This window comes from Spea bombifrons, chromosome 4 (assembly GCF_027358695.1).
Source record: "Spea bombifrons isolate aSpeBom1 chromosome 4, aSpeBom1.2.pri, whole genome shotgun sequence".
Lineage (NCBI taxonomy): Eukaryota > Metazoa > Chordata > Amphibia > Anura > Pelobatidae > Spea > Spea bombifrons.
Window position 1 is genome coordinate 54,250,268 of NC_071090.1, and position 72,089 is coordinate 54,322,356.

At 38.6% G+C, this 72,089-nt stretch overlaps 1 protein-coding gene across 1 annotated transcript; it reads right to left on the bottom strand.

Annotated features, from left to right (window-relative positions):
• Positions 1-1,867: 1,867 nt before the first annotated feature.
• On the bottom strand, positions 1,868-53,605 carry CTTNBP2 (cortactin binding protein 2). Its single transcript, XM_053464327.1, is given in 24 exon segments — positions 1,868-2,732; positions 2,734-2,933; positions 3,437-3,535; positions 4,347-4,479; positions 4,627-4,681; positions 4,929-5,114; positions 5,778-5,977; positions 6,619-6,797; positions 7,506-7,693; positions 7,822-7,977; positions 9,636-9,735; positions 9,825-9,911; positions 12,689-12,768; positions 14,647-14,742; positions 15,621-15,890; positions 16,352-16,469; positions 18,503-18,754; positions 20,145-20,292; positions 21,044-21,143; positions 22,626-22,826; positions 25,461-27,081; positions 30,203-30,427; positions 42,650-42,757; positions 53,529-53,605. Coding segments are annotated over 24 exon segments (4,995 nt in total). The 5' UTR covers positions 53,592-53,605; the 3' UTR covers positions 1,868-2,602.
• Positions 53,606-72,089: the final 18,484 nt, after the last annotated feature.

Here is a 72,089-nt window from a genome sequence, read left to right on the forward strand (position 1 = left end):
AAGTCTTTCAACATTTTAAGTATTTTGTTACCAAATTAAAAATATCAGATTTAACAAGTGAATGTTGAAATTCACTGTCCATATTTAATTGAGTGACCTAACTAGTTTAAAGAGAACCCTCGATTTCTGAAAAGAAACAGCATAGGAGAGTCTGCTAAATTAAATTTAATAAATCAAATCTGATAGTGTATATATACTTTAGAGATTTAATATAATAGCATAATATAGATTGTATCACTTTAATAGTTGCATAAATACATTTGAAACACATTCTTTGGACACCTATGAATGTTCAGTTCATGACTTTAAGTACTCAATTTAATACCATCATCACTACAAATACAAATGATAAGCTACCATTCATAAACTTATACACCCCGGAAATACACTTGACATATCTATGAATACCCACTTCATCTCTTTTAAAATTTCATTCAACACTATGATCTCTGCAAATATACTAGGGACATTTATATCAAGGATACACAATAGAAATCAAATCAGAGATTCAGTTCAAAATCCATAAGCATGTTAAAACTATTGAAAGTCTTTGTTTCAGATCCGCAGTACTCAACAAGGGGGTTTCCATGACAACCACTGTCCCGGTGATGGAGACCTCTTTCTCCGTTTAAAAAAAAAGCCGCTAAAACCCAGTGTCCTTTCATTCACAATGATTCTTGTCTTCCATCTAACTCCAAGGCAGAGAACCAGAGCAGTTCATAGCCGGGCAGACAAGCATTCAGAATCTCAGCAGGAATGCCAGCTTGTTTTTAACCACTGGAATAAAAAAATACAAGTTAAATATAAGATAAATAGCCATAAAAAATAGTAATACATGATACAAAATATTTAACAAAAATGCATCACCTCATTAAACTTTTCCCTTTAAATCTGGAATAAAAAAGGTGCATACAAAGTGATATATTTATACTCAAACTAAAAGTTGCACGATAAATAACAATAAACAATAGAAGAGGCACCATCTCTCCCTGCTTAACCCATTCAACTCCGCGAACAACTAGAATTCACCACAAAACAGCCCCCAAGTGGATTACTGATGTTTTACTTTAATTATTGACATTTCTTCGTTTAAGGGTATTCTATAAGAGAAACATAATTGCAAAGTTATGTGTTTGATGTATTATCTCCGAAGAAGCTGCCCTCTAGTGGTGAAACAAGTCAGTTGCTTCCCCCCCTACAACTAATCAAATCCAACTGCAAAAGCAATCAACAGAGACTTATACAAGGAAATCCTACTATAAGCGTGTTTTTTTAGATTGACAAATTGGTACTCGAGACAATTCTTGTGACATCATCGTGTGACTGCTACATCACCTGCATACGCATTCTACTGTACGCCGAGATGAGGGAATCGGCTCCCTTCCAGCATGGCCAACTCAAAGGAGACATCAGGACCCAGGAGGGAGGGCATGGAAGAGGCATCCATGGTTGGGAGTGGGAAAAATGCAGAGTGGCCTCACTCTCACCTTTTGTTCCATTTTGCGGCCCATAACAGTCATATAAATCCTATACCTCCGATTGATGGAGAGACTCCCCAAGATAGGGAAGCAAAATAGTGAGAGGGGCACAGAGCCTATCTTACATGCATTGTCAGGGAAGACATGGACAAAATAATACATGTAGCAGTAATTTACCTCCACATTTTAATATATCAATAATGTAATAATAATAATAATAAATACATCCAGGACAGACCAGTGCTAGTTTAGTTTCAACAAAATTTAAGTAAAACACATCGTATATATATATTTTTTCTTTATAAACTGGTCAGCAACTTAAGCCGACATTACATGTTAATCAATTTATTTTAACAGGTAGAACAACTCATACAATTATCACACAGCCGTTTGTGCGTAATTGTGTTTATTGCATTAGGAAACATTTTGCTACAGATATAAAAAAGCAGCAAACATAAATACACCAAGCAACAAAAGGGCAGGATATGTACTATATGGGAAGCAAACTTCTCTTCTGGCTACCCAGAGGAACAGTCTACAGATTCTATATGGCTTTTATAAAAAGGTGCACTAATTGTATCTTTCATGGGTTTGATTTTTATTGCTGTGAAGCATATTTGTGATTGCAGAACTTTAAATACCCCAAAAATACTTTAATACTAGATCATGTTAATTTTTTGTGAATCAATACTGTACAAGGTTTAGACCATACAATACCAAACGTGAATTAAATATTCCTACACATCGCTTGTCAGAATTGTCCACGACTTTGTTTTTCGAAACATTTGCCATGAGAAGCTTTCCATTATAAATAATACTAGTAATCATTTTTCTGGGTAAAATCATACATCTTCCAAAGAAATATTTCATATAACAACTTACATCAATATGTTATAAACATATTTACATATAAACTATTTATGCCCCCATATACATACTATAATACAGGGAGACACCTTAATTTGTTATTTACATGGATTTTCTATACATGAAAATGAATTCCTTAGCTGCTAAAACAACCCACAATGCATTGCTAGCAAATCATGTGCTTTGGGGTCACCTGCATTGAAAGGCTAAAGCAAGAGTGGGCAACCTATGGACCTCTTGCTGTTGGACTTCATTATTCAAGGCCACCCGTGATGGTAGCAATAATCACACAGCAAACGAAGGTCCACAGGTTGCTCCGCTCTAACTAAGAACACAATGATACAAACTCCACATTTGTTAGGTTTGTTTAGATCCGTGTTTGTGTGAGCTCCAAATGTCATCTTTAGAGTCATTGTTATTGGCGGTTTGCCTTGTATTGCTGCTGCTTTTCCTGCTGGATGTACCACAGGGATTGGCTTTCCTTGGTACGGGGAGTAAGGACTTGGCCTTTGAAACACCATGATCTGGTTTTGGTTTCTGGCTGCTGGATTCTGATGTATCGTTGCTGCTGGGAGGACTGACCTCATCCTGTGAAAAACAGCATGGTTAGGTAAGCTTATCCTATTGTCATAGTATCAAAAGAATAAAAGAGATAGTGGGCAATTATTTAACTAATTCTGGTTAGCTTCCCCCAAAAATGTAAAGTGTCCTTGCTTACTACGTTTTTTTTTAACCCTTTGAATGACTACCGAATGTTTGAATAGCAATACAATACTGTATCGCTTATTTGTATTAGAAAAGCCATTCAATAAGGGTTTACTAAATTATTTTGTTTTACATATTTTAGAACACCTTCACATTCATCCAATGCTGTGACATACAAACGTAAAGGCAGGTATAACGCTAGATGCTATGAATGACAAACAGAGAATTATCTGGATCAATATACCTAAACCACCCAACTAAAAGTAATGGAGGACAAATACTAATATACCAAAAAAAAATACACATGACTTTGCGATAAAATGTTCAAAAACTCTAAGAAGTTGTCCCATTTTAAAAAGAAAAGAATTTATATAAATATAACTTACTTTATGTGGCTTTTTGAAATCTGCTTTGTTAATTTGTGCTGAATGCTGGTCATTAGTGTGACTTTTAAATATTACTAAACAATTATCCAAATCAGCAATCTGAAAGAGAAGCAAGACCATAAGTAAATTAATGCTTAACATATGAACGGTCATACAGTGTGGCAATAAGATACAGGATGGTTCTATGGCCTATACTTTATACTAGACTTGTGCATTCGTATTCAGACGAACATGAAAACGAACACGAAGGGTGCGTTTTCGCTGTTCAGCCCAAATACCGTACATACGAGCATGGCGGCGGCAAAACCTATACGAAGACGGAGACACACAACAAAGAATCTTCTGTTTGTTTACTAATCTCCCTGATCCCTACCGCGTCTAGCCTACCTTATCTACGCAGCATTGCAGGGGTTAACAGGAGCGGAAATCCGTAGGTTCGCAGTCAGGGCCGTGCAAACAACTCTATTGGACCTTTAACTCGTGGAGCAGGGTGACAGGGACCTCCTCTGGCATCAACCAATTGGGAGGCCCCTGCAGGCGACCAATAGTCTCACTCGCACGGCCCTTTAACTCCTGACGGCGGAACTTGAGTTGAGTTGCTCGTACAGACATTTAAAATCCTGGGGACAAAGCTGCTGCGTACTGCGTACTGCGTACTGCGTACAGCGTTAACCCCATATTAACCCCTTCTACAGAAAACGGCAAAAAACTAAGAAAAAAACGAACACAAAGAACGTACAGAAATATTTGTGCGAACCAAAGACAGGAACAGGTGAATATTCGTGGATTACAAAGATTTTTTCCCCCACGAAGATGAACACAAAGAGTTGTCCGGCACCCAAGTCTACTTTATACCATGCATTTAATTTTATATAAACAAATACATGTATTTACACACACACATACATACCCTGCTAATGTCTGGTTCTGACTTGCTGGAACACATGGTACGCAACTCCTTCACAAGGTCCACCTCATCATCTGAACCATTGGATAACCTTTGTTCACTTTTCAGGTTTCTAGGATGGTTACTTTCAAAAGGCCTAAAAAACAAATATGCCCCACTTTGTACATTAAAGATCCTTGTCACTGGCCTTCACGTACAGAAGGCACAACTGAGGCAGCTGACGTTTGCTCTGTTGGGCTTTGTACAACATTTGATTTGTTTAAAGAGTACTATTTTAACTTACTTTTTTGTTTCAGATACCATGCTTCCTTGTTTGTTCGTATTGTCCAATGCACCACCTGTGCAGAATATTGTAGAAGTGTGTTTAAATGATTGGTGTGCAATTGGCATAAATAAATATACATGGGAATAAAATGTGCAATCACTGAGCTTTATAGAGTCTACTTGGCTTTATTGTCCTACTTGATCCCTTTATATAACATGTTTCTGAAGGCAAAACAATGTGTGAATCACAAAGTCCCAATAAAACAGTGCTGATATTATTTATCTAAATGAACAGGATATTAATTAGCATGTAAATGTCACCTGCTTGCTTCCTTTCTGGCTTACACCAGGATGATGATGCCAAATGGCTTGATTTTTTACGAGGACTTGTGCTGACTTTTCTCCAGGATCCATTCTCTAAGTTTTTCTTCCCTCCAGGCTTGTAGGTGGAACTCATTGACATCGGGAAGTGCCCTCCTTTGAAATCTGCTATGTATTGCTCTAAATCTGTAATGACAATAAATAAAACACACTAACATGTTTTCTATATCATGCAGTCAAACCATCACAAATCACACACTATTTTACCACACCTTCAGAAATGTGAACCAAGGGACTCTAGAGTGGTCACATTTACAGGAAAGTCCCTAGAATAACATGACACCATCTCATAGACATAAATCTAAATTAACATGTGCCTCAAAATATCTTTTAACGCTTAAGAACAGAACAACATAAATTGGTCAAACTCATACATTTTACAAAATTAAAATGATAAACAATTCATTTTAAACAAAGCAGCACATAAAAACTAAATGGGACCAGATGGGTCAATCTATGATGATGACTATGGTCCAAGTATGATTAAAGTATCAAAATCCTTTACCTTTCTGTTTTACCCGGTGTATACAAAGCTTACTGTTTCTAGTTAACATCGGGTAGTGCACTATCCATGATGTAAATATATAATTCGGCTGACTGAGTCCGGGATTATCAAATCATTATCATTCTTGTAATCTCATATAACCATATAAACCATGTGGGGAGTATAAAGTGGAATTAGCTAACAAAATGTTACTTTTAGTAAAGAGTTGGGAATAGTTTTATAAATTATTGTTAGAATTGGATTTTTCATGGTATACGTTTTACATTTACAGAGACTTCTGTTACCATTTCCGGAGAGATGACATCCATGTAGAACGGCTTTATTGAGCAGGATGCTGAGAGCAGCTTTCACAACTGCCTGTTGACCTTGGCTTGGAGCTTTAGTGGTTGTGGTGTGACTAGATGGTCTCTTGACTGTTGCTATGGAGAGTATTGCTTCTTGGACTCTGGGAACAATGACTGCATTCCACAATTTTGACAGCCATCTAAAAACGAAAGACAAGTGAAATCACAATAAATATGTAGTAAACACAATACCTTGTATTATATTATGAATGCATTCCTTCTGGACTCCTAAAACAAATTACTAAGTTCTAGTTTCCATGTAGATGTCCTGAGTTCTGACTTCTTTGAGGAGGTCCCTGTCATTTCCCAAAGTCATCTTCCATACTTCCATAAAAAGTATGTTACCCGAGTGGCTCTTACTTCTCACTTTTGAACCTTGAATTCAATCCTCAACACTCTTTTGTACTGTTCCCCTTTGATTAAATCATTTAGAATTTGTATAGGCTCATTCATAACAGAGCTCAACTTTAGGCCTAAGGGTTATCTACACTATGCATTGAGGCTATACATTCTTATCACATTACTTCCAAAGCACTAACAAACAATCCAGCAGCACGTTATCCACCTTTTGATACTGAAGTTAAATTGAGAAACAATATGTGATGGTTTATGAATAATCTTATTTTAAAAACAATGCTGAATGTCCTTCTCTACTACTTGATCCCTGCTGCTGCTCAATATAGCCAATAGTGAAATCATCTGGATCTGTTTATGAGAGAGGAGTAAATACAGCAGCATGAGCTACTAACAAAGACAGACAACGCTAAAGGTTTGCACTTACTTCACTATTATGTGTGCATTTCCCGGGACTATCGAACAAGACAGGAATTGTTGTGGTCCAAGCAGAGCATCTGGGGTACCAAGTCTGGACAAGCAGGAGTTCAACTGGTACCACACAGCACATATCCAGTCAATGCCTTTACAAACAGGATCGCCTGGGGTTGGCATTTTACCTCGGAACTAATAGAGGAGTATAGATCAAATGAAGATGAACATATTCAAACATGCTGTATTTAACAATTCATTATGTTTAGAAACTTTATTAAAATACCAATATCAAATGAGTTGTGAGCTTTAAAGTGTTTAGAAAAGTGATTTTGGTAATATTGCACGATCCAAAAATGTCAAACATATAACTAGTTTTTACTTATTACTTTTTAATCATTAAAAAAAAAAAATAGTTTCACAATCTTTTACACATGATATTCCTGTGTCTGAATACATAAGATATTTATGACATTCTATTTCCAAGGCAAGAGCATTAAATATGTTAAAATACATTTCCCTTGATGAAAAAAAAAAAAAAGCTGTGATCTTCAAAAGCCATACTGAAAATATAATCAATCGTTCTAGATTTTTGACTGCACTGGTACTATGCCATTTTATGCTAAATCAATATTTTCCTTCTGTGTCAATTATCTTTGTAAACGAATACAGCATCTCTAATGAAATGATCATTACTAAAGAGGATTAAGCCGAGATTTCATTATACTTCAAAAGATGTTAACCTACTCTTGCTCTAAAACTCTAAATGTAGACTAATTTGCTGAAGCACGCCAATGTACCTCCCAGCTTTTTTATATAACAGTATTCTTAATGCTATACTAACAGAGGCTTGCAGTTTATTTTTAATTGAATATTAAAATTAGTTGATAGTCTGGTTCTTACCTTAAATAGAGCTTTCCTTTTCAAGAACTTCTGGAGCACACTTTGCATGGGCTCTGCGTCCCACCTTAGTTGAACCCAGCGGAAATGCTGCTGAACAAGTAACTCTGATCCTTGCAGTCTGGATCTAGCAACAGTCCCCATTAAAAAGCAATCTTCATGGAAATAATAGCTATCAGACAAGCCATTTGCTATCAGAAAAAAGAACGAAAATTCTATATTATAAAAAAAAATATTATATTTATATATATATTATATATACTCAAAAAAGCCTAATGTTACAGCTGCTCTTTATTTTTACGATTGTGTGTTTACCTACCTCTTTGAACAGAATATGGATTTTCACAACCACGATTCTCCAAAGGTGCCATTAAGTCCCCAAGTAATTCTGAAATACAGGTCTTTTCTAGGTTCCGCAGAATGATAATGGTTTTCTTTTTTGCTGGTGGCAGCTCAGAAACTGGAATCAAGCAAGCTGTAGTGGAAATTAAGTATGTGTATCATTATATAGTGCTGTGGAATTGTATTTGCTTGCTCCCCGATTTATTCTATTTTTGTTTGTCACATTTAACTGTTTCAGATCATCCAACTGTTTTTAATATAAGACAAAGCAACGGGAGACAGCGGGAGTAAACACAAAATGCCGGTTTTAAATGATTATTGCATGTATTGAAACCTAATCAAAACCTATATCACCCATGTGAAAAAGTAATTGTCCCCCTAAATCTAATAACGGATTGTGCCAGTTGGCGGCTACAATTGCAATCAAACGTTTGCGATAACTGGCAATGAGTCTTTTACATTGCTGTGGAGGAATTTTGGCCAAACTGTTCTCAGCAGAATTGTTTTAATTCAGCCACACTGGAAGGTTTTCAGCATGAAGGTCTTACCACAGTATCTCAATCAAATTCAAGTCAGGACTTTGACTAGGCCCTTCCAAAAGCTTCATTTTGTTTCTTATGAGCCATTCAGAGCGGGACTTCAGATCACTGTCTCGCCTCAGTCCCAAACTAATGGCCGTACATTCTACTTCAAGATTTTCTGGTAGAGAGCAGAATTTATGGTTCTATCAATTATGACAAGTCGTTCAGGTCCGGAAGCAGCCCCAGACAATCACACTACAATCGCTGTGTTTGTCGATGTTCTTAATGTGGAATCATAAACACTGATACCTTAACTGAGGCAAGTGAGGCCTGCAGTTCTTTACATGCTAGTCTGGTATCTCTTGTGACCTCCCGGATGAGTTGTCGCTCTTGGAGAATGTTGGTAGGCCGAAAACTCCTGGGAAGGTTCACCACTGTTCCAAGTTTTCTTCAATTGTAGATAATGAATCTAACCCTGGTTCACTGGAGCTAGAGTTGGAGAGCTTTTTCTTCTTTACATGAAATCATCATTTAAAAACTGCATTTTGTGTTTACTGTTATCTTTGTCTAATATTAAAAGTAGTTTGATGATCTGAAACATTTAAGTGAGACAAATATGGCAAAATAGAAGAAATCAGGAAGAGGCAAATATATTTTCACAGCACTGTATGACCTTCTTATTCTGCAACATTAGAACATTTAGAAGGAACACCCATGTGTAAATACTGATGTTTTTAAATGAAAATATTTCAATCATGATAATAAGAAATTAACCAAAAATACCAGTGTATCATAACAGAGCAATATATAGTGCCACACAATATTCCACTACTCCAAACATACCCTTTTCAGATGGAAAGATGTGGATGTACCTATCAGTACAGATGAAAACAAAATACTGGCTAATTTTTCTTGCAATGCAGAATTTGAATTTATCAGCAGGCAAAAAAGCATTTTTTCCCCATCTAATTTGCAATATTTTTTCTGCTTAAAAAACCTTAAAACCAAGAACAATCCAAATAAGGTTTTGTCTTAGGTTAAGGACAGCCTTGTGCCTACCACCTGCAAGTTTAAATTCCCTAACTGTGCTAACCTAATAATAATTTACTTCAGGTTTGAGTATATACGACGTGTACTGTACCATCTGAAAATTGTGCGATTTGCACATCATTACCGTTCTTTCTTTTTATGCAGGCAGCCATTTTGGTTTATGCAAAGACTACAAAAGAATCCCAGTTGGTCTGTTTACCTTTGAAATAAAGCTCTTTACCTGAATTGATGAATACATCTACAAGCTGCTCCCTGGACAAGTCACCATCCACTTCTACCTTGACAATGTCACACTTAAAGCCAGTGATATCTTCCTTTTGCTGTTATAAAAAAAGTTTAAAAAATAAATCAGTGGAATTTAGGTCCACCCTTGGCTTAAAGATTATGCACTCCTAGCATCTTACATTACCTTCATGAATTGGGCCAGCTGCTCCACTATATACTCTTGGAAGCTTCCCTCTGGGCCTTGGAAGATCACATTGTGATACTGTTCAACCTACGTAAGCAAAAACAATGAATTAGATAGGAAGTAAGAAAGTTAAATGAAACAATTAAACAAAGCCTTGTAAATGATCGTGTTTTATAAGGGTGTCATTATATGGAATGACCACTCAAGAATGTTATTCCACCAATATTATGTTCAGAGACACTTCCTACAGTAACTATTTCCTTCTTCCAAAGATAATGTGGCTTCTCAAAAATACACAAAGTCAGCTATTGTCTGCCAATATTTAAACAAGTAATGTTCAAGGAATAACCAGCCATGAGTTTAGTATTCTTCTTAAATCTTTGGTAGCCATTGAGGATGGGTCTGAGAACCACCGGCTCAAATAACATGCATTAGTGTAAAAGTATAATGTTGTACAATTTTAGCTGTGGAAAGAAAAAGGTCTTTCTACCAAATTTGATATAGATGATACTGAATTGCATTAGATTGCATACTGTAATAATATTAGTGAATAAGAGGCCTATGAGATTTTAAAAGCTTCCACTCAAATGCAATTTGGTTGCCAAATGAAGGTATCTCAAATTTGACTATATTAGAGCAATATTTAGTAGTTATATTTGAACAGCAGGTGGCAGCATATCCTAAAGAGCAATAGCATGCAATTCCACTAGAGATATTGAGATCAACGCATCATGCTTAGCTCAAGCTGTGAGATGAAATATAGAAATCTTATTCACAGACGGTGGTATATTTGTAAAGCGGGGGTAGTAGCCACAAAACTGGGGAGCAGATAGCCTTGTTGAGTGATCCAGCTCCCTAGTATGCCACAAATTGATTAAAATAGATAACTGATGTCCCAAATCCCTAAAAGACGGATATGGAGGTAGGTGCAGAAGGCACTATCCTTTGACAAGCCATGGGCAGTGGCAGAGATAAATACACCTCTATCTGCAGAAATTATTATTAACACTACGTTTGAAGGACAAGTAAAATTCATGGACTTCACCAATCCGAATGAGGCTGAAATCCACGTGTTCAGAAAAACAAATCACTTAGCAGTCTTCTAGAATGTCTTATAAAGTCAATAAATCAATACTTGGAGACAATAACATGTTCCCTTGTTATAGAGCGTACGAGACCAGTGACGTATCCTGGCCTAGGGCTGCAGGTCCAGGGTGGGGGCAGTGGGCTGGTTACAAGGGAGACCTTTGCTCTCTCCAACTAGCCTATTTACGCTATGGAGGCTGTGCCGGCTCCAGATAAAGCAGGTTGAGATATGATGTCCTATCCTGGAGTTCTATTTCTTAAAGTTTCATAGTGCCTTTTATTGCACCAGAGACTCCGACCAGGTAGAAGGGACTGGGAACGCTGCCCTAGGGCGGCCCCAAAGGTTATGTAAGAAACATAATGTAAAGTGTGAAAGGATGCGGAGCTTATCTCTTTATCAAAAGGCGCTTGCAGCACTCCCTCTCCCTTTTCCAAACTGGCCTTTTCATCTTCACTGCAACTACGTGCTACTGAGTTCCCAAACTTCTCAGCTGCCACAACCCAAGGGCTCTGCTTCTTCATGTGTAATCACAAAAACTGATATCTCTTTAGAAACATTATAAATTTGGCAATCTGAGATGGAAACTTGAACTTTAATCTAATTTTAAATCCCACCTCCTCGGGTTTTGCATAAAATACCATTAATCTGTATATATATATATATATATATATATATATATATATATAATGGTCCTCAGCGATCCTATTTTTACATTCCTTTAAATGTTTTAATAACATGGTATTGAAAACAAAAGCTTGTTATCCATTTAATTAGGCTAATTTTGTCTTAAAAAGGCTACATGAGCTTGTTTTTTTAAAAATTATTTTTAAAATAACAAAAACATAAGTTTAGCCACAAATGTATTTTGTCATGAATAAGAGCACAGCTGGTATTCCGCCCCACATTCTGACATCAATGGATGGGTACAATGGCTAATTACAAAGGAAGCAGAGAACAGCTCATTTGTGCTAACATGAAGGATTAATTTAAAGTACAGTTCATCCCAGAACCGAAAATAACTCAGTTGCCTTTAAAAATAACCTAAATATTTCTTTCTTATCCATTGTACCTTTAATATGAAACTCTGTTAGTTTATGTTGTAGTTTTTGAATCATGTTTCCAAGAACTCTATTTTGACTATATGTATCAATTAAAAGTAAACAGACAATATTTTAAACATGGAAAACTATTCAGAAATATCTAAATATTGCAAACATTAAAGTTTTATATTTCAAAATAGGATCTGATTAGATAATATGTTAGTGTGACTTCACCTGGGTCTCCAACATCAAAACACGAGACATTATTGGCATCTGACATTTTCAAAAATCCTTATTTTATTTATTTGACTATTTAGGTGATGTGGTGCTAGGAGTGGGTTAGTTAAATTATTATATTTCACCAAGGGATTGTGTTTCTATTACATAATTTGCATGAAATAAATTTCATTTTGTACCTCTAAATACAGGAGATTATGGCATCAACTTGCTTTTTATAAACTGTTGGTGATTTTGTAAAGTAGAATATAAATCACTTCTTCATTGGGACTTTACTTCGAATTATAACACGTTGTGTATCATTTTCACAGAAATCAGTCATTAAAAAGGATATTCACATTATAGTATATATAGTTCACCTGTGTATATACACCTATAGAGAACAGTATACATATAAATACAATTATAGATACAACCCCTGCTATATATATATATATATATATATATATATATATATATATATATATATATATATAGTACTCTATGTAGTCAAAGCATACCAGACGGAGGAAGTTTTGTAGTGTCTGAATCGGGATCATGGATGCATAAGCCACACCATTAAGAGAACCATCCTTTGGACCTAAAGAGTAATAATGCAACAATATGTTACATGTATAGCAAATGTAAAAGAACAAGCACAATACGTCTTACAGACTATAGGTTGGGTCGGAACACACAGCAGAAAAGCGCAATGAATTTTCACATATTAATAACATTTTATAAATGGTCATTAATTATTGAGAGCTTTTATCCAACAGAGAGCGAATGACGCCGTTACCCTGAATAGAGATACATATTTAATGAGCACACAGTATTAAATGACTTATTCTAAGAAATCCTAGACCTTATAGGAAATCTTCCGTTCTTATACACAGAAATGCATTATTTACATCTCTCGGCCATATGCAAAGGAACAGGAAATGGATTAATAGTTGCCTTACATATATATATATCCGTTAAAACACTCAAAACCATTCATCTAAGTATTTTTAATAAAGTTAAAAGCGTGGCAAATCAAATGTAATCTTAGTTCATCCAGCAGGAGATACCCAGCCAGTGATCTTGATACCGTTGCCGGGAAGTTAATAGAACAGTTTGATAACCATCTCAATAGACAGGTGGTCTCTGTAACACTGGGAATTGACCAGGACGAGGAAGAAAAGGCAGAAAAAAAGCAAACTGCACAACATGTCAGTTCAAAAGCAAACTTTGGTAGACTAGCGGATAGCGGATTCACACACATAATACGGAATGAAGCAACTTCATTCATGACTGTCCCATAACCCAGGCGCCTGGGTGCCCTCAGCACTTGCCTCTGCGTCCCAGTATAGCCAAGCAGGGGGGCAAGGCCAGCTTATACACCATTACCAGGCCACAAGCGGATGTAGAGCCTGACCTTGGGAGAGTCACTTGCACTAACACTATATGCCTTTATCAAGGGTAGAATCTCACAGCACCCAGTAAATATATAGTTTTATAAGAGTTTTTTGGTATTTATTTGGTGGATTTAGGAGTGCTAGGCTTATACATCTGACATTACTTATGCATGGTGCTAGCAGGACACCTTTTTAAGCTTCAGCTTTACTAATATATTTAGCTTTTGGCATGCATTTCTGATTTTTCACTCATACATACACACCTAGACACTCGCTAACACACCTAGACAAAAATACATGTTCAACTAGATTGTAAATTCTCAAGAACAGGGCCTTCTTCTCCTTTTGTACCAGTTTGTTATTGTGTGATTCCATACTATGTTGTAACAGCGCTACAGCATCTGCTGTCCCTATATAAATTAAGGGAATGTTCGCACGCTAACATACCCAGACATAGAAACACACACACATCCCCAGACAAAGACGCATTCTAATATTATAGTTGACCCCCAATCCGCCAATGTACCAGGCACACCTCCCAGGATTTGTCGAGCCCTGTCATAATCTATTCATTATCTACTATCTATTCATGATTTCTCATGAGAAAGTCAACTCAGCAGAAAAATCAGAATAAGGGTTCCTCTCAACGTAGAGCAAGTACCAGCACAGACATGAGAATCCCTCTGAGGCACTTAGTAGCTTCAGTGTGATCAGCTGCTCACATAGATAAAAAAGCACCTGTGAATTCCCAGTGTCAATGTGTAGATCAAGCCACGTTAACAGCTAGATATTAGTAATCGTTCCATTTTACTAAAGAGAAAAAAAGAGTCTAAGCCCTCTCATGGAAATGTATGTTGCTAATGTTAGGAAGGGTCATACAGTTGTCCTTATCGTATACCCATAGAGGAGAAACAGAAGAAAAATCTGCAATGGCAAAAGGACAGCAAAAGCACATTTACTACAATGGTTGCTAAAAAGACATTTCATTTGAAATTGCCAAACTGAATAGCAAAGCTTAAATTGTAAAACTGCTTAGCTCTGCAAAGGCAAAGTCAATAAGTCATCATTATACTTTGACCTACCCGGTACTAAAACAGATATATGCTCCACTTTGCTCATCTTAAGGAATTCCCATGGAGACTGGAGAAAAATCTGACCAATTGCCCAAGATGTATTTCCTAGGAAGGAAGAGACAATGCTATCATCACTCGAGCCATTTCAAAATTGACAAAAAGGGAACATTTGCAAGAATTCTCCTGTGAAATAAGGGTAATGAAAACAAAACGTTTTATCACCTAGTGACACTAAGGTACTGTATTCTAGATGTCCTAATAATAATAACAAGAAATAGTTGTTACAATGGTTATATGACACTTGATAGCTTTTAGAATGTTCTAATCTTTATGGAACAATATATTCCATAAATATGTCCCAAATAGCAAAAGTTTTTGCACCATTACATATTTAATATACAGAGAGAAATCAAAATTAGGAAGTGGAGTACATTAACCCATTTCTGAATGGACGAGGAAAAGCACAAGCGTCATAACACCAATTATTATTTAGCAATAACAAGTTATGTTATAGAGCAGAGTCAAAAGGAGATCCAGGTCGAACACCTTAAATCACAGATGCAGGAAATAGCACCAACCACTTTTAGGTTAATTTCAGGCCAAACCGGGAATAAGGTAGAAAAAAATGGAGACGCCAGTCGCGTGCACGCCGTCCTCTCACATGCAAGATCCACTGATCATGTGATTGCTTACCACGAGTAAGGCCTGGACCTGGCGTACTTGTGAGTTGGGTGCTTGCAGCTTCGGGGGTAAGTACTGACACCTCCAGGCTATACATATTTAGATCCCTTAGTCATTCCTGATAACCTGTACCCTGCAAACCACTTACCATTTTAATAGCCCTCCTTTGAACTCTCTCCGGTATGTAAATATACTTCTGGAGATGTGGTCTCCATTACTGTCCTTTGTTGTATATATCATGAGCCAGTGCTTAACAACTATTTCATTGGAATCTACAAATGTACATTGGAAAGCTATCATACCCAGTTTGAATGACAGGTCACTGATTGACAGGCCAATGCAGGATTCACTAGTGTTGTTAGACGTCAGGTCTTCTCGACTATCCCATGAATCGGAAAGCACGGACATGAAATGGTTAGAAACGGCCCGATTCACAAGCAGCGAAAAATCATCCCACGACGTGTGTTTATGAATGCGTACGGAACAGATTTCCTCACTTTCAGACTCATCTGTACTATAGCAGACCTGTATGTTCTCATTCAGCAAAATCCTAACGGGAATCCTGAAGGAGTCTGTAACACAGAAAGCTATGTTAATGTGCTCTGTGAAAATGAGACTTTATATATTTCCCCCCGAACATAACCACAATGAAACCATGAATCTAGTTCTGGTCAAAAATAAATGTAAAATAAAAGAATTGTGGTAGGAAACTAAATATATCAAACACTGATACTGGATTTGGCCTAGATCGAACACAGCCAACCTTTGGCTCATATGCCAAGTAAGTATCAATGAGATCTATACGAGAGGCTGCCCCAACCCGGGCAACAGAAGTCGCAAGAGCTTTGTCTTCTAGAAAATAGGAGAATCTTCATCGCATATAGAGCATGACAACATAGTAATCTTTTTCTGCAAGCAACAAGATTTCAAGGAAAGATTTCTTCCCCTAAATATTTGATTCCTTTATCTCTTAGACGTCAAACATTGGTATTGGGTAGGAGTGTTACAATTGATAATATATAAATAAACTCACTGAAGTTCTCCAGGAGCTGTTTACAGTCATCTGTGGCCACATCGTGAACAGTACGGTTGCAGTTATCTTGTTTTTCTGGGTCAAGGCCAAAATGGCTGCATAGAATTTCCAAGCAGTTCTGGAAGAAATAAAGTGCATTTGAGAAACAATTCAATGCTATTTCAGAAATTTTTACACACTTTTATGGCTCTTAATACATTTCTTTAAAAATACTATTAAAACATACATTTCTTTAAGTCAGAAACATACAAAATCACAGAGAATGTAGTAAAGCACGCAGAATTCAGAGCAATAGAATGGAACCCACTGATCAGTTCCATTAGTATTCTGCCCATGGCTGAAATGCTTCAAGATCCAGCTGTAGCAACAGAATTAGTATATTATTCATGCATGTACAGCGCATTGACAAATACCTTAAGGCCCCAGCAGGCTCTTCATCAGCTGCTGCATTTTAAATTACCAGATTTCCAATATCCCCAACCTAAGTGTGCATTCAAGGTGCTGTTCCACCTGAATGAAACATTAATTGCGCTCTCTAGCATATAAAGCAACTAAACATTTATTGATCGGTCAATTTTTTCTTTCATCTCAAGGTTTAAATTATACAAACAATACTGAATTTTCCATGACAACAAACTGTCAGTGTCTATTTTTGTGTGTGTTATATGATAACTGCACCCTGGTGCCCATGGGTGTTCGGCTTCTGAGCGTATGTACAACATGATTTTACGCCATCCTTTTATTAAAACATGCAAATCACAACCCAGTATGTATTACCGGTACTTAAAAAAGTAGAGAAAAAAAGAAAACAGAATGGATTTTAGAACGAGTTTAATGCAGTCTGAAATCAAATTGCCAACAGTGCCAAGTATTTACTTAATTTCCTTATGGAGAGGACCGCATTAGTAACTGGAAACATTCGGGGTTTTTTCCATCATTTTCTGTCTCATGAATTATAGAGCATGTTAATAGAACACAGAGTGAAAGTCGTTTTAAATGAAGTGTTATCCCCATGCATAAAAAAGTGTTGTGCATTGATCTCTGGTGTTATTCACTGATGTGACTGAGGAGTGTGATTTTAATGTTCCCACCGAGAGGAAACTGCAGGATAACGTAAGCAGAGAACAATAGAAACAATTGGCACAACTAGGGAGCAGGAAACTTTTATTACTGTAATATATGTGACAATACTATAAAAGATGTACAAAACCTTACCGTTCTGCATCAGCAATTGCATGGCTGTGACAAATAATCTATTATCCTGGCAACTTTAGGTGCAATTGTTAAAGGGGCAGTCTTCCTACATAGAGAATGGCTGGGTAGGGGCACATGCATATAGGAAGGATGCTGCAGATTTCCCATATGAATTTCCACCACGGAAATGTATTCGGCATTAAAATGCATACGATGGCTGGAATATCCCTTTAATTTTATAAAAGTGTAATTGTTCTGAGATCTCTACAAGAATCACATCTCTCATTTAAATACAAGCATGGGCTTCCAAAGGATATTTTCCAAGGAGGAGGGCAAAATACTCTCCCCACATTTCCCCCATCCCACCACGATACCCCCTTACCTCATCCCTATTGCCTGTCTTTGTTGCTAATTTGGCTAGCAGAATATTATTGTAGAAGCAGTCAACAAAAGTTAGTGTTTGTTCTGTAGACTTTCGTAGACTTATTTTGCTGGTGTTGTGTCTAACATTTGGGACTTCTAGTGCTGTTACTACATTTCTCATTATGTTCAGAGAACCAAATGGATAGATAAGGATCATGAGATACTCATCCCACAGCTGCTGCAGTACCAATCCATAATGATATAAAAGCTTTGGCAATCCAGTTGTTGAATACTCACTTGCCATGATGCGTAACATACCAGACATGGAAATGTAGTCAATAGCTGGAGTATTAACTAACCCTAGCTGTCTGAAATAAACTACCTTGTGTCTGCAGCATTCAAACTGTGTCCATGATCAGCTGCTAGAGTGACGGGGAGGAGCCCAGCTGGGGGGGGGGCATGTTCTGCAGGATTAACTTAATGCTTTTTATTTTCATGGTTAATTCAAATGTGGAACACCAAATCAAAGGTGCAAACACCTTTATCAAACGGGGAAGTAAGACACCATTTTGCAGAATTCACTAGAAAACATACCTTAAAGCCTTTAGATGCAGCAATATGAGCAGGTGTCCATCCTTCTCTATCTGCATAGTTGAGCAGGGCAGATGAAATGGCAGGTTTGATTGTTTTGCAAGAACTGTACTCTTTGTTCTTTAAATCAGAAGTGTCGCCATTAGGTACTGCATTTAGGTGGCTTCCATCAGTGGTAACACCATAATACATAAGCAGTTTGAGACAGTCCACATTTCCACAATCCACAGCTGCATGAATTGGTGTCCAGCCATCCTAGAAACAAAAAGTATACTGAAGAAACTCACATATCCAGAAAGGGAAATACTTTCAGACTGCATAAGAGTCTTCCAAGCCTTGTATTGTTATACAGGTATTGTTAGGCTTTTAGAGTGCGATTTAAAAAGATTTGCTTCTCACAACTGCCCTTCAAGACACTGTCAGAACTGACAGCTGCATGATGAGTTCAGCAAAAGTAAATTGCTTGTAATGACCTCAGGGTGAAGATTTGACAAGGTTTTCAGGTGAACATCACTTATGCTAACTGGTTCTAGGTGACAAGACAGGACAGGATAGATGTCCTCGTAAAATAAATAAATAAATAAAAAAACATTGCAAACACGAGACGTACAAAGAATGTGGCTATAGATTAAAAATTACATGGCAGGCAAAAACCAATGCCAGAGGTAACACACACACATATCTATAAATGCTCAGTTGTCTCAGTCTCAGTTATCTGCTACAACTCAGCAGTTGCCCATGTATCCTGAATGCTACACCAGTTTCGGTTTCCCCTGCTCCCACTCTGGCTTCAGTTCTAACCTAGGATATTGTTGTCTGACTACATCTATGGGCCTGTGCTATGGTACCTCGCTTGGACTGATTTACCCATTGCTGACCATGGGTTGTCTCCTGACCCCGCTCCAAGGACAGATTACCTATTGCTGACCTTGGCTTTTTTTCTGACCCTGCATTATGGTCTAGTTAATCATTTTCTGGCCTTTACTTGATGTCTGTCCTAGTCACTTCAGCGTATTCCTGATCCATACCAACTGTTGTAAGCGCAGTTTCCAGCTTCCTTCGGCCCTACACGTCGCTCATGTTTGCGCTCTCTGCTAGGCATACTACCACTTCTGTGGATATTCACAGGACAGTAATTCCTCAGATAAGGTTCCAAATTCCTCAAACCAAGTTAGGCTCTCTACGTTATATGACACTCCCGCACTGTTAATTCTTTACAAATCTTTGCTACTTCTCCCCTTCCGTTATAATCCAAAAAAAGCATACACAGATACCCCAACATGGTATGGCCAGCATTCTATTAATCATATATAAGACAAGGGGAAGATCTGAAGGATATAATAAAACCATATGGTTTCTTGAATATTAGAGCTGTAACTGTGGTAACTTGTCACTTTGTGCCCTGACTCTATGCTACAGACCCTCTGAAAAATTCATGAGATTCTTAGGGTGTTAGGAGACACCTGTAGTTCTAGAATGTAAATGGAAACATCTTTCCAAAACCTCAAGTTGTCTTATTCTTTATTCAAATAGTGGGTTAACCATTACTTGAAGTAAAAAGCAATGCCTTCCTAATATAAATCTACATTGTAAATGTATGTATCTGGTGGTTATCCATGAATTGCATTTGGACACTTTGACTTACATTTGATGTAATGCTTTGGTCAGCTCCAGCTTCAAGCAACAGTTTAACAATATCTGAATGTCCATTTATACAAGCCAGATACAAAGGGGTCTGTCCTCCATCATCATGGTTGATGTCTGCATTGAATGCAATTAAGACCTCTGCACATCTATGGAAATGTATTACATTTTATCTCATTCAGCAATAACACTACAACATTGACATTCAGCTATTACACTACAAAGTTTGCAAGAAGAATTAATAAACATAAAAAAAAAACACATTTCCTTACATAAACCTCTGTCAAAAAAGAATTATCCCTGTAACAAAGAATTCAGACGTAAGGCTATGAGAGCATTACCAAATTCTCATTATTTCAATGATTGTAACACCAAGTAGATGGATAATGGTGCAATGGCTCTAGAGAAAATAGTGAAAAGAAGTTTGTGATATATTTGACCATGATACACTTTGCCCATTGATCCACTAAAGGGTACAAAAATGGGATTTAGAAAAAAAGTTTTGAGATAAACTGCCACCTCGCAAGCCATTAGTATTTACATAGGTGGGTTCCTAATATATAATGTTTTCTAAAAGATACATGCTGCAGAGTACCATTTGCCAAAGATGGCATACCGACACATATAGCATTTTCCTGTTCCAGTATGGATGATGTGGCATCACTGGTCTCATTTATGTACCCAGTTTCATATAGGAGAAGCACTTGGAGCATTGGATAAGGTTAGAAGGCATTAGCAACCAAAAATTATAAAATATAGAACCTGGGAAATTGATTTTCTATCTTTAACAAGACAAACCCAATAGGATACCTTCCACAAATATATTAGAAGTTTTATCGACTACTCCAGACCTTACTAACATAAAGAACATACTATCTTAAAAAGTCATTCTTCACTTACTTGGAATGTCCCTGAGCAGCTGCTGTACATAAGGCAGTTAAGCCATTTGAAACAGTAGCATTGACTTGTGCTCCAGACATCAGCAGCAACTTTACACAGTCTACAAGTGAACAAATAAACAAGAACAATGGAAAATAGTATTAAAAAACAGAATACGTTAAACAATAAGCCAGCTAGTTAAGATGAGCAAAATGCTCCTTTATAGAAAATGTATAGTGGACATTAAATGAGGTACTTGCCACCTCACCATTCACAATGTACAGCTGTGTTGCTTTAGACCAGTGTTGGAGAACATTTTTAGGCATGATTTTCTGCATGGAACCACATTGCAGACCTCAAAGTGCCAGCACTGGGTGTTAGCGCCTACCCCTGGTGTAGTGCAGTGCTATTTTCACCTTCCATACACAAGGATATACTCAGATGTATACATGCATACATATACACATAGATACATACATACTCACACAGCTTGGCAGATATATATATGTATGGAAACACCTTGCACTCATCCTGTTTAATCATTGGTGCAAGGTGTTTGGTGGCTTCTCAGATGGAATTTATGCGCAGCCAAATAAAACATGAAGGAAATATATACAAGCACACTGCAGACATAAAATGCAGACAAATTATAGTACTGGTATATATGAACATTCAGTGACCGCCAAGGACTCATGTCAAATATGGTATGATATTGGCATTCAAAACCTTTAAAGATAATTTATTTTCTATAAACTTGACCAAAATTGGTGCAAGAAGCAGAATTAACCTAATTAAGTGTTTCAATACACCATAAGAAGGTTACATAGGAGCTGTGATTACAGCACAGACCTCAACAAATTTTAACACTTAATGGGCAGTCAGGGGAGATCAGAGGATTTCCCCGACCAGCCAATGATCCTCACTACCCCTCTAAAGCAGGACGGTTGGGCTGCTTGTTGGGCCAGTCCCTGGAAATCTTGGGAGGTATATATATATAATACATAGTGTTACAAATACCAGTTTAATTCATAATCCACCGAGTTTAGTGAAATAGTGTTGAGCATTTCAACTCAATCAGTTAACTATGAGTTACTAAGGGCAAATCCTACCAAGCTTTTCATATCCCTCTCCAAAAATAATGTTTAATTATTATTTAACTTAACATTATGCAGGACTAGCCCCATCTGGCAGCAGAAGTGCACTGGAGTGAAGCAACCATTAATATGTGGACTAAAAGGCTGTAATTCAATGAGGAGCTAGAGCCAAACCAGTCTTGCCAAGCCATGTGCGTCAAAACAGGACAAACCATAAAAGGCTTGTACTTCTCCATTCTGGTTCGATCAAACTTTGGGGTTAAGCCATCACTGGGTCATCTACCATCGGTTAAGATTTTTTTTTAAAATCCAACAATTGGTTTTCTTACAAGTTATATAATGAACAAAAAAAACAATATGATCTGATTAAGTAGATTTGAAAAAATGAATTCTGACCCTCCTGATGGCAACATACACCTTAATGTACAGAACAGTATCTTGCCCAACAATGCAACAGAAAGCTAAATCATCACCAAAGTCAATATAATAATAATAATGAATAATCTCACCTGAATGTCCATTCGCAGCAGCAGAATACAAGGCAAAATGACCATCTTTATATAAGTTGTTGATATCCAGTCCTTCGTTAAGCAGCATTGATAATAAAGTGACGTTTCCCTGGGCAGCAGCTTGGTGAAGAAGGGTGGACCTGTCTCCCAGGGGAACAGGACCACCACTTGTTAGCAAAGGGGTTAGGGAGGGAGACCAGCCTGTGTGTTAAAGCAATAGATGACAGGGGGAATAAATATATTTAGTATTAAGAAACAAAAGGGGTTTTGCATACAAAAGAATGTTGTGTGAGTCTTACATCTGTTTGTGATACCTATGGGTGTTTTGATATGGTTGCAATGATAAATGGTTGCTCTGAACACCAATATTAACAGAAATTTGTCCTAGCAATGTGTGAAAATTATGGGGTAAAAAAATAAAAACAACAACTAAGATTTGTGTTTTAATAATTTGTTTATATATGTGTAAATGTGTTTGTATATGTTTGTATATGTGTAAATGTGTGTATATTTTAGGAGCCACACAGACAAATCTGAGAGTCAACCTGATATGAAAGAAGTCCACTCATAGAGATCTATATAAAATGGTACAAGGTTAGGAGCCAGATCTAAAAATCTAAAAGGGGCTACCTGGCTCCTGAGATCTGCCAAGCCCAGGGTTGACATGAGGAATTATTGGTTGTATTATTGATTAAATTATTAAGCAACAGCTTTGGTAGTGATCTTGTTAATCTTGTGAAATTTGCTGAACCAGTTGCCAAATAGTTTGTATACTCTGGTACTGCTAAAAGACTGCAAGAAAAAAAATCACAATTGTTTTTTTTACTGTTATTTAACTTATATGATTTTTACGTTTACTGTGATTTAACCAATTGATAATAAATTTACACTTAACCAATGTTATATATAGATTATTGTGCCAATCACAATATTGCATATAGACTATTTACAGTTATTCAATATATACAGAAAATACACAAAAAAACATTCATTGAATACATAGACAGAACAGAGTTTGCAAAACAGAAAGGAGGGTGATTACATAGACAAGTAAAATCTTAACCCGGTACGAATGCTGCAACTTATTTAAGAAGCAAAAGAAAGGTGATTAATAAGGAAAGCGGTTGCAAATGCTTGGCGACCATGCAGCAAAGAAGGGCGTGGGGGAAAAAACAGCTTCTGGCACCAGCTTCAGAATGTAGAGATGGTTAATTTGAGAGCCAAGATCGATAATTCATTTTTTTTTACCCCTCTTCCCAGCCAAATCAAGAGGATAAATTACTTTAGAGTGAAATGAAAATAGCGTTTTCAAGACCTGAAGAAAATAATTGCAGTTTAATACAAAAGGTGTCATGGGGTATGAAAATCTATGAGCTTAGAATTGACCAAGAACTCAAAAGCACCATGCGTCAAATAAAAAAAATGAGTAATTTGAAAGCAAACTATATTCAAAATAATTGTGTGATGTATCTTTTCGGTGTTGGAGTATTACAAGTTTTGAGGAAATGAAATTCTGCTTTAGCATTTGTCTGCAAACCATAAAAAATAAATAAAACTAATAGGTTGCCCATGGTTCATCAGGTGTGCCTAGTCTAACTTGAAACATTCTAGTCCAGAATAGTTCAATTACTCTTCACTGTTGAACGCTTAAGTAGTGCGACATAAACCATAAGTCTATGCAAACAAAGAATAAAAGCAGAAACGTTGAGAATTGGAGACAGGAGGCTCCGTAGAGTCTCGTATAAAAACCATTTTTTGGCAGCATTACATTAAGAAAGTGGTTGCAGTTACTGACCTAACTTATATCAAGGCAAACTCTTGAGATTTTTATGTGAAGCTGGGCCTCCTAATTGGCAGAATGTTCTGCTTTTTTCAAAACTGCATGTACAAATGCAGAGCACAGTAAGCCAAGACTGTCTGATGGAAAATGGCAAATCTAGAAACAAGAAAAAAAGGCAACTTTAGTCCAAATGCACACGAAGGTTTTCTGCAGCTTACATTATACAAGTTAAGACATCACTTGGCAGCCCATATACACTTTACAAATACCTGCAACAGGACAGGGCTGGGACCACAAGTTGGCCTGGTCATTTAAAGCACACCAGCCAAAGGTTACAAGGTTTCATTTTCTCTGCTATTGGAAAATAGTGGCCAACTGAACTAAGAACACCAATAAGCCCCCTTTACTCCCACCAAACAACATTTCGCATCAACTATTTGAGTTTACACTATGGATGTCTCCTTAAAACTGGGCAGGAAGTCAAGAGCAGCAAATGTATGGCCCTATATACAGACACAAGCTCTAGAAAACAAAGCCCTACCAGAGACTTTTTGCAGGTGTAGAGAAAGAACAGAATTGGACACTGAATATCTGCACTTCCTTCCTATACTATACTCACTCATTGGGCAGAAAACCTGCTAATTAAAGACTTTATCATAAAGTTTCTAATATGTAAATGAACACATGTTAAATTGTATGCCAATAATTCCACACTCTTATTGGGAAATAATAGTTCACAGTTTAAAATAAATAAATAAACCAACTGTCCCTTTCCTGCTATACGTCTAGTGTTTTATTGGTCTACTCCCGGTGCTGCTTACAAGCTAGGTTTTGTGCACATGCGCAGTTCTGATAACTGAAAAGGCACGTGGTATTAGACAAAAACAGATTATCATACCCCATGTGAGAAAGGAAAATGCAAGAAAAACACCATGTGTGATGAAGAGGCCTTTTCTTTTAAAGACTGAAACGTAGGCATAAAGTTCTGAGAAAGGGATGCATTAGAAATAGAAAAATATAAAAAAATACAGTGTATACATGATATATCCCATTACCTGATGCTGTTACCAGGAGGCTGTCTGAATCACATGGTCTACAGGATGATGCACTAACAGGGATTATGGAGGAGGTACAGGCAATGGTTGTGGGAATGACAAGGGAACTTTCTGAACATGCAGGCTCGTTCCATCCAGGGGACTGGGGAGGCCAAGCACCCACCTGTGATGTGCCTATGGCTGGTATGACACAGCCTGCAGATGCTGCAGGTACATCTATAGATGGTTTTGGTGGCAGTTGAGGTGAGGAAGATTTAGATACAGTTTCCTCGTGCAATACCCTGATTCCATGAGTAGAACTGGAAGGAGCAGAAGTTACTGGTTTGTTATCACCTTTCCCCCCTACACCTGGTGGTGCTTTTAGCTGAGGGTGTGGTACAGAAGGAGTTTGTGAAAGTCCAGGCTTTTTTGGAGGGATCGGTGGAGGGTTGCCTCTATCAACTCTTGAACCCGATTTTAAAGCATGTGATGGATGACCTAAACGTCCCGCTACAGGAGGATAGGTGCCAGTTTCCATAGGATGCGAGTATCCAGGCCTCAGTTGAGCACCACCCTGAGGACTTGTAAACCTTGAAAGAACTTGGGTCACAGTATTTCTTGCCATTTGTTTGGTCACCACGTTATCACGGCTGGTGGGACAGAGTTCTCTCGTTTGAGATGTTGTATTTCCATTTTGGTCATGTTCGTTGGCATTAGCCTGAAATTTGAACTTTGCCGCCTGAATGCGGGGACTCAGACCGGAATTAATGGGGGTGTTGGGACATTGTGAGTGTAAGCTCTGCATAGACTGAGACAAATAGTTTGGTGATGCCGGGGAGGTACATAATGGACTATTTGGATAGAGAGTGGCACTGCCTGTCAGATCTGATGATGATCCATTCTCTTCTGTCCTGCTAGAGGACACTATATGAGTTGTGGGAAGACCTGTTACTGTTTCATTATGAGCACTTTGCCTATCTGAACCTGGTTTTACAAATGCTGAATTGGCACATACACTTATTTTCGTGTTTCCTGCTATGACATGGTTAATTATTGAAGGTTTGGTCGGTATAGTTAAGGGAGATTTTTTTGTACTTTCAGAGTCACTGTCTAGGAGTACAGCGTTTGTTTGGCAAGAAACAGATCGGTATCCAATACCTACAGGAACAGGGTGTTTGTCTTTATTTTTGTTAAGAAATGGAAGGTTTGCTTTACTCTCTGTGTCTTTTGACAACTTTAATTGCTCGATTATTTTCTTCATTCGGTCGATTTCATCTTGCAATTCTTTGGTGTGTACTTCTTCTTGACATAGCTTGGCACGGAGATGCTCTCTTTCTGCATCAAACTCAGAGAGTTGTTTTTCAATTTGAGCCTCCATCTGTGCTTCCATTTGGGACCGGCGCTGTTTTTCAGTAGCAAGTGCTTCTTGCAGCTCGGCACCCTTTTTCTTTTCTGCTTCTAGTTTTGACAATGCCTCCTCAAGATTCTGGGCTTCTTCTGCAATTTTACCAGACAAAAGTTTGCATTCCTTAACCAGAATAAGAACCACGTGTTTATTTTTAGCACGTTCTTCTTCAAGACGGGCCAATAGCTTCTTGTGTTCTTGTTCTAAATTCTGTAGCTGAGTTTTCTCTGCTTCCAGCTGGATTAAAAAAATACATTTCATTTACATAAACACACATTGCAATCAAACATTAAATGGGCACTAATCATAAACACTATTTAAAATAACCTACAGCATATCGTAAGAGCAACTTGATTTTTAGATCAAGACAGATGTAAGATTTCTTTAATTTGTGACATCTATATTTTTTTTTTTTAGGTTATCATATTTTCAATATTCGTCTTATCTTGACAGCGCTACATTGTGAAGAGGATACAGAGACTATAGATTGATATTCAGATGAAGTGCAGGCAAATGTCACATGATTATAGTTAGCAGAAAACAAAAGATTAGAAGTAAAAGAAATTAACATGTTTTGCAAAATAAAACTAATACCTGCTACACACATTAAAATGTGCAAAAGATAAATATAATTATGCAGCAAAATGTGTTCATTTTGGTTGTGTGCAAAGGTGACTTTGTCCAGCTGATTAACATGCCCCAAAATAATATGTACAAACCTACATGGTAATCTAAGGAAAATAGAAATCTACATTTATTAATTTGGTAGTGCCTCACCTTACCCCCTTACTTCACTCAAAAGTGTTACTTTTATAAACATGATCTTGCCTGAGAACATCCCAGATGTGGCTTAGAGGTCACCCTATCCCTGTCCATGAGGCGTTTAGGACAGCTGGGGCAGGGAGGCACATCTAGCACTAGGTATGAGGTCAAATGGGTAGGACATTGGCAAACTAAGGTGAGGACTGGTTATAGGAAAATATCCCTCTTCCCACTTCAAAGAGATCAAAGGACCATCTGAGAGGCTAAGCAATCAGCTCTGACACTCAAAGCCTCCAGGCCATCTCCCGGATATGTTTATGGCAAAGTGTTTTTGCAATGACAATGCCTAGGTAGCATCCACTTGACTCAACTAAGAAGGAGTTGGTCACTGTACTGTAATAAACAACTATTATAATGCATCATGAAACACTTGAACTGTGTTTGAGTTGTATAATTACACTGTGGCCAGTTTTTTTAAACCACATTGAAACCTCTGCTTTAATCGAAAGAAGGTGATGCAGTTTATTAACAATAGTTTAATTTACTGCAAACTCATTGTAGGGCCACATCCAGTATTACAATTTTACAGTTTATGACAAAGCTTTCCAGAGATCACTGCAAAGTAGTTAAAAGCTTTTAAAGCCACCTTAAATGGAAATATTACAGCAAAAACACATGTTCGTCTACACGAAGGAGAATTCAACAAACCGTAAAACAAATGTGGAAAAGGGGTCCTGCACACTCGAGTTATGAGATTAGTATGCCATTTGTAACAATACTAGATATAAGAGCTATGCTCTTATGTATGCACATTAAGCCTTCTGAACTCGGTGAAAGTAATTTTTCTGCCTAAAGGCAATACAGTTCATAAAGGACAAGAAAATGTAAAGGAAGGGAAGGTTATAAATGAAAAATATTTATAGCTCGCTCTGTTTTTTTTTATCATTATATATGCATTACTTGAAAAGTAACATTAACGGCCCCTTCACAACACAAAGTATATCATTTAATGGGTTAATTATGCCAAACCATGTAAATTCCGTTTGGGGAAATAGGGTTTTAAAGAGACCTGTAGTAGACATGTAGTAGATTGAATTACCAACAGAGCTACAGATCTGCAGCTTCTACCTCAGGTAAATGCTAATATTTTTTTTCTTTAGTTTTTAAAAATGTATTTTAATGTACTCACAGAGTACGTTAGTATGGCTGCAAAATGTTTCTTTAATAATTTGGAATAAAAATGGATTCCAATACTTTTGAATACACTAAATCCAAAAAACGTAATTTATTTTCTAAATAAATGTCACAATTAATGAACACAGGCCACCTAAACCAAGTTAATTTCTAGGTATATAGCTTGAGTCAATTACCAAATTTAAAATTATGTACAATTATGTTTTTCCACCATATGGTTTAATGCTTTTTCCTCTATCCACAAAGAGCAACACAGAATTGTAAAAAAAACCAAAACAAATGAGGTCTCATGTGGAAGAAAGCACTAACTTCATAGTTAGATGAGACCTCAACGTAAGCTAAGAAAGTTTAATGCAGAAGTATACTTCTGACTCACAGACTTCAATTAGTCAGATTTTTAAATCTCACGTCTTGAATTTTACCCAACACATAAAATCACAACTCAATTCATTAGAATTGGCCTGACAATTAGGGAGCTTAACTTGGATAAGGTTAGAACATCAGGTGAAAGATGGCATTTATATGGTGCGTTGAGTCAGCACTGACAGTTAATTAGCATAATCAGTTATTGTAACCCGAAAGTCTTCTCTACAGAAAGGGATTTTCATATCTGGAGATGGAGACGAACATACGTAAGTACCACATGTGTTGTGTTTTTGCCAGAGTGCTACAGATCTTAGAAAGTGTTTTCTAATTCATAAAAATATAAAGCTAAAATTACTTGCATGCAAAATCTGTACAGATTTTCAAACAGATGCTAGGTATATTAACGTATGTATCTCTCAATCAGGTGTTAGGCAACGAGCCAGCCTCGAAAGCAAGAGACTCTTAAAGCGTGCAGAGCTATACAGATAAAACTGTCTGGTGTGCACATCCCACTGTACCATATATTTCTTAAAAATGAAATAAAGATAAACATTTTCCACCTTTTGGTACAATAATGCTCAATGTTAGTTAAAATGCCATCTGCAGTTAATCATTTAATTGCTGAGATAAAATCATTGTGACACTGATGGTCCCACTACTGCGTGGTAGATGCACAAGCAGAGATGCCAGGTGTTCCAGTTCCAGCTAGTATTTGAAAATGATAGCTAGAAAAATCTTCTAGAAATATATAAGAAAGACAACTTATTTTTAACTTCCACTATTTCAGTATAAAATAAAGGGAATCGTTTGGGGAAAAAGGTTAAGCACCATAAATTTAAATTAAAGATCTGGATAGACTTCACCAAACGGGTGATGCATCAAAAATAAACATACACAGTACTCATGGAAGCATATAACACAAAACAAATAAATCATTTAAGTTCATATTGCTGCCTGAACACTACTCTGTTTTATAGTATTTAATTACCAACTGTCCTACAGATTGACAGTCTTTACATTAAAGACGAGCATGTACCTTTCTTTGCCTTCTTTCGGCAGCAGCCAGTTGAGCAGTCATCCTCTCTTGCATTTTTCGGCAGTGAGCCATGACAGCTTCCAAGATGGTAAGAGGATTGTTGCATATGGGTTTTTTCTCCTTGTCAAAGGTTCCTGCTTCAAAGTCTCTCTGAAGCGCCAGGAAGGGGTCACCAAGATTAAACCTTCCATATCTTTCTTGAACAAAAACATCCTTTTTTCGTGCCTGAAACACAAAAAAACAATCCAGAAATACACATTAGAAAAAAATGCCTAAAATGCAGGTAACCTTTTTTTCATTGTTTAATGGTTTAATTGAAGGCCTGGACTGGCCATCTGACACAACGCCCAGTAGGCCATCACACTATGCTCACACCAGCAGCAGATCAGGTACTGCGGTGTGCGGCCAAGGCCAGTGGTCACCGAATGTTGTATGTGTGCCGTGTCTTCCCCAGTCTGGCTCTGTTTAATTGCAAAGTATTTTTCCCAATGATTATGTGTCATATTGTGGTCAATTTTCTATACAATACTAAACTTAGCATAACAGAGACATTCCACTATATTTTGTAGCTGTGCACATTCTTTATTTTTGAGCCTGCTTGTCATTATGGCTGAAAAGTGGATTTCTCCAGTATCAGTTTTCCCCCAACCTGGATTTCAGTAATTTGAACATAAACACTGTAAAAACATAGTTCATGTGTTTTTACAAAATAAGATTGGAGAATACAACCATATTTTCAGTCAAAATAGACCAGGAAGACCAGGAATAGCATGCTTATCGATAGACACATTCCATAGATTTGGTATTTATTCCAAATAAAATACTGTGCCCCAAAGTTGTTTCAGTTTTGGAAAAACAGAATAAAACAGTAACAATCTGTAATGAAAAATATACAGGCAATTACAGTCACTGTGTCCAACACTAACAGGAAATGCCACCTTGCAGTCTTCCTCTACAGAGAAGCAAAACACGTTTTGACAAAGAAAAAAAGATATTTTTCTTCATTATGGAACAAAAGCTAATGGCAGATTTAATGACAGATGCTCTAGATTTTCCAGTTGATATTACAGTGGTAGCATGATTTTCATTTCCCAAAATATATATATATATATTTTTTTTTTTAAAACCCACATATTTCCTTAACATGTTTAACCATTTTTTAAGTTCTGGAGAGAACCGATAAATTGTGATCATGGTTAAAAAAGTATGGTCCCAGTACCGATTGCTAAGGTACCCTACTAGTAACCTCAGAATATACACCACCGTTAGGTTAGTATGACAAGTTCTCCCTGCATTAAACATTTGCTGTTTCTGATCTTGCTAATCCAGATACTCAATCATTTCCTTTAACATGGTTTCTATTAATTTCCCAACTACTGGTGTAAAACATACTAGTCTGTAGTTAGCCGTGTCTTCCCTGGAACCCTTTTTGTGAAGTGGTGCTACCATTGCTAACATCCAATATTTATATTGTGGAACTACTCCTGTCAATAGTAACAAGTAAAGCAATTGTGTTAATGGTTTTAGAAGAATACTTCTTTAAATAACTTTGGGTATTGGGGTTCCTGTTTTTCCTTTTCTCTGCATTATCGTTTGTTCTAATTTTGTGGGGATGTGGGGTATTGTATCTTGCCCACTATGATTGTATTTAATTCTCTTGTTTCTGAAGAACGCATAAAAATATTGTTAAAAAATAATAACTTTAGGTGTATCCCTTAGGTTCCGGTTGATTTATCTTGTTTTACTTTGGAGAGTGGAAGTACAACCTCTTCCTCTTTGAGGATATATGTTTTACGTCTCACAATTTCTTCTTTTCTAACCTACATCCCTTCACCTTCCTCTGTAAAAACTGAACAGAAGTATTTATTTAGGAAGTTGGCTACATCTTTATCCTGATTTCCAAAACAATAGCATGTTAGTCTGTGTTTTGAATCTTATGTCCCACAGAACTCAATACAGATGAACTAGTCCTGTGGGGAACCTCTGGAGACTTCTACACACATATGTCTTTTAATTTAGGAGAGCGATCGTAGCGTAAAGCTTTTTACAGCACGAGAACAGGGCATCTGTCAACACTTTTACACAACAGTTAGGCTTCACCTCAATAAATAAAATAATAAAATGATTTGAAAAACAATTCTATTTTGAACATATATATGTCGGCACAGGAACTCACAGGTGTACCATTAAATGTGCATGAACTCCCACACTGTTCACGCCTCTGCAGAAACATGGGTTTATGCTCAATCATATATATTGGATTTATAAAGAAGTTTTTCCTTTCGAAGAAAGTCTGCTTGCTTTATTATATATATATATATATATATATATATATATATACATACATACTGCATCAAATGACATCATATCTATATCAGTCACATGAATTAGACTGAAGAATTCTGGGCCAGAGTTAAGCCGTATCAAATATCAAGTTGTTTTTAAAGTGGCAAGTAACCTGTTGGGGGACCGAACAATACAAAAGAGGAAAAAAATCCAGTGTATAGCATTCACCAGCATGGATACATTATTGTAAACAGGAAGGTGTCCAAGTCACATTGCAGAGCATGGGTTAATATAGCGCAGCATATATTTCAGGCTGTGAGCAGAAGGACAGCTTGTTTGTTGGTTTGTCGTGTTTCTGTGATTCCACAACCTGCTGTTCTAGTATTGCGGAGCACAAAAAGAAAAATTCTAAAACAAGAGCCAACCGGTCATAGCACTACTAACCAACACAGCAAGGTGTGTCTGCCATTAGAAACCATAAACACCCTCCTTAAAATAATATCTCCTTAGCCAGCTTCTAAGGACATGGCACGCAATGACTCTGATGAAACACATCTCGGTTCAGCTACTAAACGCTTCCTGCAGCCATCCATATTTGGCTTTGTACAGAGTGTCTGTATTCTTCTAGATAAACATAAGACAACACGACGCAGCAGGGGCCTAGGGAGTACAGAGGTTGTTAGCAAGAGAGGCAGACTTGGTCACTAAAACCCTAAAGAGCCTTTTACTGTCATGTGTATACAATATAAATGTTAATGCCGTCAGCCTCTGTCACCGTGTGAGATGAGGTCCTCTATAAAACAGAAGGTCATCTCTGTCACTCTGTTACCAGAAAGACCTCTTAAAACAGTTAAAATAGAATACACAGACAGACAGAAGCCTGACATTGTAACTTAAGTCTTCAGGATATATTTACAAATAGTAGGTAACTTTGTTTATACAACTATTTTTTTGTTCTCAGACAAGGTATATACAAAAGCAACTTTTAAATATAGACCAGCGTTTCTGTTTCAAAGTAAACCTAAAACTACTTGCTTTTTTCAGTCCTTGGTGTTGTAGATTGAGAACATCAATAGGCCTACCACATACAGCTTTAAATGCCCTCAAATACTTCTGCTGGCAGGCTGTTCTACTAAGTTAAACTTTATGACATCTAAGCGCCGACACGGAATTTTTAGATCATAACCTCTTATTCTAACATTTTTCCTCCATTAAAATAAAATGCTAAGTAAATGCTTCTATCACATCCTTACCCTATTCTCTCTTCTCCAAGCTATACATGGTGAGATCCCTTAGTCTATCCTGATATTTTTATATTACAATCAGTATACCATTTTGTAACCCTTTTCTGGACTCTCTTCAGTATACGATCTTTGGGGTCAGTTGTGGGTCTCCACAACTGTATATACTACCCTAGATAAGGTCTGATCTGTAAAATGGCTAAACCACCTACCTCTTTCTGCTACAAATGCCTCTAGCTATACAACCCAGCACCCTGCTTGCTTTTCTGCAACACTTTATTACATTGCCTGCTTACTTTTATAGTGACCCAAAAAGAGGAGTTGTTCCCTTAAGCAAGCAAAATACCCCTTTTTCTAGGGCTGTGATGTTAAACTGGCAAATAAAACTATGTAGAACATTTCTGACCACATAATTAGGTTTACAGTACTCTGTTTAACGAAGTGAGCATGAGCTCCTGTATTTATTAATAACTTGCTTACCACTCACTAAAATGAAATCCAACACTAAATGTCACTGGATTAACAGCGACAACCTGTAAGGCTGCAGTGGCAGACTGGGCTCTATGCTAATTGTAATTCTAATAAGCAGTAAGATTAACTGCGTTTAAAAGCCCAAGTTGATGCATTTTCTTCAAATGCCAGCTGATTACAAATGACCTATGTCAAGACTGTTGCATTCAGCTCTTTCAGTATAGGGTAAAAAAAATGGAATACACAACATCACTTCATTATATTAATGGTAATCAAGATGCTGTGCATTATTCCCCAACACTCAGCCAGCTTTTGGCATGAGAAGAAATTATACATTCCATAGTGATGTACAATGGGTAAAATCCACAGATATACTGCCAAAGTTGAAAAATATAGACTTGAATAACTTGAGCAGAGATTTAAATAAAGATAATAACATTTGTGATAAATACCTTTTTTGATGTTAAGTGTCCTGGTCATATTATTTAATTATAACCTTGCTTTACTCTCTGAAGTCATATCCCCCTATGTGACAGCAGGAAATACAATAGGTGTACATGGGCACTTCAACAGAACCCTGGCATTCATTCACAAATGTGGTATGTTTTGTGATAGAGGATGTAGGTCTTAGTACCATGTTCACTGTATTTGTATGCCACTGAAGTAGCCTGCAACAGGTTCTTCTTACAAGATCTTCAACTTCAAGTTGCTTCTTACTTGATCCAGGCTGCCTGTGTTCTACTATCATGTCTGCATACCTGAGTAAACTAGCATAGTACAAAGTAAGGCTCAAATTCTTTTTTTCACTTTAGTTTATTGGTCCTTTTGTGCGTTTATATTATTATAAGGAAAGGGAAAGTCCAGCTCAACTTGCATTGGGCTCGTTCATATAGCCTGGCTAATCTCAAGCGACATCAAATCAAACACCTCTGCCATATTCCTGTTTAACCATATTCCCCTGCTGATTTGTTTGTTCAGTTTACCTTTTGCTCACAGCAGGTAAGCTCCAGTTATCTCCGCTCCTCAGAGCCAATAAAGCTTTCAGGGTTTCTTGATCTCTCTACTTTTTTACAGAGTCAAGCCTTAACTCTTTAAACTGGGAGAGCACGTGTAGGCTTGAGCCTAGCTCGACCAGAACCATCAGAAGTGGGACAGTGAAAGCCAAAGCTTAGACTGATAAAATGCCCTAAACGCCCTAAAAAATAAGTATTTTCATCCTCACATGATTCACATATGAACTTCCAGAATCACTCTGGGGAACCTAGATTGGAAGACTTGTGTAGCTCTTTTGTTCCAAGTTTTGTACGACAATATCTGTACCCCCTACAAATGTCTATCGCTTTGCTACCTCTCTGCTTTTTATATAATAATTATATGTTAATAATTATTGAATATATATGTACTTCATTTGGGTGTTTAATATTGTGGACCGCTCAGAACACCACCATCCTTGACACTAGACCTATGTTAGCCCTGACACTGGCTTCCAAAAACAGTAAAAAAAAAAATACAAATAAAAAAAACGATTACAATAAAACTATTCTAAAGAATTAATGGGTAACACATTATTCAAAAAGGGGAGACTAGGTTGAATCATTTGGATCTTTTTTAGCCAGCATAAACTATGCATTGATTTAGTTCAGCAAATGCTAACTGCACTTAAAGAATATTTTTCTGTCCTCTGTACATCTTTTGGAAACACGCTTTATGCAACTGGTTCCGTTTAAGATAGAGTCAGGATTAGCTAGGATAACAAAATTTCACGCTTATGCTGCTATAAAGGTTGCTTATGAGGTAGGTGTTTTTACAGTGTTTCTGTGGCATCACAAAATGTGTCATATATGAAAACCTTGTGGCTTGGATTAAGTTTTACTACTTACATGGGATATTTAACTGCAGCTCAGTAAAGCAACTGCTAACAGTTCACTGATATTTAAAGGTTGCATAGGGAGAGTTTTAATGTCATGATGCAAAAAACCATGTTTTGGATTTAGTTTCTTCAAAGTTCTCTGTTGAAGGACATCATTCCTTCCACTATGACTGTGCCCCATCAGTATGCATGGATCATAACTGACATCACAAACATTGTGGTTTGTTCACAAAAACAGTGGTTCCATCTCATTAACTTCATTATGGATCACAAAAGGTCAACCCTGGCAAAGTTTTACTGCAAGAGGGACATTGAACAGGGCCAGTCCAGATCTTGTGAGAGAAGCTCACCTCTCCTGCTAACAACCACTTTATTAAGTAAACCCACTTGCGCTGCCTAAACCAACAGGCAGGGTACAGTGATGACGAATACCAGTGCAAGTAGATACGATACCCTTTATGAAAATCCCTACTTGTTTACACTGGGATGTCAGTACATATATTAATACGAGCTTCACCACCTTTCCAGCTGAGACACCAGAAGGGTATAAGGGAGAGAAACATTGATCATGCACGCTTGTATATGTATATTTCTAGCTGCAGAGACAAAATACAGTATATACAGTATAATTACTTTAATAGAACTATTCTCCTTTTAAAAGCATTCAGGATAATGTCAAGTTATCCCTCAGGCCATTGGATTAGTGGTTAACATGAGTTACTGTTGTCATGCAAGATCTGCAAAGAGCAGGGTTCATTTCAGGTAACATTCGACGGAGATAAATCAGTGGGCTTCTTTATGCGTAGAACACACATAACAATGTGTTTATAGTTTACTGGGCTGAATAAAAAAATAAAGCAGTAATTCAGTTCTCTCTGATGTTCTTGCAAAACACAGCGCTGCCTATAATCAGGTGTTTTACACAATTATAGCCATTGTGCGGTATTATTAAAGTAAATCATCTCCCAGCCTCAATGCTTGTCATGCTTCTGCTATTGCTACTTATCTTTCAAGTTAACAAATCGCAGACTTGCAGCCCCGCCACCTGCTGAACAGATTTGAAGTCCTTCTGTGCTTGTAAAATTTGCACCCTCTCATCTAAGTACTGGCAGGCTTCAGCATAGTCTGGACTCAAAAGGGAATTTGTTAAGTGATCACGTCTCCTGCTACATTTCAAGTAAAAAAAATTCAGGAATACGTAAAATAGCATTGGGATCTAAATAAAGTCATCCACAATCTATGAACAACAAGGGTCATAAAGGGTCAGCGTTTGATGTCGGCTACATGTCATGTGGGAGCTATAAATGGCACTGATGAAAGCAGACATGCTCCAACCGGATTTTTGAGTTATACATTTGCTAGCAAATTTACTCCACACAATCACATAATACCACATAATCTTAAAGTGGCAAGTGCACTAAGGAATATGCAAAATTAGATTTAGCATGTCACTAAATACGCAGACACATTATTAATATATATTTTTTGGATGTATTTTGGTATTGTTAAAATATAGATAAACCAGAGTAGCTTTGAAATACGGAAAAATAACAGTGGCTTCTGAATCTGTCTGGCTCATAGGATCGACATATATTTGTCCAATGAAATATTAGTGAAAATCGTTTGCATAAAAGGGGTTTCTACACACAAGTTGACCACTTGAAAAGTGTTATCACCATAGCAACTGTTCCTGCTGATACAGATTTGAATATTCCGTTGGTTGCCACGGTGATGTGGCCGCTTGTAAATGTTGCACCCCTTTTATATGAAAACACTGCTGGGTTATTTTTCATTAGTGTATGATATATGGGATAACAGTGACTCTTTAAAGACAATTAACCCAAATATTGATGGACATTTCTTTTTTTAATTTAATTATGGTGTGCAGCAAAGAAAAAATACTTATTTTATTTTTAAATTAAAAGCGACTCCCAATGCTTTGAATATTTTCTACATGTTAAGTAGTTTTGTAATCAAAAATGTAAAAAAAAATGATATCATAGTTTTAAAACCTGCTATGATGCATGCAAATAAGAGCAAGGCCCTTTTCTCCTTTAGTAGCAGTATGTCTTGTCTCTGTTTCTTCGTGTTATTGTTAATATGCATGTACGCTTAATTGTAACAGCACTACGTAATCTCCTGGTGTTAGATAAATAACAAATAATAATAACTGTTACAATAGCAATATTACATTAGAAATCCACTTCATAATGAAGCAGCGATCAAAACTTATTTTACCTGAAATCTCCATGGTTATTTCTACCTGCTTGTTGCCAATGCAATCAAACTGATTGGAAATAAAAATTCCCAAGCTATGGGTAGTTCAGTAAAGAAATTCAGTGTTGGTAAAAGTTGTATAGATGTAATGGATGATCATTTCTCTATCTGCATTCTTTTGTCCACAATCCACAATAAAAACAGATAAAAAAATAAAAAAAGTTGTATAGATGGCAGTTCTGCTGAATAAACAAAGTAACCTATCAAATGTTCCTCATATGTTACATGCAATTGTACGTACACATATAAGATGCACACTTGCATATAAGTCCTTACATACTACCGTATTTCCCCATGTATAAGACGCACCTTAATTTTGGGGCCGAAAATTTGAAAAAAAAATATCACACATAGTTATTGAACTGGCTGCCTGGGCATGATATGAGTGTGATTGATGTTAGCTGCTAGCAATTGTTAGCAATCACACTCCTATCATGCTCAGGCAGCCAGTACATGCACATCACTTTCAGCCTCCCTGTGCCCCGTACACACGCATCCATGCTATCACACACATACACATATATGTTTATTAATTTACTCCCCCACCCGTACATGAACTGCAGATCTTCTGGTGCCGCTCGCAGACTTCTGTGGGGGTCGCTGTTTCCCTCTGCGTTGCTCGAACAGGAACGGAGCGGAATAATGCGATGTACATTCACGTGACTCCACTGGGTTCCTGTGTCACCTCGACGGATCAAGCGACGCTGTTGAGCAACACAGAGGTAAGGAGCAGGTCCCCTTTCCGGTAATTTTTTTTTTTTTTTTTAAATCTACCACCACTGTATTAGATGCACCCAGTTTTTAGACACCAAATTTTTCAAAAAAGTGCGTCTTATACATGGGGAAATATGGTAATTCATTAGTTGCTATCCCAGGATGTAAGTTTCTAGAATAGCTATCACTCATTTCTATTGGGATAAAGCTTCCCATGTGTATCTTTTTAGATATATAAAATGACAGAATCCTACTTTAATAAAGTGCTTTATCAGGACAGCTAGTGACATTAGCGCAATCCTGAAAACAGTAAAAAAATGTGTTCTTGGCATGTCTGGAGTTGTTTGGAGGACGGGGGATAAGGAAGTCACTAATACTAGATTAAGTTTCCAGGATTACTCTTGGAGACAAGTGCTTTATTTCCTTAACAAAAGAAACTGATCCATCTCCCAAGGGCATCATTCTCAAGTGAAGAATTAACAGTACTAACATTAACACTCAGTATTTTCTGTACCTCCAAGGCCTAAAAAGGTTTCCAATAAGGCAGTAGGTTCAGGTTTATGGCTGGGCATGTGCCACAACTATGGAATGTTAAATTCTACTGTACGTGCTTTGCAATTTCCAACCCTATACCGTAATGGTCACATAAATGCCCATATAAAAACAGATTATGCAATGTTAACATTTCTTTTGAAAGATCTTAAGTTAAATGGTTCTTTTCACTAAAGCAGAAGTATGCAGGACTGTTGATTTTTCAACCTACCAACCTCACAAATCATTATAAAGTCTAACCTCGGTGATGTTCTCTTGCACTAATGTATGGTGGAGTCAGTAAAATTTCTGGAAAGTCACAACATTGATTAAACTATATATTATGTTGTTCCAAATCCAGCTGAAATAAATAAACCCCACTGATTTGCGAGGTCAAGGATTAAACATATTGCAGCATGCAACTGACCTAATCATCCAGGTTAGCTGCACATTGCATATGTTGAGGTATCTGTAACACATCTGATGCATACAATTCCAAAGACTGTCAAGAGATTCATATATGTAGCACGTACAACAAACGTCCAATTTGCTATAGCATAGGGCTATACTACTCCCTTCAATGCTAGGTTTTTATTGGGAGGATTGGTCCTTGATTTCCATCCTAACTCTGTCTTGCTATTCTAATTGTATATGTGTAGTGGACTTGTGTAGTGGTACACAGTCTGAAAATATTGCGCTTTTCTGTTATTTTTTTTTAACAACATTCTATTTGTTGGTTTTAACCAAATAAACTCTATGGTGCAAGACAGGGGTCTGCAACAGAGGCAAATATTGTGTTTGAAAATAACATCAACATTTCCACATAATATTCTCTTTTTTGAGAAGTTTGAGATGCATATTTCTTATGTATTTACATCTTCTTTTTCTATCTACTTCTTGACAAGTAGTTCTTACTGAAGGAACCTTGATAATGCCAAATTAGTTTGCTAATCCAGGAGAAGTAAATCCAGAGAGACCTAAAATGTAGGTCACATACTAAGCAGAAGAACAGAACCCCAGAAGCAGGCCTGAGGCACATCAACATCGACACAAGTCAGGAACTGCCTGAAAATTAGCATGCATGAAGAAGCAAAGTTATTACCTTAAAGAGATGCTATCATGTGAATAAATCTGGTGAAATTGGAACAGACTGTTACCTTCTGCAGAAGTTGCAGTTTTCCACCTTCTAGTTAGTGCAAACATTCTTCCTTTTTACTGATAGAAAACCAACATATAGTAAGATGACCTGCAGGTTTCTAATACACAAACTCACTTGGAGCTGACTCCTCTAACCTCAAATATGAGGTCATTTAAAATTGATACATTAAAAAGTTTCATCAGATTTTATTGTTTTTCTTAAAATGTTATAAAGTAACCATGTACATGGTGTACTGGAGGTTCCGAGTCTGCTAAAATTTTCATTAACGTTTAATCTATACAAAAAATTACATATAAAAGACCACAGCAAGGAATAGATGATGATCGTCTTATCCTTTCTAACATGGGATGCGATATTCTTAAAACGGAAAACAAGTGAAACATGCATAGACATGAAAGAGCATAAGATCTCATTTCTACAGTTATGACCTAACATGACAAGTCTGTGGGGCTTACTCTCAACCTTGGAGTAGCATGACTGTCCCGATGCGGATCCCTTTACTTTATGTGCCTAAGAGAGATACCAACTGCACTTAACTGACAAGGCCTGTGAATGCTGAAACATACATGCGGTGGTGGCAGATTCTGTCATACACATTACATATGTCAGACATTTTGAGTCAGAACTGCCCTTACGGTTGAATTCAGTCTGATATGTTGATGGAGATATGTAATGGCACGAATTTGCGACTAGCAGCTATTAATTGTTGTCCTTTTTCAGTGGAGCTGGTACTTATATGTCATTCTTAGTACTGACAGACACATTGTATTTAGATACTGTAGACAGTACAGGGCAAAAAGTTGAAAACTGCTCCCATGGAAGTTACCATGGAAACCTCACATGTTCATCTGCTTCCGAGGCAACTCCTGATAACAGGGGAGCAAAGATTAGTGTTGATGTGATTACGCAAGCAACGTTTTTGCAAACCTCCATGGAAACTGTTTTTTTTTTTGGGGGGGGGGGATCCAAGCAGTGGAAATCGCTATTTTCTGCCATTTTGTGCACATAGTCAAATCTTTTCATCAAGCTGTAACTGTAGTCTGCTTCATAAATACTTGACCTATTTATAAATGTGTTTAGCTACAGTAGTTTAACTGAAACGTAGTATAGAAAAGAGTCACCGTCATTGTGGTTAATGGTTACCAGGAAAAGATCTTCAGTGGGATGACAAAAAAGATATGTTCTCCTAACACTGATCAATGATTAATGAATTCCTTGCATTAGTAACTGTAATCCAAGCCCACCATTTTCTTTTCAGAGCATGCAATATTTATTAGTTTTGCACAAAATCATGAATCTTAGCAAAAAGTAGTTAAATACGAACAAAGATCTAATTATCTGTATCTGGAAGGATGAGTTGAAAGTGTATTTGAAAGTTCCACATCATCTCAAATAACATCCTTTATTCCTTTTCTTTACTCGTTTCTTTATGAAATTGGTTAATAAAAAAAAGGAGTTTGTTATGCAAAATTCAGTCAAATTATATAAAATCATTGATATGGAGTAACAAGTATCAAAGATTTGCCTAGAAAATGTTCTTGTTAGCCTCACCCTGAGGAAGGGACAGCTTACAATTTCAAAATGATTGTCATGTCAAAAAAAATCCTTTCATTACCATAAATACAGTATAGACCACCACCATAATATAGAAAATGTATCAATTTAACAAAAAAATGTTAAAGGGACAGTCTCCAGCCATCGTAGGCACTTACAGAATAAATATGTGACCGTTGTATTTTGCTTATCATTTGGAAACACATTCTGGATGTGACTGCTTTTGGATGACATTGCCACAAAACAAATACATAGAGTTTTCAGATTTGCTGTGAACAGAACAGAGACAAAAAACAACAATTTCCACTCAATGATCCCCACACAATGAAAACAGAAGAACTTACCCTCAAGGCTTCTATCACAAGGTCTCTTGCTTCTAATTCTCCTTCCAGTATACTTAAAAGGAATCGTAGTTCTGGCTTGCTCAAATTTTCCACATTAAAGTCTTTCTTCTATAAAGTAAGAAAATAACATCAGCTGAGTCGTTGTTCTAAATCTGTATGTTAAATACAATTTGTAAACACATTATGGCATCATTACTAATTCCTATACATGTTTTGGGGGGTTTGTGCAATAAGACATTTACAGAACCAGTGTTTGCTAATTTATTGTGTTTATGGCATGACCTTCTATGAAATATACCAGTGAGTAGTCACAAGATTGCCTTTAGCTTTGGTATACATACACACTCATATATAATCTGAATAGTTCTGTAACTATACAAAGTGTGTATATATAATACATATTATATACACAAAACACACGCACAGCACCTTGCAAAAGTAATCCAACCCTTTACTAGGCATTTCATTTTACTGGATTACAAATGGTACATTAACAAAAATTCTATTTTGTAAATCAAGTTACTAGGTAGTGTTTCCACTTCCCAGTTATCGATCCAACTGTGCTCACCGGCATAGCAAAACGTCATCATCATAATTATTTAGTGCCCTTTTCCTAATGCAGCTAGGGTATGTGTATATTATATATATATATACACACACACACACATTATATATATGTATGTGTTTTTTTTGTTAATTGGCTGACGTTTAAATATTGACTTAGTTGTCTCACTATAATCCTCACGATGATACATAACAGTACATTCTTCATACTTTACATACCCTCTAAACTTAAATATTGGCTGCATTCCCAAGCCTAGCTATGACCATCTATGCAAACTGCTTAGTGTTTCATTTGCTAGTGATATTAGCCAGCCGTGGGTTTGTTCCAAATAGCTGTGGGATAACAATAGAAGCAGTTAATCAGTAACCGAGAACCTCCATTGATTGCCAAGTTATATCCATGGCAAAACATTGAATATTTGTTATTCAAAAGATCAATTCAGTTAATGTGACTTCACATACAAAAATTACACTGTGCTACATGTAAATACATGTGTTTCACTGCAAAGTGACCAATATTTTAGCGACAGTTGACAATAACGTTCTCTGCCATTCACCAAATGTCATGATACCGTATATTACAAATACAAATGTTTTTGTTTAAACGAGTGCGGATGACGGACCAAAAGTGATCTTTCTCAGAAATCTTTGGAAATATTTCAGATCTGCAAAAAGATTTGTTAACAAATTTACTTTGTTTCCATTTTCTTACTGTATCATATTTCTTCACCACAAAATATGAGACTTAAAAAAAGGGGGAAAAGTTCACCCTCGCTGTACTATGGAAAGCTGCAGTTCATAAATCAAGCTTCCTTTCCTGGCTTTAGTACAAAGGAACTGAAAGGTAAAGGAGCAACACATGCATTTTAAAAAAGGTACTGTATATTACTCCTGAAGTATAGCCAAAACAATGTTTTATTTTTTTAAAAAAAGTATAATGTGTATCCCCAGTTCTACAGGTTTACAATTTTCATATTGTATATGAGCAGCAAAATAACTAGAAGCCCCATTTGCATTGGACCGGCAGCACTGAGAACAAATATTTCTTAAGGGACTTTTTGTAGGTTGTTAGGAAACCGTATGTAGAACAATGTATACAACGAATGCCAATTATAACAGTATGAATTGGCCACAGGACAGTGATGTCATAGTGCAAATGTCTGACTTGGGGAAATGGTGAAACTGCCCGGGACAAATTTTAATCTCACAGCAGCGGATTTACATCTCATGCATCACTTGGCTCCCCTGACCCCATCCCTGTAATTAAAATGCAAAAATCCATGTTGGCAGAAAGTACAATATCCATGCCTTATGTGCATTTAAAACTAAGGATTTTTAAAAAGCCTATTTGTTACATAAAAGTGTCTTTTAAAACGCTTAAGTTAAGGGTCTATTCCCAGTTTAGCAGCGTAATGTTATTTATAAATGTGTTTTCTGCAAGACCTTATTTTGTCTTTACTTTAAAGTGCTATACATTTCACTATATCTGCTGGTTTATATTTAATTAATATTTTATTCTGTTATCAATATAAGTCCCTTGTTTGTTTCAACCTAAGATTGAAGTTCTTTTATGTGGAAGGGAAATAAGATGCACATCCTGGAAATCTTACAGCTTTGTTGCACATGCTGACCTGCTTTACCCGTTTAAGTCTTGCTACAGCAGAGTATCCACAGGAATGGTTTTCCAGCGGTTTCTAAAATCCTGCAAAAACAGGATAGCATCCTTGGCTATGTCATATTTAGAGCTTTAACATGCAACGTGTTCATACCCATATTGGCTTCTATTACCCTGGGATCTGCAATCCGCACTTTACTTATCAGCTGCAAACGCAAGTATGTTTATTAGTAGTATAACACAGCCCTTGGTTGGGCAAAAGGATGCTGATTAGGCTTAACTGAGAAAGGTCCTACTCGGTTCAATCAGGGGCTCGTCTACTATCGATCCAGTCTTTACTAACCATGCTATTTTCTGGTGCGCTTTGTCTTCTTACTGTACAACACCACATATTGTACTAATAAATAAATACTAAAAACTAACAAAACTCCCCCACAGTGCTGATCATTAAGTTTCATGGGTATTGTTCTTGGACAAGAGGCAAGGAGCTGATCCCCATTCTTGAGGGACAATACAAATACATGAATAGAAGTCCTGTAGAGCTGTTACTTCCTTTGCTTCCTTTCAATACCTGACGAGAATTAAGAAAATGCATTGTTCTGAGCTATGGGGAAGCAGGTAAGTCAAATATGTTTTACACAATCTGTGTAAAAACACATCACCTATGCTTGTTTGCTATGTTTATCTTGTCCCTTACAAACATATTGGCAAAAAATGTATATGTTAGTGCTTTACTTGTAATTGGTAGGGATTACTCGGTAGAGACAGGTTTTTTGTGGACCTACAACCACTATTTACATTATTAATATTTTTATTAAGAAATAAAAAGAGATAGAAAATGCAACACACCGAGCACACTTCACAGACTTATAAACAAACTTGGTCATTATTATTCTAGCAGAAACCCAGGAATCTGAATTCTCTGTACACTCCATGGGGTTTAGCACCCTACCAACCTCATTATGGTGTCCACAGAAGGCTCTAAATTGTTTGAGAGTCTCACTTGGGATAAAACGCAATGTAATCACACTGATTCATCTCCTTTGTTAGCAATATATGAAAAATTAGATAGAACAAACTTGGGGTACTTTGACATAGTGGCGGGGTAAGCAATATATGGCCATATAGTGCGACAAAATCACTGGGTGTGTGCTGAATTCTTCCTTTGTTTAATAACTAAACTCTGTTGACTAGTAAATACATGTCCTATTGGAGGGTAAATAAATGGACAACATGAAACTCTATGTGGATCGGCAAGCCCATTAAAGTACCGTGTGAAGTGCTTTTTTCCCAGGGTGTTTCAGATTAGACAATTATCAGTAATCATACATGTATGAACTGAACTTTCCAGTCTTCAAAAATACTAGGTAACCTGTTTGTTGAATCATTTTTAGCCTTTAGATTGTGTCTTGACAGCAGGGTCTTCTTTACCTAATGTAGCACTTTGTCTTACTCTAGTTTTGTCATACCTTTTGAATGTATGTACTGTAAGAAGCGCTACATGAATTGTTGGCGCTATACTAAAAACTAATAATACATGAGAAAATCGCATTACCATTTGAGATTCAACAAATGGGTTTTTGATGACAAAGGGGAATCCAGTTCAGGATTTTAAAAGAGGCATAAACACTTTGAAAGGGCAGCCAATCGAATTTCCTTCCAATTTAACTAAACAGGCATGGATCCACACTTTTGCAAACACTGGAAAATTATTTAATGGCATACGGTTGTAAAAGAAGGATGTTAAGAAACAATCAACAAGTCTCATTGCTTTTTTACAGAAAAATAAAAAAAAAATCATGAATCCAAAAGCCAAATGCAAAGCCAAAGTCATAGCTGTCATTTTAGAAGACTGCAAACTGTTATAGGTGTTACATCATCAGATGACTGAGCTAACATTGAATCTATTGTGGTGACTGAATTGAAAAAAAAATAACTAATTCAGTTTAAGAAAAAATGTGGAAATCTGAATAAATAACTTACAAAGAGGTGAATTAAACTTTATCTTAGACTCAAGAAAAAATATCTAGGAACCGCTATGTTTCCAAATCCCATGTCTAGTCTCCAAAGGAGATTTTAAAGAAATATTTTTAAAGAAAAAATGGATGGACCAAGTGAATATTTGTGATATGGAAGAGGGTCAGCTTTATACGCCTCACTCAATTAACCTTAAATAGGGTGCTCAAACTAAATATAGAGGAAGGCCTTATTTTCCAATCTAGGTGTCACTAAACATTTTTTGTCAAACAAAAGTTATACCATTGTTAAAAGTAGTTGGCAGTAGCAAAGCAGGTAGGCCTGAAAGTTAAAGACAGGGGCACATGCCACTACGACACACCATGGGAGGTGTGGAAAAATAGGGTAACTTAGCAAACATAAAATGGCTAGACTTTCAGATCAAGTGTGATAAGAATGGTGGTAGACTTTAAGTCTCATCCTATTAACCCTTACTATAGAGCTTCCAGATCACAGATTCCAGCAAGGTGAACGTTTAAACTAAATATCTCTAATAAATGCACGGATTCACAAACAAAAGGTACTTGATAAATGAGTTTGCTTATGATAAAAACAGTGACTTCAAAGGGTCATCTGTAAGATTTCCTGATTCTCGGTTAACATTAATACATTTATTTGTAATACATTTTTCTTCCTGTAGAAACATGACACATTTACAATACTTGGACCTTTCAGGGAGATTGCACACATTTAAAAAAAAAAATACAGGATGGCACAAGAACCATGGCTTTACAATTATTCTAATTAATATTAATAATTAATCAATATGATTAATATTATAATTACATTGTATTTATTAAGTGCCAACAAATTACACGCCGCTGCACAAATTAAACAGGGCAGTTACCACATAACAAATATACATTAACCCATACAGACACCCTGTCCGTGAGCTTGCAGTTCTTGCTTTATGGAACTTTTATACAAAGTTCCTGGCAGGAATGGTGGGCTTTTGTTGGCCCCACTCATGATTTTACAATCTAGGGGACTGTGTTGTAAATTATGCTACAGGCTCTCTGCTATAAACACGCTAGTACTAAATGTTTATGTGCTTCACATCCAAAAGGGTTAATAATGTTGCTTGGCCACATTGTGTTTTATATTTTCTGCCTCAACTGGCACAGAGACACACCATACGGTATGTATCATGTATCTGCACTAATAATTACCAATAAATCTTTTTAATCCTATGTTTGCTTAAGGAAGGTCTATAGTACATGGAGATTTTCCTGGACTGATATTTTATTTTCAATTTACAGCAGTAGATGATACAACATATTTATGCATAAGGTGTACCTATGTTACGATACAGCTGAGTGATGTGAATGGGGTTTAAAAAAAAAAAAAAAAAAAGGTTTCAGGCAGCAACATCACATGTGTTTATGGTACTGAATATAGATTGTAGCGCATTCAGTAAAACTGTCATTTCCAGATTTAATCCACAGACGTGGTTTTTGTATACATTTGCATATACTAAACTTCCATTCAAACCGTAGCGAAGAATTGTGATTGGGTTTGTGGTTGTTTCGTTTTGTCATTTGCCAAGAATGCTTTTGCAAAGCAGAAATAACCACAACAAAACGTATTCATAACAAACACTGGGTGAACCTAAAATTCCTTTTAAATACAAGGTTACAAAGAAACACGGTTTAAAGACATACACGCTGTAAAGGACAACCTGTGCTTATACTGTACACATGAAACTGCTGTTAAGAACCTCTGTCACAACAAGCTAGGGAAAATCAATTGGTAGCCTGCTTCGTCAACAGCCCAGGATTGCCTCTTCTAATATTTGATCCATACATTATTCCCTGAGCTATTTCTAACTTAAATTAAATGTTTTATGTGAAGGCAGGCGCATGTTAAGCTTTAAAGGGAACATTATTCTGACTCCAAATATATATATTGTAAATGGAGCCCTTGTTCTCACAAGAAAGGAGTTGTGGATGTCTCAAAAGCACAGTAAGCTAGCACTGCAGTGATATTCAATCACAGAAGTCACTTTACAATCCCGATGTGTTGCTAGGCAACATATCCTACAAATTGATAAAGCCCGCAACAGAGGAAGCCCATAGTGAGATCATATGTCAGCTCTTGTACCCAATTCAAGGCACAAAGAATTGCGATTTTATCCAATACATCATACAGTAATTTGCTTTCACTAAGCTGAAAGGGAGTATATCATTAAATGTCAATTAACCTTCTCATTTTCCATTGAAAAGGGACTCTCATTAAACAGGTCACCACAGGTCTGACCTCAGCTGAAACTCAAAACCCCAGTACTGGCCAGTTGCTTTCATATGGATAATTCAAAAGATCATCACTAAGAAAACGGAAGCTGGGGAAAGCCACAGACAAAAAAGTGGGTGTTTGCTTTCACCAAGGTCAGGCGTACCCAAATGCACTCCTCAGAGGCAACCAGATTATATGAATTAAGCAACTTGTCATGTTTGCTATTAGATGTAAGGCAGGTAGGCAAGTGTGACCTGGAATAACAGAGCTGTGTAACTTTGTAGAAGATTAGGAAAGCAGAATACAATTTTACACAAAGTAGAAAACATGGCCACTTCAGGTGTGGCAGGCATGAAAATTTCAGAACATGGCTGTCTTAAAGTGAATTGTAGGCCAAAATAGGTTCATTGTGGGTGATCATCTGTAAAAAAAAATGCATTAAATTTTTTTCACTTAAATATGTAGGACACCCATGGAAGACCTGAAACATTTTCAATACTTAAGATAGCGGGACGACATGAGACAGGAGGAACTCCTTGAGACAGACAACCTATGGCATTCAGGTTGGACTATGGGTTCCGCTAGACTGCGTATGCTGGGAGCTGTGATAACTGCTGAGATGCTAGCGGTTAAACATCTCTGCTCCGAGCATGTAAATAAAAAAAAACACTTAATCTATACACTAAATAATGCTATGCAATACTGTTTACAGATTAAAATATAAAAAAAATATACATAGTAAAAAAGTACCCTAATGGGTAAGGGGGTACTAAATTTCCTGTTGTCTGGAACTGCATGATTCTTCTTCCCCTGTTATTAAGTTGCTGATTGTTGTTGATGTTAAACCTGCATGACTTATATAGTGTCAGCCTGCTGCTTTGCATATAATTAATTTTTCTATGGACTGATTGTTTATTTTCCAAGCACCACCTCTGTGCCTCATATGTCTAACAGAATCTGTGGAGCGTATACAGATCGATAGCATAAAGTATTCACAAGCCTGCCAGCTATCAAGTCAGTCATCTACAGTTGGAAAAACTGGTAAAGTGCTTAATGATAAGGGAAACCAGAAAGCGTGAGGAAATCACATGATACTACAATGAGAAAGCCTTATACATTAAGACAAAATATTAATTGCACCTTAGTAGATTCCGTTTTATTCTTTCATCCAAATGTCGCATAAAAAAATTGTACAAGTTTTAAGAAGCTTAGTTTCTCCGGCATCATGTCAGCGTCTGCTTGTGTACCATACGGCATTCAAGCAATCCCTGAAAAACTGTGAATGAAAAATAGAAAAATAGCCGTGCTCTCCAAGTGGGGAAGCAGCTGCTTCCAGGTACACCCTTTCTTACTGGCATTAGATTTAATGTTTTATGTACATGCTATTCTCTAAGATGTGTCATTTTCATGCGCCCATTACTGTGGACAGAAGGGTTCAGTAGCTTCACATGTCATTGGTATGTCACAAGGTATGCGCACAAAGGTCATGGAGCAAAAAAGTGTATCCATGGATGCAGCGTCTACGTTAACTAATACAATTCATCCACCAATATTGCAAGCTATACATCTTATAAGAATTGGCTTCAAAACCAAGCATACTAGATCATAAATATCACAGGCACCCTTGGGATGAACTGGAACGGAGATTGCCTCCTGGTCCAACATGAGTGCCTGACCTCACAAATGCTCTACTGGATGAATGGGCAGAAATTCACACAGAAACACTCCAAAATCTTGTGGAAAGCCTTCCCAGAAGAGCGGAAGCTGTTATAGCTGCAAAGGGGTGACCCACTACATATTAATGTCTATGTATTTAGAATGCAATGTCATTAAACTGTTGGTGTAATGATCAGGTGTCCCAATACTTTTGTCCATATAGTGTATAATGTATAATATAATGTAGATTATTAAGTGATATTCAGCTATAATATGCATTACAATTTATATGATGGCCATACTGTGCCTTTAACTGTATTTTGGTCCTGATTGTGCCGAACCTATATCCACAAATAATCAACCCATAAACAGATGAAACTGGACAGCATCTTCCACGGTCCTAAGCAAGAATAATGAAGTCCCCTGCGCTAGCACACATTCATGTCAGATTGCACGTTCAGAACCTGGGTAATGATAATCAGGTTTTCGAAAGGGAAGGGCATGTTGCTTAATGGAAAGGACCTTCTGAATTTCCAGTTGCAATGTTGATATCAATGTCTTTCATATATACTAGAGGTTTTTTATCAAAATTGATTCTGGTGCAGTGTTTAATAAATGGTCTTATTACCATAGCAACCATCTGAATGGTGCAGTAGGGAGATTCCCTTGATTTCTATAGTGAGAAGACCACTTTTCACCAGAATCACCGTTTATACTTAACGCCCAGTTTATGAGTTACCTATGGGAACGGTTAATGTATGGCTTTTATTATGAAGCAGTTGTTGTGTTAGTTCTACATGCTGGCAGATCATCAAAGGCATACAATGTTACCCTTTTTCAATAACCTTTTACCAGGTTTATATGAATTAGTTATGCTGAACATCATTTTAAGGTTATTATTACCACTACATTACTAAATCTTACTAAACAACTGCAGCACTCCTCTAATGTACTGGTTTTTAAACCTTACAGAAGAAACTGAATACCCACAAAGAGGTCCGGGCCACTGGGAATTTCTATAACCAAATGAAATATATTAGATTGTTTTTCCTTTAAAGTAAACATTTTTATATTGCATATATGTTAAACAAGCCCTTGCGTCAACAACAAAAAATGTAAAAATCACTGTTCTTCTATATAAAAAAATTTAAAGTTCTTATTGGTTTTACAGATCCAGTCCAAATATACTATCAATCCCTAGAATGAAGCCAGTACAATGTGATTTAATCAGCATTTGGGAGCTTGTTTGAATTATTTTAACACTGGCTACATCAAAACACAATATAGCATACTGGTCTGATTATAAGCAGCGCCTTCTGCACGGATTTGTTGGTCATTAAGCTATTATGTGACTTATAATTACAGCTTTAGAACTCATACTGGAAATTGATTCTCTTGCCAAATGCATTCAGATTTCAGAACAAGGACAATTTATCTTTCAAAGACTTTAGAGTCTGTACAAACAGTAAATCTATCTAGAGTGTTTTCCTATGCAGTGAACAGTATAGCCATATGCTATAAGCTGAGAAACAGCTAAACGCACCCGCTATTGACCCATTTAGGCGACATGTAAGGGTTAACAGTGTGGTGCTGAAATGGTTAACAGCGCAGCAATGATTGATTTAATGTCTGAATGTCCACTGCATCCTTAATCATCCTGCTGGTAACTGTAAATCAAAGCATTACTCCCTTGCATTTTAAAATCAACCTCAAGGGTTAATGCTCTCCTATATGGTCTTGCGCGCTCCCAATAGCCCCTGAAGGGAGCTGCCTCGAGCGCGCGCATACAGGCCCAAAGTGAACTCGGGCATGCGCACAAGTTCCTGTTTTGCCACGGTCACGCGCAAATCACATAAGGATCCACATTTCGTGTCCGTTTTTGGCAGAGCTCCACTATTTATATCACAACATACTTGTAATATACGCTATTCAAATGGCGCTCTTTCTACAAAGCTGCAGTGACTGAAACGCCGGAGGCGGCCAATGCAGCTTGACTTATCGCTGCTTATTTTTGGGATGACGGTTTGAAGGAATGAAGGGGGCTAATCCCTTCTGTAAATTACAGTACATGAAAAGAAAACAGAAGAATAGCAGACACAATGGCTGGCGGCTGAAGGAAGAGCTCAGCAATCCCAAGAAAACCCCTCAGCCACCGCATCTTTACCCAGCAAGGGCGATTAACCCTTTACAACACCCCTATGCGTCTCGGTGGCTCTGCAAAGAATATACGCTGTCTCTGTTTATGAAATGTCGGGTTAAATAGCAACAGATAATGAAACGGGAGAGCATACGATGCCATTCATTTCCTTGCAAGTGTCACGACAGAGCAGCGATAGATCACACTGCTAAGTGTCCCTACATATTAAAGTCCCGCAGTCACCCCGGATCCCAGGGCTGTGATCTCACATCTGGCTCTGGCTGACATCATTCTCCACCAGACCCCCGGTATTCATTAATATAAACCTAACAGTGAGCAGACATAATCTAGCATTCCTATTCTTTGACAGCAGGGACGCGTTATACAGTCCCTGGCACTGACAGAGTTAACCACACAAAGTTCTGTTGTCAGCCCCTGCATTCTGTCACATAGCCAGCGACAAGATTTACAGCCCTGGAGTAAATGTAATAAATAAGCTCTAATAGATCCCGCAACCCTAGCCTAACCTGCTCCAGTGTCGGTGACAGCCAGCGAGCCCAGATCACTGATCACTCCTGCCTCAGCCCCCCTACCAGGACAGTGTAGATCATGACACAGGTTATCACAGATACCAACATGATCACCACAAGGATCCTTACATGATCAGCGTCCTCCTGGCCAGAGGAGAAGGACTGTTCTCCGCTCTCTCCAACCTTCGCCATCTTCGTGCTGTTGCAGACTGAAGAGTAGGAGAGGACAGCCCCCAGAAGCAGAATACAATTACCCCACTGCCTGCCCACCCGAGCACAGGACACTCCTCCTCCTACCTGCCAATAAATTAACTCTCCCTTTACCTGGACCCCAGTGATCCCCAAGCCTGGACAAAGCCCCCAGACCCCATCTGCCTCTCATCACATCCTATATTCACTGTAATATCATTGACTCTGCACAGCGCTGCTAATCGAATCAAAATACCACACAACCCTTTCCACACATTCAATTAAATCACACTTCATGACTCTTGTATTAATTAAATCAATGTGAGTCTGTCCTGGAAAGTCCCCCTAGCAATATCTGGCAAATATGTTGCCCAGTGACTCATATGCATCAGGAACAAAGGGACAGAAAATAATAAAATATTTTGGGGGAAAACAGTGGGTATTGGTTGCAGTATAAAGATTCAGGTATGGGACTGTTAAGACTTAGTGCACTAAATGTTTGGGGGCGCTGTGCCACAGGGCAGTAACACCTAGGCAACTTTACTATGTTTAGAATGTCCTAGGTATAGACCTAAGCAAAAAGGACAAACATCATTTTAGCAACTGGTATTATTGTTTTTATTATTATTATTATTTATATAGCAACAACAATTTAAGCAGCATTTCCTACAATACATATATTCAAGGGGTATGACAAGACTAGAATCGACAGACTAAGACAAACCGATACAGTAGGTAAAGAGGGCTCTGCTCAAAAGCTTGCGATCTATACGATCGTTTTAATTATGCTACATTTTTAAATCAATAGCAAATTTCATTAAAAACAATGTTTTGGATGATATATGCTTGGTTGTATGACCTCATCCGGGTTCTAGGAAGTTCCAAACCCAATAGACATCTATCTAATGTACCGTGTTTAAGTGAGGCACCATTGATGAGGTGGTTATTGGGTTCAGTTGCCAAGAATCCCTTAAAATTATCGGCAAGTGCATTTCTTCTATCATACGTATCTCAAAGAGCCGACCACACAGTTTTCCAGGGTGAAAACAAAATTAAATCTGCAAATTGAAACATAATTATCAAATGTCAATACTGGAAACGCGTATCCCCCAAGGGATACAATGAATGTGATAATTTGCATATTTTATCTCCCTTTCAACTCCTGGGAGCAGGGGCCTTATTACCTTTTATTCCGTGCAATGTTTCACTATCTTGTCAACTCCTTTATATTGTGCAGTGCTGTTTGATTTCATAAATAATAATAATAATTGCTACTGTGTTTAATAAGAAATAACAACAGTTCTAAAACATATTCATTGAGTGGGGTGAATAGGATCCCGGATTATTTTTCTAGGGTGGACCGAATTATCAGCCCATCCCTGAAGGAAGCACAGTCATATTCGATTACTGTTTCTAATGGGCACAGTAGGCGTTTGGCCAGGACCCCACTATCATGAGCAGGCAGAAAGGGACCCTGCAAGTAGAGATCACAATTTTGGCAGGAGCCCGCCAGAGCCTTAAATTGATTGTAAAGATGCATTAGAAATGGGGAATAGAGCACAAGCAAAGGGAACGTTCTGTTTTTAAATTGTACGGTACGTTGTCTGCTCAGCTTTTTCCATAAAAACCTATATGACACATTTTATATTTCGGTGGAGGTAACTAAATTGTTAAAGGGACACTCTAGTCATCAAATGCACTTTAATACGTCGTGGAAATTTTAATTTTTGTGGTGGCCCTTTTGCAAATGCCTGCGGGGATTCTCTATTTATCCCTTGCCCCATCCCCCAGAACATTGCCATCAGGAGGAATGGTCGGTCGAACACATCTCCCTGCATATGAAATACTTACCTCCAGTCAGCTCCAGTGCTGACTCAGAGAACGCTGCAGGGAGTCTGATCTATGCTTTTAACGGGAGCCTGCCAAACAGTGGCAATAATCATTGGATAAATGGAGGCGTAAGACATCTACAGCAGCAGGGCTGCAGTTTCTACCTCAAGTAAGTGCTCTTTTTTCCGTTATGGAAAAATACAAATTAGTAAGTATAAATGTATAATTTTTAATATACATTCATGCATTCTTTATTAGAGGGGGTTTCCTTGTCCCTTTACATTTAAAAGCTCTGTTTGGAGGTTTGTAACTCATCTACCAGCTCCAGTGATCATATGATATTTTAGCTAAGCATTATTGGTTAAAATCTAGAATTCAGTATTTCAGCTCGAGCTTAAAGTTGTTGTCCCACTTAGACAAAACATTAATCGCGCTGTCTAATATGTTATGCAAATAAGCCTTAGCAGATTTATCAGTTTATTCTTAACACTGAAGATGTCATCAAATAAAGACAACACAGAAACTATCAACAAGCCTTTTCAATTTCTGTGGCAACACCCCGTCAGTGCTTGCTTCCATATCACATGGCAATTTTGTGTTAAGCTTAAGCTTTTTCCCAAATACTGTGTTTATTTAGAAAAAGCATTTCATTGGCTGAGATTCATTAAGACAAAAATGATGTCACTTGATTTGTATGGAAAAACATAAAAACTCTGCTATTGTTAGTAAAAGGGTTATAGATCCTTTTTTTGCTGTCATATGAGTAAGTGCACTTAAGGTTATCTTGGAAAGGTTGAGCTCAATAGGCTTAAGTCTTCTTTCCACTTTACTAAGTATATACACTACATGACCAAAAGTATATAGACACCTGACCATCACACCTACATGAGGTTTTTGGACATCCCATTCCAAAACCATAGGCATTAATATGGACCTGACACCTCCTTTGCCGATATAATAGCCTCCACTCTTTTGGAAAGGCTTTCCATAAGAGTTTGGAGCTTGTCTGTGGAAATTTGTGCCTATCCCACCAAAAGAGAATTTGTCAGGTCATGCATTGGTGTTGGACGAGAAGGCCTGGCTCGCAATTAATGTTCCAATTCATCTGAAAGGCCACACTCATGGCCAGAGGCCATTGGACCTTGCTTTGTACATAGGAACACAGTCATGCTTTAACAGGAAAGGGCCTTCCTCAAACTGGTACCACAAAATGTAAAGCATACAATCATCTAAAATATATTTGTATATCATGGCATTAACATTACCATTCACTGGAACTAGGAGGCATAACCCAGTGCCCGAAAAACAGCCCCAGGCCATTCCCTCCTCCCCCAAACTATACAGTAGGCATTATGCATTTCAGTAGGTAGAGTTCTCCTGGCATCCACCAAACCTAGATTTGTCCATCAATTACTTACTGATATTAACTGATATTACTGATATTAAAATGTAATTCATCACTTCAGATAACATGTTTCCACTGCTCCACAAACTGACTTGTGACTAAGGTGGCATCCTAAGACAGTGCCACGTTGAAAGTCATTGAGCTCCCCAGTACGACCCATTCGACTGCCAATGTTTGTCGATGTGCTTGACTTTATCCTGATTGATTTTGTAATTTACAAACTCAATTAGGTGTGCATGCTTTGCAGTTCCTGAGAGAGATCGTTATTGGTTCATTGCTAACATTCATTTGGCAATTCCACTATAAGAACATTCAGACAATATAAGAGTTTCTGCAACTATAACCTCAAAATTGTCAGCAACAAAGGTAACTCATTCAAGCCATTTCCTTGAAAAGATGGAAAAAATGCTTGGTATTAGGTTGGATGATCAATGAAGTGGAACATACCCTTAAGCCAACAGCTAATGGGAAGAGGCAAGAAGCATCTTCACACATATTCAAGAAGAAAAAGGAGATACCTCAGAAACATTTACAGATATCAATGCTAAAGGTTCTGCTTATGTTCCATTCACAAACACTGTGAACAATTAACAGGATTTTAAAATCAAGTCTACCAGTCATTTGGAAATTTCTTTTCTGTGAAGAGCCATTGTAAGGAGCACAATTGCACCTAAAGATAATGCTCCAGGCCACCCTAAACACACTTCAAACCTGCATTCATGTAAAAGTGGCTTACATTCCTACCAATACCACTTTGCTATTATAACTAATAGATCAATGAGAAATATTGAAATGTAAGACTATGCACAGTGTATGAGCAGCCGTAGAGAAAGCGGCAGGGGCCGTGAGAGGTAAGCAGGGGTGGGCAGGAGGTGGGATGTGTATATATATGTGTTTTTCTATGTATGTATGGAGGTGAGCATGCATGTGTACTTGTGTGGGACCGAGCATGCATGTGCAATTGTGTGTGTGAGTATGGGTGTATGCTTGTGTGTATGTGTAAGTGGGATGAGATGGAGTGTGTGTTAGTGAGTATGAGTAAGTGTGTGTAATTTGTGTAAGTGTGTTTACATATGTTCATACCTGGGAACTTCTTCACTTCGGGTACCCGGAGCCTTCAGGCGTCGGTGGGCGGTCCGATAACATCAGTGGGAGTAACTTCAGTGGGAAACACCCCAATTTAAAGGGAAAATGGTCAGGGAGCTTCTTTGGTTCTCTGTGTCAAGACCCTGCTCCTGCGACCTGGAGTATTCGGGTCTTGACCCAGAGAATTGGTGCTTCACCGGGAGATCTCTGGGTCAAACCCGGAAAGTTCCCAGGTATGCATATGTTGTATGTTGGAAGGGAGGGGCAAGGGTCAAAAAAGGCACAGACAAGTTGTTTGGGGCGAATGATGGCACATACTAGCTGTTGAAGTTGGGGGGCCCCCGGAGGAATTTTCACACCAGGGCCCCGTGGTTTCTAGTTACACCCCTGTCCCTTCCATTCGATATGTCTGTAATTTAACCTGTTGGGCACAGGTAGGAGTTTATTGCACCTTTTTTGCTTTATTACTTAAACATATTCTTTGCATTTTGGTGTGCCACTTGGTCTATATTATTTTGACATACAATGTAATGAATGCCATGGATAATATTAGAGTAGCCTGGAATGAAGTCAGGAAAAGTAAGGTTTAGTATGACTTTACTATGTATACAGTACACTTTTCTTATTTTAAATACTGTATATGGAAGCAATAAGGTACTTACAATACAATCTGCTGATACTAGATAATTAGAAGCCTTGGAGTGAGCATGAAAAATATGTAGGTTGTATAATACCAAACCTGGCACACAACACAACTGATTCTTAATACAATGGCCTAAAGAGACACTTATCTGTTTGTTCTCTTTTTATTTTACATGGTACATTATGTTATATGGTTTTGCATTTTTTGTCTCTTTAACATGACCTGAAATTTTGGCTCTGTACGTCACCACAATGGATTTCAAATGAAACAACCGAGATGTAAGAGCGCTGCGGGGAATTCTCAGTCAGCCGGCGAACGTCTGCTCGATGAACGCAGACAACCCTCACTACTGCTTGTACTTCCACCGTAGCTTCTATATCGCAGCACTGGCATCACATGACCTTCCGGTGCTCAGAGAAGTTCCGGCGGAACACCTGCTGCCCCCCACCAGACACGAGGGAGTCATATAGGGGTGAAAGGCATTTCTAGAGGCAGAGTGGCATATAGGTGGTTAAAAGGCATTTATGGAGGCAGATGGCATAAAGGGGGTATAAGGCATTTATGGAGGCAGAGTGGCATATAGGGGCTTAAAGGCATATCAGGGAGGCAGAGTGGCATATAGGGGGGTATAAAGCATATCAGGGAGGCAGAGTGGCAAGCCTGGGGGCAGATATGCATAACTGGGGGGCAGGTTGGCAAATAAAAGGAAATAAAAACAAAAAAATATTTTTCTCAATCATAGCTTTTATTAAATATCAAAAAATAGTTTTTTTTTTCTCAATTCTCCGTTTATTAAAAGGTATAAAAGCAAAATACAGACATGTCAGCAGTAGCATACAGACATACAATGGCAATGGTCTATGCACAATCAATGTCATCAGGCCGATATCAAAAGAGAGGCAAGTACAAGTACAGCTCAAGTAGAAGTGTCACATTACAGCGTATAACACGTGCCCCAGTACACATAAGAAGCGCGACTAGGTATCGTATCGGAAAAATACAATACAACAGACGAGAAAGTCACCAGCGCCTACAAAGGTACATAGGCGGTGTGCAAACATGACATTTGAGTAGCAGATAGGAGAATGAGCACGTAACTCAAATACAAACCAAAACGGAGAAAACAATAAAAAACAAAAGAAAAGGGGAAGGGCTATCCGGCGGAGAACCAGAAGATGAAGGAGCAGAACACATGTCCTAAAAAAGGACTCACACAGAAGACTCGTAAGGTAAGCGTTACAAGGCACGGTAAGGTAAGCGGTCCAAACCAAACTGTATGTATGGAGATTATAAAAACATAACATGCGAATGACCCAAGGAAACATAGTACGTAAAGTAAGGTTAGCAAAACCTAATCCAGGGAGCAACCCCCTAGCATGGCAGTAAAGGAAGAGGAGGCCAGAAAAGAAGTCCACGGCAACCACTTCAACCCATTTTTATACGCCGAACCCCTCGAGGAGTGCACTAGCTCCTCCATATGCTGAATGAAATTCACCCGACTCAACCATGCAGAAATCGGGGGGGCCTTAGCCTGCTTCCAGAATCTAGGGATCACAGACTTCGCAGCATTAAGGAGATGGATAGAGAGGGAACGTTTATATGCTCCAATGGGGGAATCATTGACATGGAGAAGTACACTAGCGGGAGTAAAAGTGAAATCGGTAACTTCCACATGTTTTATAATCCGAATAATAACCTCCCAGAAGGGCCTCACCAAAGGACACTCCCACCACAAATGAAGGTAAGTCCCCTCAGGGGAGCCGCACCTCCAACAATCAGGTGGAACCTGCGGCAAAAAACGGTGGAGCACTGCTGGGACCCTATACCAACGTGTCAGCAATTTATAGGCGGACTCCTGCACCCTGCTGGAGGTAGAGCAACAATGGGTCAAAGCAATAGCCTTATCCCATTCAGCCGCCTCCATCGTCAAACCCAGGTCGCCCTCCCAGAGACTTAAATAATATGGCTTAGTGGAGGTTTGAGCATCTATAAAGATTTTATACAGCCGGGACAGGAGATGAGAGGAGCTGGCGGGATCGTCACAGATGAGTTCGAAAGGCGTCAGAGGCCTATCCATCGAGCCAAGCGGGGCGACAGAGGAAACAAAATGCTTAAGCTGGTGATAGAGAAAGTGAAGCCTAAAGGTCGGATGCACGTCCCGCACGAGGTCCGCCAGGGGAAGAAAGCGCCCCCCCCCCGCAATAGTCTAGAAACCCTAAGGACCCTGTCACCTGGTAAAAGAAACGGGCGGGTAACCGTACCAGACATTGCAGCTGGGAAGGCTGGGTTAAAAGACAGTGGTAGGAGAGGACTAGGAAAGGCAGTGAGATTGTATTTACGCTGCGCTCGTTTCAGAACCGTGAGGGTGGGTCCTATGGTGGGATGCGGACGCACAAGAGGGATCCAAAACTTCTCCGCCACCCAAGGCACGACCGAGATGGGAATATCAAAGAAAGAGGCCTCCAGCTGCACCCAGAGCGCAGGGGCACCATGCGTCCATTCCACCACCCTCCGCAAGTGCGAGGATACCCAGTACCCCTCTATATCCGGCAAGCCCATACCTCCCGCAGATTTAAACCTAGTCAAGTAGTGATACGCCAATCTGGGTGATGTGTTGGACCATATATACCTGGCGAAGGTCCTGCGACAAGACTTAAAAAAGGCCCTCGGAACAAAAATGGGGAGAGATTGGATCAAATACAATAAATGCGGTAGAATATTCATTTTAAGGACCCCCATCTTACCGAACCACGAGATATGTTTATAGGACCATTTCCGCAAGTCCGCGGAGCATGAGGTCAAAAGAGGCAAAAAATTGTGAGTAAACAGGTCAGCGGGGTCCGCTGTGATATTAATCCCCAAATACTTAATGCGGTCGGCCGACCAGCGGAATGGATGGCTATGGGCGAGGAGGGAGCTAAGGGCGGGAGGGACGTTAATACCAAGAATTTCTGATTTCTGCAAATTAATTTTATAATTGGAAATGGAAGAAAAAATGTCAAGTTCGGAGATGACCTGAGTAATGGAAACGCCAGGATCAGTGACAGAACACAACATATCATCGGCATAAATAGCCAGTTTGTGCTCCGTCCCCCGTACTGTGACCCCCTTAATCAAGGAATTAAAACGTATGGCATTAGCCAGTGGTTCTAACGTAAGAATAAACAGGAGTGGGGACAAGGGGCATCCCTGCCGCGTGCCATTGGAGAGCATGATTGTGTCCGACAGGGTCCCATTAACACGGACCCGTGCCGAAGAGCGTGTGTACAGAGCCCTAATCTGTTGAATAAAGCCGGGACCAAGTCCCACAGCCTCAAGGAGTTTGAACAAAAAACGGCCAAGATACTCTATCGAACGCTTTTTCAGCGTCCATAGAGATCAGCAATAGGGGAGTGTCCTGATGCCTAGCCAAAGTAATTAGATTCAGAATTTTAATGACATTGTCTCTAGCCTCCCGCCCAGGCACGAACCCTACCTGATCCTTGTGTATCAGTTTAGGAATAAACGGTTGCAGCCTCAAAGCAAGGACCTTCGCCAGGAGCTTCAAGTCGGTGTTAATGAGTGAGATTGGCCTGTAACTGCTACAGAGCTCAGGATCCTTCCCCGGCTTGGGAAGAACCGTGACGTGTGCAGTGTTAGACTGGAAGTCCAGGGGGGTACCTCCGGCCATCGCACCAAAAAGAGAAATCAGGCGTGGCCCGAGAACGGGCAAAAATTTCTGGTAATAAAGGGGAGTGAACCCATCCGGGCCAGGACACTTCCCCCTTGGCATGGACTTGAGTGCGCCAGATAACTCCTCCAGCGTTATAGGAGCGTCCAAGTCAAGTTGCGCGTCCCGCGGGAGTTTACAACGAAGATGTTTCGCCAAGTAGGCGTCGGAAAGATCAGCCAGGGACGTGTGCGTGGCCTGATCGGGAGGCAAATTATAGAGAGTAGTGTAAAAATCATGAAAACATTTCGCAATCTCACTAGTTTCATGGTGGAGGACGCCCCCGGAGTCCCGCACCTTAGGAATAAAGGTGGCGGTCCTCTTTGCCCGCAATGCCCGAGCTAGTAACTTCCCAGGCTTATCGCCCAACTCATAAAAAAGACTCCTGGTGGCCAAAAACTGCCTCTTTACTCTAGAGTCAAGAAGATCCGAGAGACGGCTCCTAAGAGAGGTCAGTTGGCCCAAGAGAGCCGGGTCCAAGGAGAATTTATGCCGGATTTCAAGGTCTGCAATTTGTCTTGCCACCGATACAATAGACAATTGGTCCGCCCTTTTGAGCTTAGCCCCCAACTGAATGAAATGACCCCTAATGACAGCCTTATGGGCCTCCCAAAGCGTCGGGATCGGAGTACCCTCTAAGTCATTTTCAGAAAAATAAAGTTTAAGATGATTGGAAAAGTCAGCTACGTGAGCGGGGTTATCCAGCAAATTCTCATTAAGACGCCAGCACCATTGCCTTTTAGGAGCGTGGGGTAAGCGGAGAACAAGGTGAATGGACGCATGGTCGCTAAGAGTCTGGGAGCCTATAGAGGTGGACCTCAGATAGGAGAGATGTTTATGGGAGATAAAAAGAGTGTCTATACGCGTATATCTGTCATGTAAAGAAGAATAAAACGTATAGTCTCGGGTGGTCGGGTGTTGGGATCTCCAGGAGTCCGCCAGCTGATTCACGAGTAACATACGCTTAACGCGCTTGATTTTCGAATAGGAGATGTGCGACCTGCCTACCGAGCAATCAAGACGTGGGTCCAGCACCATGTTGAGGTCGCCCCCAAAAATGGTGAGACCCTCCTGATAGTCTGCCAACCTCGAGAGCGTTTTCACCAAAAAACGGGACCTGATCCCTGTTGGGGGCATAAACAGTGGCCAAAGTGACCCTATGCAAGCCAATATAACCCTTGAGAAATAAAGCCCTACCCTCCTGTTCCCTCCAAATGTCGGTACATTGAAACGGAATAGATTTATGGAAGAGAATCGCAACCCCTTTAGTCTTGGAGGAGGGCGAACTTGCAAAATAAGCGGAGTGGAAATACTTATTTGTCAATGTAAATTGTTTAGAGGAGAGGAAATGTGTTTCCTGGAGGAACGCTATATGTGTATGAGAAGACTGTAAAGTATAAAGCAGTTTGGACCGCTGTTGAGGTTTATTAAGACCCCTAACATTTAGGGATGTAACCTTGAGTGAGTCTAGAGACATAGCATAATATCAGAAAGGCTAAGACAGTAAAATGTCATCATATAGAACATGTAGCATACGGTTCTCCACCGGGGAAGGAGCGGGTAACATAATACAGACAAACGAAACCCAAAAAACAAAATACAACCTGGGCAAAAACTAAGCCGGATGCCTAAGCATCCAATTGTGAGCCAAAGGACCAAGAACATGGTCAGTAACCCAACCCATGCCCAGAGAAGGCAAGGAGGGCAGGCTCTGGTGGGGGTATGTGTGGGTGCAGCACAGAAAGAGGCAACAGAGCACTCAAAAGTAGCATAACACATAAGATGTAGTGTATGAGGAGCATGATGGTACCTGCAGCCTCTCCGATAGGCACCAGAAGGTGCCAATGTGGCATTAAAGCAGTGCGAACAGCAACGCCCCCTGAAAGGGGGTAGAGACATGGGGAAGGGGGGACATCCTAAGCACAATGTGTGTAGTGTAGTATGAGAACTGGACAAACCAGTGAGTATGAGTGCAAGTATGGGTAGGCGCATGGTCTAAATAGAGCCCACCTGGCGCCAGGGACCACAGATCCCAAGGAGAGACATATGGCCCGGGAGCCGGGACTCGCGAGGAGAGGCACATAGCCCCGAACTGGGTAGCCAGAGGCGGATATCTGAAATGTGTGAGATAATGTAACATGTGTACATGTGTACATAGCGCAATGTGTGTATTAATCGCATCGAAGTGTCTCGGTACCGTACCGCATGGCATAAATCAGACAACTAAATAAAAACGAGTCGGAAAAAACAAAATACATATCGCACGGTAAAATAAACAGTAACGAGAAACCAAAAAAAAATAAAAGTACACATACCGTCCAGTACATCAACCACCAGGATGTGGAGAGTCATAAATCCACAGGTGCCAAAGATGACCCAAGGGCGACGATGAACGGACTCGGTGAAAACAAAAAGCGGCAAAGTGCACCCCAAATCCAGAAGGTGAGGAAAAAGTGCAGCAACTCCACGGGAAAGACGAGAAAGTATCCAGACGAGAATCACGGACGCGGTGTCTTTTGACGCTTGTGTCTCCTCGGCTTGGGAGACCATTCCAGCGAGGGATCTCGTAGAGGCTGCGGCATTTCGAAGGAAGATTCCCAATCCGGGACATGAATCGTAGGGAGACCAAGGGCATCCAGGAACGCCGGCACATCGGAGAGCTGACGAACGATGTGAGTAGCAGAGTCCCGGCGAACAATAAGGGCAAATGGAAAGCCCCATTGATACGGTATGGAGGCTTCCCGTAAAACCGTAGTCAAGGGTTTCAGGATCCTCCGATTTTGCAATGTGATAGGAGACAAGTCGGGAAACAAAGATATGTCAGAATCCTGCCATTTGAGGATCGTGCGAGAACGGCACTTGCGCATGATCTGATCCTTAAGAGGATAGTCGTGCAGACGACATATAACATCTCTCGGGGGACCACCGGAGTCTCCTCTAGGACGCAAAGCTCTGTGAGCACGATCAAGCTTTACCGGGGTATCCGGGGGCCGCTGAAGCAAATCATTAAATATATGCTGCAAAGTGGGAGCAATGTCTTCAGGCGCTACTGATTCTGGTAGGCCTCTAACCCGGATATTATTCCTCCGGCCCCTGTTATCTAGATCCTCCAGCCTCCGTGAGAGGAGTTTAATCGTTTCGGTTTGGGAGAAAAAGTGTTGCGAGAGGAGATCTACCGTGCCCATAATGCGCACATTATCCTCTTCCGTAGCGGCTACTCGTTCCCCCAACTGCCGAACATTCGAACGAATTTCAGACAGGGTCTCTCTCATACCTTGTGTAGCTTTTTCGATCAGTGGTATCATTTCGTCTTTCGTTGGCAGGAGCTTCAACACTTGACGAATAGCTGGATCCTCTGCAGGAGACAGTTCAGAAGCATTATCATCCACGCCGTCATCGTGGGAGCTGGCGGGAGAAGGCGCCATCTTGGAGGCAGAATCGCCATACTCCGGGTCAGGCAGACCCTGAAAATATTTCCTGACCGAGGTATGTGGACCCTTTTCTTTCAGCGGTTGTGTTCTAGGGGTGCCAGGTAGTCGGTTGTGCTTCCCCATGATAGAAAAAACGAAGAAGAATCGCACTGATAGCGTAATATAACGGAGAGAAACTGCAGAGCTCAAAGCCTAGGCAGCCATTCCGTTGAGCAGCAAGCCACGCCCCTCCAAAAAATAGTTTACATTAATTAATATTTACTAGTAAAACTTTTTTCCTATAGGGTCGTCTTATATTCGGGCTTTTTCTTTTTTTCCTAAATTAATATTCAGATTTTGGGGGGTCGTCTTATAATCGAGCGAATACGGTATTTGCTATTTGTACAAATACAAATACACAAGTGTAATATACACTACATGGCCAAATGTATGTGGCCACCACTTCTAATTATTAGGTGTTTCAGTCACATCCATTGCTAACAGGTGTATTTATTCCAGCACTCCATATACAAACACTGGTAGTAGAAAAGGTTGTAGTGAAGAGCTCATTGACTTTAAAGAAGATGCCACCTTTAAAGAGGATGCCACCTTTGCCACAAGTCTCTTTATGAAATGTCTGCTCTGCTTGATCTGCTCCAGTGTAAGTGTGACAAATAAGCAAAAATAGAATAAATCGGGATGCAAGCAAATACAATTCCACAGCACTATATAATGATACACATACTTAATTTCCTCTACAGCTTGCTTGATTCCAGTTTCTGAGCTGCCACCAGCAATAAAGAAAACCATTATCATTCTGTGGAACCTAGAAAGGACCTGTATTTCAGAATTACTTGGGGACTTAATGGCACCTTTGGAGAATCGTGGTTGTGAAAATCCATATTCTGTTCAAAGAGGTAGGTAAACACCCAATCGCAAAAATAAAGAGCAGCTGTAACATTAGGCTTTTTTGAGTCTATATATACAACAGCTCAGCCATGAAGCAGACACTCAAAGGGCTGCCCGGTGCTGAAAGTCTCCTTGAGTAAAAATCATCTCTCTTCTGTAGCACCACTTACTAGAGAGTTCCGACCTGCCTCTGAAAGCAACATTGGGAGCTACACAATATGAGTTTCCATGGCTTAGCAGCTGCACACGACCCAAAGATCACACTGCGCAATGCCAAGCGTTGGCAGGAATGATGTATTCCACTTTACCATTCTTCTACTTAGCTCCTTGATACAACATGTTGGACTGCTTCTGCATTGGTGATCCAGATTGAAGACTATTTGTACTGTAACTGTCCAAACTGTTCCACATATAATAATCGATAAGTCTGCTAAGGAAACAGATTTGTGTGCTTTTGCTTTGCATGCTTTGTGCTTTTCACTGTTATGCATACATGTCTCAGCAAACCCATTGTATTTACCTGCTGTGCACATTGTTCAATTCAAATCTAGGCCTGGTATACACATCTCATATTTATGTCCTGAGAGTCCTTCTTTTCTCAAAACAGCTGGAAGGGCAATAATGAATTGATCAGCTGGAAGTTGGGTTAGACAGATGTTAACTGATCATTATTTTTCTTTACTGCAAGGATGTTGACACATGTGCTGTTTAGAACTGGTTTCATGTTATGTGGTATTATGTTATATACAGTATTCCTTTTAGGTGTTTGAACATTACTCCTGTAAGACATTAATACAATCTCTCATTGCAGTTAATGAGATTGCAGTTAAACGTACCTTTTTTAATCTTGTCTCGCACAGATGGTATAATGTTACCATTGTCTTATCTCACTGCCTATATATATCATGCTGTACTGCGCCCAGTTTTATGTTCATTTTTATCTATATTTATCTCACCTGTCAGAACCACTCTGTACTAGTTGGTAGTCCCACTACGTCAATTCATTTAGTCCAGCTCATCATATATTATTGTCACTTAGGGTATTTCATATCCAGGAAAAGTAAGTTAGGAGGCTTAATTAGGTCCATAGTATCCTAATTAGGTCCCTTTCTATAATTATTTGTAGACATGTCACATCTGCCAGACCAAGAAGACAGGTGTTCCCTTCTCCGTTCACCTGCTCCAGTTTCAGATATCTCAGCCTTACCATCCCTCAAAACAGGGGTGTAACTAGAAACCACAGAGCCCTGGTGTGAAAATTCCTGGGGGCCCCAACTTCAACAGCTGGTCTGTGTCATCATTGCCCCAAACCATTTGTATGTGCCTTCTTTGCCATTTGCCTCCCTTCCAACATATACTCTGACACACATATGTAATCACACTTACATAAGTTATACAAACTTACTCATACTCACTAACACACGTACACATTAATTCTAAATACACTCCATCTCACCCCACTTACACATCCATGCTCACACACACAATTACACATCCATGCTCACACACACAAAATTACATATCCATGCTTACACACACACAATTACATACCCATGCTCACACACACAATTACATATTCCTGCTCACACACACATAATTAAACATCCCTGCTCACACACACACAATTACATATCCATACTCACGCACACACACAATTACACATCCATGCTCACATACATACATATATACAAACACATATACATTCATCCCACATCCCGCCCATCTGCCCCCCATTATCTCTCACCGCTCCTGCAGCTTGCAGTCTAGCCGCCATCGCCCTGTGCAAGCAGCCTCAGTTTCACTGCGTGGACACATGACGTAATGTGACCCCGATACGTTCCTGTCTCCCTGTGCCAAGGGATCACACAGCTACGACCCCTGTAGTTACACCAGTGCCTCAGAACTTGGACTGTTCTTAAACTCACGGCCAAATCATTAAAGAGGGGCATCCTGTTTCGGCCACGGCCAGGAAGGTGGAATTATTCCAGCTGTAATATACCAGACCTTCATCTCGTCTGTCCCAAATATCGGGGATCATTATCTCTGAGATCTTCTGTTGGCTTTCTTGTTCGCTGATTGTCTCTTTATGTGTATATTCCTGCTCTTAAGGGTTTGGATTATTTTAACATTGGTACACACATTTACACTTTCCCTGGATGCATGTATCCTTGGCTATTTAACTATTTACCATACACATTGCTTTCTCTGAATGGTAAGTTGTCTTTTAGTCAAATAAAAATAACATTTACATAAGATATTTCTTCTGATATCACAAAACAGCCCAGATGGTGTAAATTAAGTTCAGTAATTTCATGGAATCATGCTGAGTGTACAATACATGGTAGTTTTTGTTGGATTTTACTTCCTTCTTTGGCATATTCTCAAAGTCGTCTTCCGTAAAATGTGTTATCTATGATCTCAGCATGATTAAAGAAGTCTGAACGATTTCTGCCTGGAAGGAGTGTACACTTTATGCCTTGTATTTTTATTTTCCTTACATTTAAATCTTTGGTTGGAGACAGTTTATATTAATGTTTCAGCAGTTTATGCACCTAAAGAGTGGTGTATGCGGTAGCAGATAGGTCTCCCTTTGTATTGAAACACATTCTCTTTTCTTTTTTTCTCCCAATAACAGTGGCAACAGCCTTCTAGGGACCAGTGATGGCAGATCTGTGCTACAGAGACTCATGTATCTTACTCTGCTTGTTAGATGTGAGACACACGGAGGTACATCAATTGGGGCCCAGTCTATACTGGAACCCTGCAATGCTCTTTATATCATCACATCTACATGACATCTATATTCTCAAAAACCCAGCTTTAAAAATACCCAATCCTACTTATCCACCTCCAACCTTATGCCCCACTAACCTCACCCAAGGCTGTATTTCTTTAATTACCCTATCATTGTATATATACACTCGTTAACGGCCTTATCAATGGCCCTCCACAAAGCTAAGTTCATCACCAGCCCAATTGTCTGTTTTATTTTTCCTCACCAACATTATGCCCTTGGTTTGCAATTATCTTTTAAGTCTTTTAAGACCATTCTTAACTCCCATTCCTTCAGACAATATTTTATTATTTAAACTAAGAATTGCTAGAAGAGGATCTGAATATGGGGTATAGAACTCAAGGTGTGTAATTATGACTAGCATTTGATTGATCACAGGCAAAAATTGGTCATGGTAGTCAGAAGGAATCTTAAGTCACAGGCAAAAGGTCAAAACAGGCGGCAGAAATCATAGGTAGGACCTTCAAAGCAATAGCCTAGTAAACTGTTGCTTGATCAAGTGTGGGGTCAACAGACAATAGTATAGACAATAGCTATAGAAGGTGGTATACTCATATGCTTATGTCTAGAGACCCAGGAAACCTGGAAGTTCTGCAAACGAGATAGGAGGTAATGATGTAATTGCTACAATCTCTCTGTTTCTGTGTACTAAGCGTACTTGGTGTGGTCTCACTACAGTTTTTCTATTTTATGGCAAGTCCAGTTCAAGCTGACTTTAGAAGAAAGTCATAGCAAAATTAGCTAAGCCTATTGTCTCTCAAATAAAGCAGCACTGCTATGTCTCCATTCTATAGATGGTGGTCTGGAGGTCAGCTGTACCTCTTCTAAGATGTAACTAATAGGGAATGTTAGATTGACACTGTATCTGATTTATTTTAGTTGCTGTTGTATGTTGTATGTTGCATTGTTGTTTCTAGAGTCTTATAGAGCATTGCAAAACAAAGGGCATGCATTATTACAAGAAGCATTCATTGTTGATTTGTTTTCCAGAACTAGAAGTTTTTGCAATAGTCAAAACCTTAATGTCTGCACATCTATCATCGATCAAACTAGGGATATAGAAGATTATAGCATTTTAATTAAATGTGTTGGATACCCTGGATCCATAATTTGCTTTGCTCTGTAGAAATATGTTTCTTTAATAAGGGTTTTTTGGTGTCATAGGTTAAATCAGTTGCTAAGCAACACCTAAAGTCCTAATGATTATTCCATTATGTATTAATTAGTGCCATGTTTTTCACAAACAATTTCAATGCTATGGTATTTACTAGTCAAGCACAAAGTTTAAAGAAATATATTTTGTATGATAATTCAAAACAGAGATATAGAGTTTAAGTTAAGAACAATATATTATCGGAATAATATAATTTTTTGATGATTCAATCTTGGTATACCTTTAAAGACAATACAATATGTTTCTTAAGCTTTATTGACACAGTTAGATATATTATTAAAATGTGTAATGTGCTAAAATGTTTGGTATGTGTCTGTAAGAATACAGTCTTTGATGCAGTTATACCATGACCAATGCAGTATTAGCCCACACTGTCGGCAAGCCATTTCTTTTAGAAACTGATTTTCTGTTTGCAAATGTAAATGAAAATGAGCTTCTGTACAGTAAAGTGAATGATTCTGTGGGTGTAGGGGGCAGGATTACTCATGTCTTAGTTTATAAATGTAAGCCATTAACACCTACAGTTTAACAATAAATGCCACCTTTCAGAGCTGCTCTGGACATGTGATAATTAGTGTCTGTGCAGATTGTTTCTTTTAGAATAAACACATTGATGATTGGAACCTATTGGGTCATACTTAAAAAGAACAATTCTGTGCCGCAGCTCTAAATGTGGAGTAATCTCCATGGAAACCAAAGGAATGTCCCTACTGAGTGCAATACAGTGGTTACTTTAGCCCAGGGCTGCTTAATGTTTATGGTCTATGGCCTGGGCCCTGGGTAGACACCTAAGGTATTATTGTTGTTATTAACTTTTGTTATGACTGTTGTGCACAAAAACAGCCTCCTATAGATACAGGAATTGAAGACCCTGTATGTCAGCTTACAGTCTAGCACTTAAAATTCCTATCAAGAATAGTGGGTTAATGAGGGTCCTACATTCTAAAGGAATAATATGGATACCTGAGACAAAAGGTGGGATGTGAATGGGAAAGGAAAAATCAATGAAGTAGAACATGATGGGCTGGGTGAGCAGTGGTTGAGGTAATGCAATCAGAAAGGCAACATTGTCAGTCGTAGCCACCTGTAATAATGGGTAAGTTATAATAATGGGTAAGTGGTTGCGGGGTGCAAAATTTGCACTGTAAAATGAACAGGAGGATTGGTTAGAGCTTGTCACAAGATGGTGGGTTACAGGAAAGCCTGAGGTAAGTTACAGGGATGGTGGAAGTGGAAATATGAATTATATTGTAGGTGTTTTCCAACAAAGAAAGGAGGGGGATCTAAGGCAGGAAAAGGCCAGGGAGTAGGGAATCAGGAAGGAAATAATATTTTGTTTTTAAAAAAAGGTAGGGATTTGCTCACTAACAAAAGGCACAAAACAAATTCTAGATCTGGCTAACTTTAAGATGAAATATTGGCTTTCCATAGGCCAGAATTTACTTTTAGATGGACTTTTACCTAAAAGCAATTAGAGTAATGGACAACGGTGTCTGTATAAAGACACATTACCCATGCTGCCAGGGCCGGGCTGGCCAACC